Source organism: Schistocerca piceifrons, chromosome X (assembly GCF_021461385.2).
Source record: "Schistocerca piceifrons isolate TAMUIC-IGC-003096 chromosome X, iqSchPice1.1, whole genome shotgun sequence".
NCBI lineage: Eukaryota > Metazoa > Arthropoda > Insecta > Orthoptera > Acrididae > Schistocerca > Schistocerca piceifrons.
Genome location: NC_060149.1, coordinates 50,032,602 through 50,104,690, shown reverse-complemented (window position 1 = coordinate 50,104,690; position 72,089 = coordinate 50,032,602).

Here is a 72,089-nt window from a genome sequence, read left to right as displayed (position 1 = left end):
GGGAACCCGGGCGTGGGAAGCGAGAACGCTACCGCACGACCACGAGATGCGGGCTTTGACACTGGTGACTAAAGATTATTTACGGTACAGAAAAACGCTCTCCTTTATAAAATGCAGGAACCAATTAAAAGTAATGCCTCCGAATTATTATTTATGTGAAAACTGTTAGGGCTTCTAAAAGGAATATTGAGGATTACCAAGGAATACTGGACACTGGTTGTTATGGCAGTGGGCTGTTGTGAATCACTTGGCGATTGCTCGTTTGTAGATACAGACAACCAACGTTAGTAACATTCTTCATATTTATTCTTCGTGTTTTCATATTTGCAGCCCTCAGCCGCAGTAGGCCTCTGAATTTCAGTGTGTAACATGGCGCTGAGTAACGTAACTGTATCAGCGCGTGAGAAACAGCGTGCTGTAATCGAATTTCTAACGGCAGAAAACGCCCGTATATGGTGCGTCCTCTTTTATAGCATGACGATGGTAGACCACACACGAGCAGTGAGACGTCTGCAATAATCCGACGCCTTGCGTTCACTGTCATCGATCATCCTTCAGAGAGTCCCGACTTGAAACCATATGATTTTTATCTGCTTCCTAAAGTTGAAGAACACTTTCTAGGACTTAACATTGATAGTGTTGAAGCGGTGCACCCAGAAGTGAGGTTGTGTCTCCGTAAAAAAAAAAAAAAAAGATTCAGCTTTCTACAATGACGGTATTTATTTGGGAGAAGTATGTTCGTCGCCAGGGTGACTACGTTGGGAATAAAGATGGAGAATATTAATAAAGTTAGTTTTATTTAGAAAGCCTTAGAAGTTTTAATATAAAATATACGGAGGTACGCCCATGTATCAAAACTGAAGGAAAGTTTCATCTTACAAAGATATATGTAATTGTAACGAACTGACGTAGTAGAAATGTACATAAACTATCTACACAATCTGTTCCTGTTTTCAAAATAATTTTGAAATGTATTCGCAAACTAAGAATAAAGTTCTACACCGGCTACACGATTTACTAGTAACATACGAAAATTTGTGCCTGACCGAGACACGAAACCGGATTTCCCGCTTTACGCGAGAGGTCGCTTTCCCGCTTTGGCTGACTGTGCACGGCCCACGGTCAGACCCAAATTTCCATATGTCCAAGTCTCTACATCCCACAGTGCTCGCATACAAATCGAATGATTCCCGCACACGCAGACGCATTCCTTTTTAGTTGTCATATTGCCTTGCTTTGGCACGAAATACGAGTACAATAAGGCAGTGTCACTATTTTACAGTGTTGGTATAATCCGATGCTATATTCCCTCAGAGAGGCATGTATGCATGCTTGTCCGAAGGAAGAGACACTGCTGATAATTGATAGCCGTATTATATTGTGAGACTTAGTCGCAAACAGCGAATACGATCGCACATTGGCTAAACGCTTTACTAGTAATATATGATAATTTATGCCAGACCAATCCCGAACCGCTGTGCGGGATTAGCCGAGCGGTCTCAGGCGCTGCAGTCATGGACTGTGCGGCTGTTCCCGGAGGAGGTTCGAGTCCTCCCTCGGACATGGGTGTGTGTGTTCGTCCTTAGGATAATTTAGGTTAAGTAGTGTGTAAGCTTAGGGACTGATGACCTTAGCAGTTAAATCCAATAAGGTTTCACACACATATCTATCATATCGAAACCCGAACCCGAATTTCCCGGTTTACGCTAGCGGTCACCTGCAGGTGAATCGCCTGAACATGAGTCGCAATACAACGGGTATGGTTTAAGTTGCACATGGCATCGTCCGTACTGTTCAGTGTACATGACTGCAAAATTTGGCCAGTCAACAACTGTGCCACTGTTAGTTCAAATGGTTCAAATGGCTCTGAGCACTATGGGACTTAACTTCGGAGGTCATCAGTCCCGTAGAACTATTACTACTTAAACCTAACTAACCTAAGGACATCACACTCATCCATGCCCGAAGCAGGATTCGAACCTGCGACCGTAGCGGTCGCGCAGTTCCAGACTGTACACAGTTAGTAAGGTAAGCCCAGTCTACCCGGGTAAGGTCGTACCATTCCGAATTGAAAAAAATCGTTTTTTAGTGTCTTGAGGCCAAGAACCGTTGAAACGCCAAATTTCACCAGTTTTTGATTTTCCTCGTACCTAAAACTGCACAAAAAGCAAAATAGCGTCGGTGTTTAACTGTCCTTAGGCCAATAGCCGCATAAGAATATAAATGACATCGAGTTCAAACTGTCTTTAGAGTGGCGCAAGACATGTTTAATATACTGTCCACCGATTTCTGCCAGAAGTTGAAATCAAGAAACAGCATTTTGCGCAACAGATCGGACTGTCTCGTGGGTCAGGTTTAGAATGCGTTGCGCAATGCGTGCCTTCATTTCAGCTACGTTCGTTATTGGAGCACTCAGTACAACTTCTTTCAGCCAAATGTCGCACGGATTAAGATCAGGTGATCTGGACGCGTAGGCTGTAGGAAAATGACGGCGGATAATTATAGAATTTCAGAACTTCTATTGCAGCAGACGCTTCAATTGCTGTGCAATGAACGCATGAGGGTCATCCTGCATAAAAGTGAGCCTATCCACACGTCTGAAGCTGTTGAAGGGTTGGAATTACAGTGGTACGCATAGCGTTATCAGTGACAGTACAGATAACAGCACCCGCAGGACTCATCTCCTTGACAAACATGGCCCTACGATAAACAATACTGTCAACACCCACCGCACAGTTACCTCGGGAGAATGAAGTGGCACGAGTTGACGTACGTGGAGGTTTCCTGTTGCCCTTATTCTGCTATTCTGTGTATTGTTTCAGAAACGTTAAAACAAATAGTAGAACAATTCAAATTTTTCTTACGTACATGTTCAACGAAGCACTACTGACACGCAGAATTCCAAACCTCTGGAAAACTGCTAATGTAGTAATAATCAGGAAATGAAAAGTTAAAGAGCCAACAGACCCCAAACCTGACTGACCAATCTGTCTTTTAAACACTCTCGCCAAGGTACAGCAAAGGCTCCTGTGTGGCAGCATACAGTCGCACAGACCCCTGCTCAGCCTAACGCCCTCTTAATTCGACTTCAGAGAAGGTAGACCAATAGAAGACGCCGTCAACCAAGCAGTGACAGTAACATTAGCGACAAATTCGTGGCCGCCATACTAATAGACATAGCCGGGGCTTTCGACAGTCTGTGGCGGTCGTCCCTCTCCGCCAGATTAAAGGAAATGCGATATCAGCTTCTCGCTACAATAGCTTCCTCGACTACTGTGGAGGCAGAGTGGCGCAGAGGGGGGCTGGTACACGCCATATTGTCGAGAGAATAACAAATGGATGTCCAAACCCTTGCTGAATACTTGGGCACCAAAGGCACGCAACTGCTTCAGAAAATGAACAACTGGTGAAAAGAAAAGAAATTAAAAATAGCGTCCAATAAAACTGTATATTTATTGCTCAGAAGGACACTACAGAGAAACCCAATTCTAAAATCAGACATCTAGCATGCGTAGGAAGCAAGCCAAACGCTATCTATGCCTGCATCTTGACGAAAAACAGATTTTCAACAAGCATATCAAACTGACAATTGACAAAGCCTCCAAAATTAAGCACGAACCGGTAAGACTCTACACAATTCAGTACAAATTACCTATTAAGACAAAAAGGACCTACCAAACTTCGATATTTGAATCCACCGCATGCTTCGTCACAAGTACTTCGGCTCAGAGACTGAACATGCAAAATAACAAGACAATTGCAAGACGAGTTCAACGTAGTGTACTCCCGAGTACGAGCGGAGCCTTCAACACCACATCACTATAGGCACTTTTTGCGTTGTGATGGGGACTTGCCCCATAGACACAACAATACGTTCTAGAGTTGCACTTTACTGGCTTACGAGGTACAGGCTCGATAAAGTCACCGAGATTACATGAAACCAACAATATAAACAAAATACAAATGAAACAAAGGTGGATTCAAACATGGCAGAGAGAGTGGGAGGCATCCGACAAGGGTAACTAAGTACACGCTTTCTTTCGTGACGTACCCGAAAGATTACAACTAAAACATACTGAGCCAAGACGGGGATGATCCATTCTCTGACAGGCCATGGGCCGTACCCAGTACAGATAATCCGCATAGGATTAACTAACAATGAAATATGCATTTTCGGAGAAACTTTGACACGAGAACATGTCGCACTGCTATGCTGCTCACTAGCACATATGAGACCTACACATAACGACAGTGACATCGCCAGAATAATACGTAATCCCCATGAAACTTTGACACGAGAACATGTCGCACTGCTATGCTGCACACTAGCACATGTGAGACCTACAAATAACGACGTAATCCCCATGATTAATAAATGGACACAATGCCCACATAGTACTAGGGACGGAAAGTTAGCTGAAACCAGATGTAAACAGTAATTAAATTCTAAACTCATATTGGAATATATACCCCAGAGACAGGTGGACAGTGAAGGGGGAGGCGTGTTTATAGCGATAAAAAGTGCAATAGTATCGAAGGAAATTGACGAAGATCCGGAATGTGAAATAATTTGGGTGAAGGTCACGGTTAAAGCAGGCTCAAACATGGTAATTGGATGTCTCTATAGGCCCCCTGGCTCAGCAGCTGTTGTGGGTGAACACCTGAAGGAAAATTTGGAAAATATTTCGAGTAGATTTCCCGACCATGTTATAGTTTTGGGTGGAAATTTTAACTTACCAGATATAGACTGGGAGACTCAAACGTTTATAACAGGTGGCAGGGACAAAGAATCCACTGAAATATTTTTTAAGTGCATTATCTGAAAACTACCTTCAGCAGTTGCCGATAATATTAGACCTTCTGGTGACAAGCAGACCCGAACTATTTGAAACAGTTAACGCAGAACAGGGAATCAGCGATCATAAAGCAGTTACAGCATCGGTGATTTCAGCCGTAAATAGAAATATTAAAAAAGGTAGGAAGATTTTTCTGTTTATCAAAAGTGACAAAAAGCAGATTTCAGAGTACTTGACGGCTCAACACAAGAGTCTTATCTCAAGTTCAGATAGTGTTGAGAATCAGTGGACAAAGTTCAAAACCATCGTACAATATGCACTGGATGAGTATGTGCCAATCAAGATCGTAAGTGATGGAAAAGAGCCACAGCGATACAACAACCGAGTTAGAAAACTGCTACGGAAGTAAAGGGAACTTCACAGCAAACATAAACGTAAACCGAGCGAGGTGGCGCAGTGGTTAGACACTGGACTCGCATTCGGGAGGACGACGGTTCAATCTCGCGTCCGGCTATCCTGATTTAGGTTTTCCGTGATTTCTCTAAATCACTCCAGGCCAATGCCGGGATGGTTCCTCTGAAAGGGCACGGCCGACTTCCTTCCCCATCCTTCCCTAATCCGATGAGACGGATGACCACGCTGTCTGGTCTCCTTCCCCAAACCAACCAACCAACCAACCATAAACATAACCAAAGCCTTGCAGACAAACAAGAATTACACGAAGCGAAAGGTAGTGTGAGGAGGGCTATGCGAGAGGCGTTCAACGAATTTCAAAATAAAGTTCTATGTACTGACTTGGCAGAAAATCCTAAGACATTTTGGTCTTATGTCAAAGCGGTAGGTGGATCAAATCAAAATGTCCAGACACTCTGTGATCAAAATGGTACTGAAACAGAGGATGACAGACTAAAGGCCAAAATACTAAATGTATTTTCCAAAGATGTTTCACAGAGGAAGACTGCACTGTAGTTCCTTCTCTAGATTGTCGCACAGATGACAAAATGGTAGATATGGAAATAGATGACAGAGGGATAGGAAAACAATTAAAATCGCTCAAAAGAGGAAAGGCCGCTGGACCTGGTTGGATACCAGTTCGATTTTACACAGAGTACGAGAAGGAACTTGCCCCCCCCCCCCCCCCTTCTTGTAGCGGTGTACCGTAGGTCTCTAGAAGAGCGTAGGGTTCAAAAGATAAAAGATTGGAAAAGGAAACAGGTCATCCGCGTTTTCAAGAAGGGACGACGAACAGATGTGCAGGTCTATAGACCTATATCTCTAACGTTGATCAGTTGTAGAAATTTGGAACACATATTATGTTCGAGTATAATGACTTTTCTGGAGACTAGAAATCTACTCTGTAGGAATCAGCATGGGTTTCGAAAAAGACGATCGTGTGAAACCCAGCTCGCGCTATTCGTCCACGAGACTCAGAGGGCCACAGACACAAGTTCCCAGGTGGATACGATGTTTCTTGATTTCCGCAAGGCGTTTGATACAGTTCCCCACAGTCATTTAATGATCACAATAAGAGCATATGAACTATCAGACCAATTGTGAGATTGGATTGGAGAGTTCCTAGATAACAGAACTCAGCATGTCGTTCTCAATGGACAGAAGTCTTCCGAAGTAAGAGTGATTTCAGGTGTGCCGCAGGGGAGTGTCGTAGGACCGTTGCTATGCACAATATGTATAAATGACCTTGTGGATAACATCGAAAGTTCACTGAGGCTTTTTGCGGATAATGCTGTGGTATATCGAGAGGTTGTAACAATGGAAAATTGTACTGAAATGCAGGAGGATCTGCAGCGAATTGACGCATGGTGCAGGGAATGGCAATTGAATCCCAATGTAGACAAGTGTAATGTGCTGCGAATACACAGAAAGAAAGATCCTTTATCAGTTAGGTCAGCAACTGGAAACAGTTAATTCCATAAATTATCTGGGAGTAGGCATTATGAATGATTTAAAATGGAATGACCATATAAAATTAATCGACGGTAAAGCAGATGCCAGACTGAGATTCTTTGGAAGAATCCTAAGGAAGTCCAATCCGAAAACAAAGGAAGTAGGTAACAGTACACTTGTTCGCCCACTGTTTGAATAATGCTCACCGGTGTGGCTCTGAGCACTATAGGACTTAACTGCTAAGGTCATCAGTCGCCTAGAACTTAGAACTACTTAAACCTAACTAACCTAAGGACATCACACACATCCATGCCCGAGGCAGGATTCGAACTTGCGACCGTAGCGGTCGCGCAGTTCCAGACTGTAGCGCCTAGAACCGCTCGGCCACTCCGGCCGGCCACCGGTGTGGGATCTGTTGCAGAGAGATTAGAGCCCACACAGAGGCATACGGACAATCTTTCTTTCCACAAACAAGACGAGACTGGAATAGAAAGGAGAACAGATAGAGGTCCTCAAGGTACCCTCCGCCACACACCGTCAGGTGGCTTGCGGAGTATGGATGTAGATGTAGATTGGAACACAATCAATAGCGTAGCCGATATCGTATTGACCACACTGCACGACGGCTACAAGCGCCAAAACCCATATGGAAGAAAGTATAGACAAACACAAACACCATAACAACCTACATGGGAGGACACAAGCAAGACCACAGATTCCGAAACCGAGGAAGGAACCATCACACTAAGTGAATATGAATCCGAAGGGATCAACACGTAAGGGACCCAAACAAACAACACATGACACTGCATGCCATAAAACAGTCACAAAAAACACACCAGACAGTAAAATCATAAAACAAACACCGATACAAGCAGTGACACTACATACTAAGGCTCTAGTAATAAAGTAACGTGGCTTGGGAGAACGCTCGAAAAACTTTAATTCCAAGGCTCCTCCTCCCCAACGACGCACTGCATATTGTTTAAAGTGTACTGTACAGAGGCAATAATGTACTGCTCGACTTATTAGGTGCATGCAGAAGTATATTATCTTCTTTATGTAAAGCTGCAATCAATGTATTTTATGTATAAAATGTGTTTTCTGCATAAACTATGTGTAAAATTAAAACCGTAATATATTGAGGTATTTAAGGAATACTGCAGTCAAGAAGCAATGAACTGCATCCTATTTCGACTAAAAAAATTACAACAATAAGCGTATTCTTCATGTAAATCTAAAAAGCATATATTCCATGTATCAAATCCTCAATAAGTATATAATCTGTATAGTGCCCAGTGTGAATGTATCAAAGATATCACACTGAATATACCACAACTACGAACAATCAGACAAACAAACAACTAATGAATATCATGCAGTGTCCTGACATGCAACACTCCCAGAAATATATATATAGACTCAAACTTAACAAACGTATGTAACACTAACTATTTCAGATGAGAATAGCTCCACGTTCTGCTGAGACCTTCTCACCTGAAATAGGTAGAAATAGGATATTGTCAAGCATCAAGCTGCTTAGAGTACATTACAAATCCAAATAAACTATATCACTTCGCGCTACATATTGCAACTTATTTTCACCACACTTACAGCATTACTTTTTTTACATTAACATTACATAAATTATGTTCTATCAACTAGGCAGAAACAAATTATATAGAACCAGCCTAACAATTGGTAAGAATTAAATTCTTTTTACCCTTAGAGAAATTTTTATATTTTATGTTCTTTATATTATTTGAAATACAATTAACAACTGCGTACCAATAAGACTGTTATAGTAAGAAGTCTTTGCTGTTACGTTTAGAAGCATTTGACGCACCTTATGTTTGAAGGCGGTGGGTTACTCTACATTGTCAGTGAAATAAATAAATAAATTGACTTGTCCTTGAAGAAGGACTTCGTCTGTGTAGAGAATTTTCCATTACCATTCATTGTCCACTTCCATGCTAGTATGAAATTCCAGAGCGATCGTTTGCGTTGCTGGCAATATGGTTCAAATGGCTCTGAGCGCTTTGGGACTTAACTTCTCAGGTCATCAGTCCCCTAGAACTTTGAACTAATTAAACCTAACTAACCTAAGGACACCACACACATCCATGCCCGAGGCAGGATTCGAACCTGCGACCATAGTGGTCGCGCAGTTCCAGACTGAAGCGCCTAGAACCGCTCGGCCATACTGGCTGGCGTTGCTGGCAGATCAGCAGGAAGCAACCCCTGAACATGGGTCATTTTGTGTGAACATAAATACAGGATGTTTCCCAGGATTGTATGCTCAATGTTCGTACACCAACAATGTTCGGCAATTCCTAATGCAATGTGTGTTTGTACACCACAGCTCGACCCATCCTGCAGTGTTGTGGCAAAATCACTGACAGACGTCGGATTAACTGCACTACTGGCCATTAAAATTGCTACACCACGAAGATGACGAGCTACAGACGCGCAGTTTAACCGACAGGAAGAAGATGCTGTGATATGCAAATGATTAGCTTTTCAGGGCATTCACACAAGGTTGGCGCCGGTGGCGACACCTACAACGTCCTGACATGAGGAAAGTTTCCAACCGATTTCTCATACACAAACAGCAGCCGACCGACGTTGCCTGGTGAAACATTGTTGTAATGCCTCGTGTAAGGAGGAGAAATGCGTACCATCACGTTTCCGACGTTGATAAAGGTCGGATTGTAGCCTATCACGATTGCGGTTTATCGTATCACGACACTGCTACTGACGTTGGTCGAGATCAAATGACTGTTAGCAGAATATGGAATCGGTGGGTTCAGGAGAGTACTACGGAACGCTGTACTCGATCCCAACGGCCTCATATCACTAGCAGTCAAGATGACAGGCATCTTATCCGCATGGCTGTAACGGATCGTGAAGCCACGTCTCGATCCTTGAGTCAATAGATGGGGACGTCTGCAAGACAACAACCATCTGCACGAACAGTTCGACGACGTTTGCAGCAGCATGGACTATCAGCTCGGAGACCATGGCTGCGGTTACCCTTGACGCTGCATCACAGACAGGAGCTCCTGCGATGGTGTACTCAACGACGAACCTGGGTGCACGAATTGCAAAACGTCATTTTTTCTGATGAATCCAGGTTCTGTTTACAGCATCATGATGATCGCATCAGTGTTTGGCGACATCGCGGTGAACGCACATTGGAAGCGTGTATTCGTCATTACCATACTGGCGTATCATCTGGCGTGATAGTATGGGATGCCATTGGTTACACGTCTCGGTCACCTCTTGTTCGCATTGACGGCACTTTGAACAGTGGACGTTACATTTCAGATGTGTTACGACCCGTGGCTCTACCCTTCATTCGATCCCTGCGAAACCCTACATTTCGGCAGGATAATGAACGACCGCATGTTGCAGGTCCTGTACGGGCCTTTCTGGATACAGAAAATGTTCGACTGCTGCCCTGGCCAGCACATTCCCCAGATCTCTCACCAACTGAAAACGTCTGGTCAATGGTGGCCGAGCAACTGGCTCGTCACTATACGCCAGTCACTACTCTTGATGAACTGTGGTATCGTGTTGAAGCTGCATAGGCAGCTACACCTGTACACGCCATCCAAGCTCTGTTTGACTCAATGCCCAGGCATATCAAGGCCGTTGCTATGGCCGGAGGTGGTTTTTCTGGATACTGATTTCTCAGGATCTATGCACCTAAATTGCGTGAAAATGTAATCACATGTCAGTTCTAGTATAATATATTTGTCCAATGAATACCCATTTATCATCTGCATTTCTTCTGGGTGTAGCAATTTTAGTGGCCAGTAGTGTATTTTAAATCTCCTCTTAAGCCTCTGGATCGATTCCAACCAAAATTGATAGAAGTGACACGTATTGTATGGAAAGCAGTGCTATTGGGATAAGAATCACCTAGCTACCATTAGGGTTGGGTTCACATGGGAGTACAAAGAGAGGGGACCAGAGTACATGAACAGACAGAGAGAGGGTGAAACTCAAATGGACAAAGAGAGGGGAGGATACGGTAGGAAGAAAAAGGGAAAGGAGGAAGAGCTAGGAAGAGAGAGGGGAAGGAAGAAATGGACAGTGAGGGAGGAAGGCGGAAATGGATGGTAGGGAGAGGGGAGTAGGAAACAGACAAAGGGGTGAGGCAAAAGCAAATGGACAGAGATATAGGGGAAGATGGAGGTGGACAGTGAGAGAGGGATAAAGGAGATGTGCAGAATGAGGGGGAGATGGAAATGAACAGTAGGAGGCAGGCGGAGGTGATGGACGAACAGGGAGAAGGCAGTCGGAAATGAACAGAAAGAGAGGGAGGAGGAGAAGTTAGAGAGAGTAGGATGCGGAAATGGACGCAGATAGGGGGAAGAAGAAGATGGACAGAGGTGGGGCAGGAGTTGATGGACAAAGCGAGGGGAGGAGGAAATAGACAGAGAGTTGGGGGAGGAGACGATGGACACGGAGGAGAGAAAGAGAAGTGTGCAATATTTGTGACTGATCCATATGTGAACGTAAGTTATACGTACGTTAACTTATATGACTGAAAATCAATACTGATTTAATACATTACATGTCTGGTTAGTATTTTGTATAGAACCGGTTTTGGCTTAGGAGAGGTACAGGAACAACGGAAACAATTCCAGAATTAGACTTTACAGTTGGTTTTGGAGAGGATATTAGAAAAGAACAGACAAACAAATGAGGGTATCTCAGTTGCACTAATTGGGAAAAGTATTTCAGTAATGTCAACTGGGAGCTACCTCATATCACTGCTGGGGGGATACAAGAATAATTTATGAATTCCAGAAGATGCGAAGAACGAAAAATAATACAGTGGGATAGGAAAGGACGCTAAAATCAGTAAAAATCTAAGACAGATTTGCCCATTGTCTCCTGATATGTTTAACGTCTGCAACCATAGAACATAAAATAAAAGCATCAAATCGAATAATGGAAAGACACTCTGATTCATATTTACTGACGAGTTGCTGTTAGTAAGAGAGTCAGAAAAGGAAATGAACACATGCTATCTAACTAAAAACGTAGAACAAGAATTAGACGTCAAAAAGAGTATAAATAAATTACGGAAAGTAAAAGAGTGCAACATATGGAGATTGTTCGAGCAAAGGAAGTCTTCTATAGCGACAGAAAAATTGGTGAAAGTAATAGTTGTTTAACAAATGTGCAAAAAACACAGCATTAACACAATAATTATTGATCAGTAAGAAAAGTATGGAGCAATTCGAAACGATTAGTACGACTGAAAGCGGCTTTAGTGTATTATACATATCGATACATCGGTAAGAATGAAGGAGATTGTGAAATAAAGTTCAAAGTCTCGATCTGTGTGGAAGCCGAGGCGTGCTTGGCGATACATAAGTGAAAAGTTCCATGCATACTGCAGATCATGTACATAAGCCAATGTGGGTATTAGAGTTTAATAACTTTCGTTCTGTCATCACAAGATTCCACCATAAACACACTCCAGTATTTACAATTGACAACAAATTCGCAAATGGTTTCGGCAGTTTGAAGAAACATGATGTTTGCGCAAATGAAACGGTACCGGACGGCCGCGTGTAGCAGTTCAAATATCTGAAAGAATTCGCTTTCAATTTGAACGTAGTACACGGCAATCTGGGTATGACAGCAGCACGGAGACGCAAATATCGCAAACAATAGTTTGGTGTGTTGTCAAAGCAAAGTAGCAATTCAAAATACGTAAATCAAATCATTCGTATTGGACATGATGACACGGTGTTCGGGTCTTACCCATCTATATGCCCAGAATGGACACTCATGGACTTGTTTTCTTAGGGTTATGTGAAAGGCCTTGTGATGTGACACCACTGATGAAAACAGTTCCAGAACTCAAAATGAGCGTTTGTAATGCGATCGTGTCGTTGACTTCACAATTGCTTCAGAGGGTATGGCGTCAAGCTGATTATCTCTCAATTTTTCCAGGGGAACGCATAATGAACTTTTCTTTGACACTCTCTCTAACTCTTATCTAAGAATCGCTATACAATAAACAGCTATAGCCGTTTATTTACGTTTGTTCTGCATTCTTGCTAGTAAACATGTCTGAGTAGGAACATGGAAATCCTTAGCAAATATATTTGTGAGGAATACATACCTCTACGAATGTGACAGCTGGACTCTTGGGAAACAAGACGCGACTGGATGCAGCAAAATGTGACTTCCGTTAGGAAACATATAAGCTCTGAAAAAAAAATTATATGATCTTTTCTCACGATATATTTTAATAGACGTGTAATTTTATTGTTACTCAGCTTTTTCGCAGCAAAACAGAGACAATGACATGTTGTATAGGATACTAAGTGTCACTTCAAATTCGTTAAATTGTTATTTCTTTTTATGGTTATTGTTGTTCGTATGATTATCATGTATTAGATCGGAGGTGTTGATTTTATGCTTAACTCGAGATTATGGCGCTTGTTATTATGTTTCAGATGCTTACTTTGGTCTTCATTAAACTTATGGACACAATTATGAAAGAAATCGAGGAAGAACTAACCGAAGATCTCAATGCTTTTGTTTTTGCTGATGACATCGCCATTTTGGTAGAGACGGAAATGGATGTTCAGAGGAGAGTAGATTACTGGAACACAAAATTTAAAAAATTCAAGTTAACTGTGAGTAGGAACAAGACAGTGGCAATGAAGATGAGCAAGACACCCACACCTTGTCACATCATACTGGAGGGGGAGAAGGTTGAACGTGTGAAAAGCTTAAATTATCTGGGTAGCATCACGCGATGGAAGTTCCAAACTAGAAGTCTTAAACAGAATAACAAAAGGATCTAGATTCTTCCACCAAGTACGAAATCTAATCTGGGACAAGGAAAAACCAGCCAAACAGACCATGTATAAAACTCTTCTCCTGATAATCATGACGTATAGTCTAGAGGCCCGTGTTATAAATAAGAGAGAAGAGAATCAAATATAAGCGTGTGAAATGAAGTTCCTTAGGTCAGATCTACAAAAAACTAGGACAGACAGTCAAGAATGATTATGTAAGGAGAGACCTGCAGGTGACATTGACTGCAGAGGAGAGGATGAGTGCTTTGAGATTGAAGTGGTTCTGTCATGTGAAGTGAATGCAAAAAAAAAAATGGTTCAAATGGCTCTGAGCACTATGGGACTCAAAATCTGAGGTCATTAGTCCCCTAGAACTATTTTAAACCGAACTAACCTAACGACACTACACACATCCATGCCCGAGGCAGGATTCGAACCTGCGGCCGTAGCGGTCGCGCGGTTCCAGACTGAAGCGCCTAGAACCGCTCGGCCACAGCGGCCGGCGAAGTGAATGCACCCGACTCGCACTCCACGCCAGTATTTGGAGATGGAGGTACCAGGAAGAAGATCAATTGGACGGCTGAGAAAGAGATGAACAGACCAGGTTAAGGAAGATCTGAAGAGGTGAGGAGTAACATGGGATGTAGTGCAGAGGGAAAAGCTACACCAGGACAGAAACCAATGGAGACATGGCGTTCACCAAGTACCTACCCGGCTCGCTGGAAGGAAATCCTGATGATGATTATGATGCTTAATTTTAGTCCATTATCTGAGTTGATGGTATTAACCAACAAATTTCGTCATAAAATACCTGCTACTATGAGCCGTACTCTCCTTCCTCTGGCGCATTGCCTCATGGTAGAGCGCCGCTCACCGTTAATGGTATATTGTCAACTTGATCTGCATGTTCTCATCTTGTGGATTCGTGTCGTGGCTTTCTTGTAATGTTCCCCGAATTTCCCTGTTGTTGTTAACATGCACCGTTGAATGACAATTCGTTTAACGGAAAGCAACAAGAGGAGCCTTTCGACAGAGTGACGTTGAGTGTTCAATGAGCATACAGTTGCAAGTATTGTTATAACCAAATACGACACTGCTCTGTGATTATTAAATACTGTTGGCAAGATTACTACCTTTCGACAGAGTGCCGTTGATATTCCTGTTGTTGTTAAAGTGCACCATTGAATGACAATTTGCTTAACGGCAAGCAACAATAAGAGCCTTTCGACAGAACGCCGTTGAATGTTCAAGGAGCGTACAGTTGAAATTACAATTATAACAAAATACGTCGTTGCTCTGTGATTATTAATAACTTGGCAAGATTACTACCTTTCGACTGAGCGCCGTTGATATTTCCTGTTGCTATTAACGTCCATCGTTGAATCACAATTTGTTTAACGGCAAGCAACAAGAAGAGCGTTTCGACAGAGTGACGTTGAGTGTTCAATGAGCGTACAGTTGAAATTATTGTTATAACGAAATACATCATTGCTCTGACGCTTTTGACAGAGCGCCGTTGATATTTCCTGTTGTTATTAACGTGCACCGTTGAATCACAATCTGTTTAACGTCTAGCCACAAGAAGAGCCTTTCGACAGAGCGCCGTTGAGTGTTCAATCAGCGCGCAGTTGAAAATACTGTTATTACAGCCACTAGCAGTTGTACTTTTTGCTTGTGACTAGGTTGAGTTCATAGTTTTGGTTTTTTAAAATTGATGTATATGTGTTGCGGTTTAAGCCTGTTTTGTGAATGTATATGCTGGGTCGCAGCAGTTCTGGCGACTAAGTATTACTGTTTTCAGTAACAATTGCTACTTGTTGCTTCAACGATTATCTTGTTATCGTCCTTTATCCATGTCTGTTAATACTGAAAAGGTAAAATAATTCTGGGCATTTGATAGTCTTGCCCGCAGCAGGTTTACCTGGTAGCTTACGGTCATCAGCTGTAGTATTCTGGGCAACAGGTCTGAGAATCATTATTGAGAATTGTGGCCCGGTTGTTGGTATGATTGCGTAGTGGTAATTTTGGTACATCCTTCTATATACAGTTAACCCAGGGGACTGTAACCAAGTTGGTAAATAGGTTGCCGGCTACATTACACGAGACAATTGTTATTTCTCCTTACATCCTGGGGAAGTTTGACCAAGTTATATCTTTGATAGAGCAGGTTGTTGACCAGCTCGAGCAGAACTTGAATTTTTTGGAGAGTACTCAAGTGACTCCGAAACAAAGGGCAAGAATTCAGGCCCTACTTTGTCACTGGCAGGCCAGATCAGGTGATCTTAGCTCCGTGCAAACCGATAAACGATCCAAGAAAGATATAGATGAGTTAGCTAGCAGAATTACTCAGTTACAAGCCAAAGCCAGTACTATTGGGATAGAGGAAGAATTTGAAGTAATGCATAACCAAACACTACAGCCAGGCAGTCCCCAAAAGCAAGGTGCTGGCGACCCGGAGGGAGAGGTGACGGTACAGTTTGCCAGATTGCCGAACCCGTGCATGTATTTGCTCTGCGACATGTCACCCAGCTCGCCATTGGCAGTATTGACCAAATTCAACATTTTGTCTGGTTGGTCGTGCGTCTCCTGTTGCATGCAAAGGCGTTGGGTTGGGGGTGTCGGAAGCTACCATTTTGCGTTTGCTGTATCCTCTCAGTGTGGGGCCCCTGTTTGGGATCTTCCTGGAAGTACTGCGAGAGCAACCTACCGTAGTTTACCTTCAATGGACTAGTATTACATCTAAGCTTTCACCTCATGCCCGCAACGAATTAGAGGCCGGTATTATTGTCTCTTTCAGGGACCATCTGAACTGTTAGTACAATAATCGACAGAGTTAGTGCTGCTGAACGCGCCTTAAGTATGGAGGTTGCCAAACACCGTATTGTGGAGGTTATTCTGCAGGGGATGTGACCTGAGGATCGATCAAGGGTGCAGTTCGCTGGGAAGCCTACTACCTACTCCTAGTCATCTGAGTTGGCTACCTCTATAGAGGCCCTTAGGGTTGCTGATGAACAGAGAGGCCTTACTAGCGCCGCGGCCAGGGCATCCGAACTTTCGTCTGAGCTAGCACAATTGCCTCATCGGTCGTTAACTGACTGGAGGTGTTTCAGGTGCGGATCTGACACCCATCTCGTCAGCAGAGGTTGCCCTGAGCAGCGTGGGACCAAAAGAGGACGATGAAGCCAGATGTAGCGGGGGGGGGGGGGGGGGGCTATCGTTCTAGGTTACCGAAAGACTGTGCTCATGTCGGAACAACTAATTCCTCGAAACTTCCCTTTGTCTGTGCTCGTTTGTGGACTCCGGGAGCGCTGTGTCCCTGCTCGATCTTGACTGGTATCTTGAATTTCGTAGGATCTATAAGTTGCCACCCCCATCTCCCAGTTTTCTGAGGTGTCGAACAGTTAACGGACAGAGGCTGCCCCTGGCGGGCGAGGTACAGGTCAAGTTGTCTGTGGCGGGTTTTTCCTGGCCAGTATAGCTACTCTTGGTGAGAAAACTTCCCGTCACCCTGTTGCTTGGCTGCGATTTTATTCAGCACACTGGTCTTATCCTTGACGTCAGTGGCTGCACCTTTTTCTTTAAATTTTGCCGCAACCAGAAAATAGGGTTTTGTTCCTGTGAGATTAGTAAGCGGCGTCTCTTGCTGGTCAACGAGGTTACATCTGACTTTCAGCTCAGTCACCTCCAGAGGCCCCAAGCTCAACAACTGTTCGAGGTGCTCCAACGTTATCCTGACGTTGTTACCGACAGATTGGGAGTAACCGATAGGACAGAGTACAGAATTCGCTTGGTTGATGATATCCCGGTGCTCCCAGCCCCCTATCGGTTATTACCTCCTAAAATGCGGATCCTACGCCAGAAGGTCGACGCTATGTTGCGTGATGGGGTTATCAGACCACCTACCTCCCCTTACGCTTCCCCAATGTTCTTAGTCCCGAAGGCTCAGGGACGAGGTTACCAGCCTGTTCTCGACTACCCTCAACTTAACCAGAAGGTGGTTCTGGAGTCTGTTCCCCTTCGTGACCTTCATAACTGCTTCACCAGGTTTGCCGGTGCTAAGTATTTTACCGTCCTCTACTTGAATCGGGCATACCATCAGATGCCGTTGGGGGGAAGAATCCAAATGCGAATCCAAAAGCGAATAAAAAACAATCAGAAGAAAATAGGAGGGATATCGAGGAAGCAAATAAAAATTGAGTAGTGAAATAGTAAAGGAAGTAGGGGAGAAACTGGCGATCATTGACCAACGCGTCTCCGCTTTAGAAGAGGGGCAGCTAGTCATTAGTAAGCGGGTGATGGAGCAAGAAGAAAGGTTCGCTGGAAATCTACGTATGCTAGCAGAACAATACCCGAGTGAACACACGGCTCTTGAGTCCCGAGTAGGAGAAAGTTCCGTCGGGGATCTCCGCGCGTTAGCAGAACAATGCCAGAGTGACCACGCGGCTCTTGTGTCTCGAATAGAGGACACTGCGGCTAAGTGCCCGGTCCACCTTAGCGCGAAGGTAGATACTCTCAGCCAGGCGATACTAGCCCTCGAGCGAGAGCAAGGGCGTAAGCAAACACAACAAGACACGGCCCACCGAGAGATGCGAGAAGAAATACCAAGGATCTCAGATGCAGTAGCGCATAAGTCTGACAATAATAGGAAAATGATTACCTCGTCATCAGCTGATGCGGACGAAATACGGTCTATAACGAAATGTTCGCGCGTACGGTGTGAAATAAATATACAACAAAGAGGACTATGTGTGTGCATGAATTTCACCTAGAAAGGTTAACGGTCCATTAAGTTGAAAGAAATTACGAAAGGGGTATTATTCCGACAATGATTCCGGGAACGATGGCGAATTTGATTATCATCACGATCACGGATCTCGTACTTGGTGGGAACTGCGCGGATCCCCCCAGGAACGTTCGCCAAAGAAAACTCACAAATTTGGCTTTAAACATTTTCTGACGGTGAGGAAGTTTGAAGTCTTCCGTAACTCGGCTACGGGGATTCACCCGCGGGCCTGGTTACAGCAGTTCGAATTCTCCCTTCCTCCTACGTGGCCCAGTGCGCACAAAACAGAGTATATGTGCGGCTATCTCGAAGGTGAGCCAGCGGCGCGGATGAGATCAATTTTACGCAATTGCTGCACAGTCTGGGAGTTTCGACAACACTTCCTGTCGATCTATTGGTCAGTGGCTGCGCAGAGTCGGACTCATTATGCTACCAGAGTTAAACCGATCGAAATTCTCCAGCCCTGTGTAGATGTTCGAGCACATGCTGCAGGCGAATGAATATCTTGACGATCCTTATTGACCTGCGAAAATTATTCGTATTTGCCTGGGAAAGTTTCCAATGCATTTGAGGCACGTTATCCTTGCAAGACGATGTAAGGTTGATGTAGAGGGTTTTCGAAATGTCCTTTTAGTGCTGTAGTGCGATTCGAATGGCACCACGCAGAATTACGGTCAAAGCGCCTACGAACAGCGGCCGCGCAAGCGAAGCCGCAGCCGTGGAGACGAGTGGCAATCCAGACGTAACGGGTCGCCTGAGAGTTAAAAACAGAGTGCGCGAGCGTTGGCAGCGTCGCGACTCCTCACGGAACGCGGGCAGAACAAACGATGCCAGTGGTCATCATTCGCCGAGAGGAAATCAAAGACACCCCGGGGAGTTTGGAAGATATGGTAATGAGCAGAGATTTAGGCGCAATTATAGCGGACCTAGGAACGGTAGTCGTGACAGAATAATTATCGAACAAGCAACAACAGGGGTGCTGTAAACAGTACAGGTGGTCCGCCAGTGGGTGTTGAAATTCGTCCCGCAAATCCGCGGCACAATCTGCAAAATGCCCCTAATCAAAGGGATCAATGACTGTTGGCTGACTCGGTTGGCGTCAACTTAATGAGGACCGGTGCAATTTATGATATTCATGTGCATTTGATAGAGGAAGACGATATTAGAGAGATTTGTTGAGGGAGGGCCACAGTATTGGTGTGCCCGCGGTAAACCCAGTCGTGTCTGTTTAAATTCGGGGAGTCAGTCGTAGATGTGTATTCGATACAGGCAGCCCCTTTTCACTTATTAATGAGGCGGCGTTTCGGAAGTCTGAGGAAACGGGGAGTTGACCGACTTTCCAGGTGAGAGCAACCAGTCAGTGGCGCGATATATGGAAAAAGTGTTAAAATTAAAGTACAGACGTAAGTAAACTTCGTCTGCCAAGGTCATGAGTTTGAATTCAATTTTTTTGTGATGCCGCTAATGAGGGTGGTGATGATATTGGGGACTTACTTTATGAATGCCCACCGCGCCGTAATCGACGTGGCTGGCGGTGTTATGACTATCGTTTCCGGGAGCAACCCTGTCAGCCTAATTTTCGAGGAATGTGTTTTGCGCAAGGAGTCTGAGGTGAGCTGTCTGAAATTTCGCGTTAGGACTGAGTCGCGACCTGGGCAGGAGGTTTTGGTAAATCTGATCAGTGATTTAGATTCACAACCTAATGAGCATGACAGGAACGATGTTTTCACGAGCGCTGTGGAAAGGTTTATTGATGGTGCTGGAGCCACGGAAGTGAATCGTGTGGCACTGTGTCGCGTTCTGAGAAGCCATGCCCGAATATTTTCGCATTCTCCGGGGGCAATTGATGGATTTCTGTAGCGCTTTACGGTGCGCGAGCATCTTCTGTTCTTTGTTAAACCCTACCCCATTTCACTGGTGCACAAGAGGAGTGTGGAAGCCAAAATAAGTAGGATGCTGGAACGAGCTAGGAGTTCCTGTAACTCGCCATTACTCGTTATGCCAAAGCGTGACAAGTCCGTGCGTTAGGTGTTGGTCTCACGGTAAATAAATACGGCCATCATGTCCACGGCAGATAGGTCAGAAGGACTGGAGGAACTGCTGCAAAGGTTGCATGGCTTGAAAGGTTTGTCATCCGTGGACCTGTGAAACAGCTATTGGCAAATTATGCTCGATTCCCCTTGCAGGTAATACACTGCGCTCCTCTGCCATGGGAGTTGCTACCAGTTTAAAAGCCTCCCTTTCGGGTTGAATGTTTCTTCAGCCGCCTTCATAACAGGCCTGAATAGCATACTACCTGACGACCTAAAAGCGTGCCTAACTGTGTATGTGGACGACATTCTCATTGCAGAGAAGTCATGGGAGGAACACAACCGGGTTCTAAATCTATTGCTCGAAGTATTCGAGAAAACGGGGGTGACCGTGAATCTGGACAAATTCCAGTTCGGGCGCGAAAGCATAAAGTTTCTGGGTCGACGGATAGGATTCTTCCGGATCCCGAAAAAATTTCAGCTATTGCGGAGTGCGTGACGCCCACGTCAAAGCGTCAGCTCAGGGGTTATTTGGGGCTTTGCAATTTCTACAAGACATTTATAAATCTCAATGTTTTGTCCACCCCTCGTTTGTGTGCACTGACGGGTAAGAACACCGTTTGGATGCGGATCGAGTAAGCACAGAGCGAATTTAACGAATTAAAGAATGCATTGGTTAACGCTCAATTGCTCCCGCATCCGTATTTCAATGAGGAGTTTTGCCTGATGACAGATAGTTCACTGACGGGGCTGGGAGCGGTGTTCTTCCAGACGGATGGTGGAAAGGATCCGTCCACCTGGAAAACTCTCTCGTTCGCCAGCCGTTTACTCTCGCGGAGTGAACGGAACTACTCTGTCACGGAGCTTGAAGTCCTGGCGATTATCTGGACGTTCAAGAAATTCCGCTACTGTTTGACCGGGCGCACGACTAGGGTGTACAGCGACCACCGAGCACTACAATTCCTAATGAGCGCCAAGATCAATCACGGTAGGCTCGGACGGTGGACGGTGTTCCTACAGGAATAGCACTTCATGATAGAGTACATTTCGGGGCACAAGAGCACCATTGCTGATGCTCTATGTCGGATGCCCATCGGGCTTGCCCATGCTGAGGATAACGCTACTGATCGAAACAATTTTAGTGTGTTATACCTTTAAAATGTGGCATTCGAGAATTATGTCACTGCGTCACTAGGCAATATAGGGGCGGAGCAAGACAAGGACGAAGTCTTGCGTGACATCAAAGACAAATGGCATGATAAATGCCACCCGGCCATCAGGCAGTACTATATTATCCGGAATGGCACCCTGTTTAAGAGGCGAGCTCTGGATGACTCCAAGTGGCTGTTAGCGATTCCGGAGGAACTGGTGAATAAGCTCGTGTGGTACGTGCATCTGAGCTACGGTCAAATTGGTGCAAGGAAATGCTTGGAGAAGCTGCAGGAAGCTTGTTACTTTAATAATATGCTTCGGCGTATACGTAAAGTAATGAGGGTATGCAGGCTCTGTCAGCAAGCCAAGCCGCCCACTGTGTCATTTGCCGCACCAATACACCAGACCGTTCCCAGTAAACTCAGGGATCTCGCAGCGGTAGATCTATTCGGTTCGCTTGTGAGTTCTAGGAACGGATCTGCGTACATTTCTGTGGCAGTAGAGCTGACGTCAAAATTCGTTTGCCTCACCCCACTGCATAGGGCCACCGTGGAGGCCGTGTAGCTGCCGTGTTCGCAAATCACTTCTTAAGGGAGGTCGGCACTGTGAAGCTTGTGATTTCGGACAACGGGCCACAATTCAGGTCACGTCACTGAGAGTACATGCTTCGGAGAAAGCGAATGAAACCGATCTTTATCTCCCTTTTCTGCCCTTCAGCAAATCCCTTTAAAAGGTGGATGAAGGAGATTGGAAAATTGTGTCGGTTGTACTGCCACCGTGACCACCGAACGTGGGACACGAAACTATCCGATTTCCAGAACATATTAAATGAGATGCCAAATGCCTCGACGATGTTGCCACCGATTCTGGTCCTGAAAAGCAAGAAGCCTCCGAATAAAATAAAAGAGGTGGTTCTCTGTCCAGCAGAACCCAGGTTACGGAGATCTGCAATTGTGGAGCTTGCCCTGAAAAATATAAAGAGTGCCGCCGAGGCTCGGATAAGAGCCTGCAAAAAGAAGGTGCGGAACATAGCTTTTCACGTAGGCCAGAAAGTACTTGTACGCTCGTACAAGCTCTCTAATAAACGTGCTGGGTTGTCAAAGAAGTTCTTTTTTTTTTTTTTTTTTTTTTTTTTTTTTTTTTTTTTTTTCAACGGGCCGTACAGAATCAAGCGGATTCCACATCCTAATACGCTTGAAGTAGAAACCATCCCCTCTCGCAAGTCGAAGGGCCTGCACCACATCTCCAATGTAAAACCTTATATTGAATAAGAAGCAGAAGATCTTGCCCCTCGGAGATCGGAATGACGTATTGCCCATATGTTTTTCCTGCATTCATTCTTTTGTGAGTAAAATTACAGTGTATATTTTCCAGTGTTTTGATTCACTCTAGTGTGATTAAAATTAAAGTGTATATTTTCTATGAATTGTAAAGGGTCCCCTAATATATGTGTAGTTATTTCTTGTTCTCAGCAGAAAAGAGTAGTGTTGTGCAGCTTTATAACGTCTGAATGTGAATAATTATGAGGTTCAGATGAAGTGTTTCCTGTTACTGTAAGATGGCTTTTACTTTTTTTGACTAAAAAGGTATCGGGTGTGTTGGCGTGGAGAGTCAATAGTCGTAAGGTAATTCTTGATGACAAATTACAGTTGTAGTGTGCTTGTTCCCCCTAGATGAGCATGATTCAGTGAGATTTTGCAACTGTACTGTGATGTTGGTGAAGCGCCTTGGTAACTTGTAGATGAAGGATTTGTGTATGAAGGGAGATTAATAGTGTTTAATTTTCAGATTTGCCACCTTATAAGATGTCTGGAAAGTGTAACTTGTCGCCACATACTACTAGGTACGGTTGAGGCTATCAGGATGTGAAACCTCTAAAGACGTATATGGAAACAGCTTGTAAACTCAAGCAACTTGATACAGAATCAATGCGACTACCTCCAAGCTGAAATAACGTGATGGTAGGTGAGGATCCCTGGGGACACGGGGTGAGTAATCGTGCAGTCATTATGAGTATCTTATGACAGCAGTGAGGTGACTACTCATGGCCCTGGACAATGGATTTCTTTTGGCAGTCTTTTGTATGTACTTATAGGACGAAGTGTTTAGGTGTTCGCTAATAGGATAGTATGATATTGATTTCCATGTCTATGCCCACTGACCCTCTGCATTAGTGTGATGAAGAGATGTTGAAACATTTACCATTCCAGGTGTGACCTGAGTGAACCTTCTGTGTCTCATTAATCATAACTTATATTGTGCAATGTCCATAGAAAAGAAGTCTCGGAAATTTTTCACAGGTCAGTAAACGTGTGCTGCAAACCTTGGAGCAGCAGTCAGTGAACAACGATATGGGTATTGGTGTTGAAAGGAATGTTTTGTTTATATGTGGGAATTGTAGTCGGGCTATATGGTGATGGTAACTAGTACGAGCCCTGTAGATTGTGTGTGAGTTCGTAGTTAGGAGTAGGTAGTGTTTCGTGTCCGTAGTTAGCAGCGGCGCCAAATCATATCCAAATCCTGACCAAATCTTGTTCAAGATCTACCCTAAATGATTAACAGCAGATGTAATGCTAGAGCTATATTTAATAAAAAGGATTTTTTGTTTGAATATTGGTTATGTAATTTTCCTCATTTTTTAATTGGTATTGTTAAGAAGGCCGTGCTTGTCAAGTTACGTTTGGGCAATATTCCATGTACTGATCAGGAGTAAGAGACTCCGCTGATTTTGTGGTAATCTGTACACATGATATTTTGTAACGATCTCTGTGAGCGCAGTTCTTAAGTGGGTGCAAGGCCGTCTAAGGAGCCTTCGCGTCAGGAAGCACGGGGCTTGGTCCACCGGCAGGCGTTGCAGAACCCTGCTGCCAACGGCGAGGCAGTGGTGCGGCGAGTGGTCACAGCTGTTTCCCCATCAGGGGTGAGGGGATGCTGGTCTTCCCCCAACCCCAGGCTTACACCGGGGCCCGCCGCTGGCGTGTCACCACGGCTGATGGCCGGCGTCCCCATCCACGCGCTAGCCATTTGACAAGCGAAAGGGAAAGTATGACACACGCCAGGCGAGGCCGCCGATTCCTGAGCGCCGCTAGTCCAGACGACCGCTGCGGTGAGGTAACGTCCACCGACACGTGTCCCACCACTGACGCATCAGCTGAGACGATTCAAAGAGGTGATAAGCGGGTCTCGTGCCCGATACCCGCACGAGTTTACGTCGACCTCGATGCGTCTCAGAAGAGCGCGTCTTTCCATTGACACGACAGGAGAAGGGGGCGTATGTCGTAAAACACATTCCTCCGCAATACGCGGACGACGACCGCCAAGCCGCCCTTCGGCTGGGCCGACAAGTGGAGATGTCCTGCAAATCTGCACGTCGAACCATCTCACAGTATGGACGCAGAGGGTGGAAACGGGCACGAGGCAACGTCGCGGGGTGCTGTCTAGGATGAACAACCTGGGTTACAACGGACGTTACAATCAACGTCGCCGCCAACTCCCCAGTTCAGTGTTTTGGTCCCCTAGTGGCATATCCTCCAAGTCGCCTTTAGAAGAGACGCCCATCCCAGCACCTAAAGAGAATACCCAGTGAAACTACCGTGTGACAAAACTGCAAAATGGCAGGGTATCACCGAGCTGGTTTCTGTATGTGTTTTTTTTGCTCATGTCTTATTTTCCATAGGTGATTATTTACCAGCTATCTTTCCATTGGGTTCATTAATGATTTTGTATCACTGTATTTGTTGTGTACATTGAGTTTTGCACTTTCACTTAGATGTCAGCACCAGGTGACACTCCTTTGGTTCGTGGTAATGATTTTGCATCATTGTATATATATATAAACAGGGATACCCATTGATAGTGACCGGGCCAAATATCTCACAAAATAAGCGTGAAACGAATTAACTACAAAGAACGAAACTCCTCTAGCTTGGAGGGGGAAACCAGATGGCGCTATTGCTGGCCCGCTAGATGTCACTGCCATAGGTCAAACGGATATGAACAGCGTTTTTTTAAATAGGAACACCCATTTTTATCACATATTCGTCTAGTACGTAAAGAAATATGAATGTTTTAGTTGCACCACTTTTTTTGCTTTGTGACAGATGGCGCTGTAATAGTCACAAACGTATAAGTACGTGGTATCACGTTCCGCGGACGGTATTTGCTTCGTGATACATTACCCGTGTTAAAATGGACAGTTTACCAATTGCGGAAAAATCGATACCGTTTTGATGTATGGCTATTATGATCAAAAAGCCCAACGGGCGTGTGCTATGTATGCTGCTCGGTATCCTGGACGACATCATCCAAGTGTCCGGACCGTTCGCCGTATAGTTACGTTATTAAGGAAACAGGAAGTGTTCAGCAACATGTGAAACGCCAACCACGACGTGCAACAAATGTTGATGCCCAAGTAGGTGTTTTAGCTGCTGTCGCGGCTAATCCGCACATCAGTAGCAGACAAATTGCACGAGGATCGGGAATCTCAAAAACGTCGGTGTTGAGAATGCTAGAACAACGTCGATTGCACCCGTACCATATTTTTATGCACCAGGGATTGCATGGCGACGACTTTGAACGTTGTGTACAGTTCTCCCACTGGGAACAAGGGAAATTACGGGATGATGACAGATTTTTGCACGCGTTCTATTTAGCGACGAAGCGTCATTCACCAACAGCGGTAACGTAAACCGTCATAATATGCACTATTGGGCAACGGAAAATCCACGATAGATGTGACAAGTGGAACATCAGCGACCTTGGCGGGTTAATGTATGGTGCGGCAATATAGGAGGAAGGATAATTGTCCACCATTTTATCGATGGAAATCTAAATGGTGCAATGTATGCTGATTTCCTACGTAATGTTCTACCGATCTTACTACAAGATGTTTCACTGCATGACAGAATGGCGATGTAATTCCAACATGATAGATGTCCGGCACATAGCTCGCGTGCAGTTGAAACGGAACTGAATAGCATATTTCATGACAGGTGGATTGATCGTCGAAGCACCATACCATGTCCCGCACGTTCACCGGATCTGACGTCCCCAGATTTCTTTCTGAGGGGAAAGTTGAAGGATATTTGCTATCGTGATCCACCGACAACGCCTGACAACATGCGTCAGCGCATTGTCAATGCATGTGCGAACATTACGGAAGGCGAACTACTCGCTGTTGAGAGGAATTTCGTTACACGTATTTCCAAATGCATTGAGGTTGACAGACATCATTTTGAGCCTTTATTGCATTAATGTGGTATTTACAGGTAATCACACTGTAACAGCATGCGTTCTCAGAAATGGTAAGTTCACAAAGGTACATGTTTCACATTGGAACAACCCATGTAAAATGTTCAAAAGTAGCTACGTTCTGTATTTTAATTTAAAAAATCTACCTGTTACCAACTGTTCGTCTAAAATTGTGAGCCATATGTTTGTGGCTATTACAGCGCCATCTATCACAAAGTGGTCCAACTGAAATATTCATATTTTTTACGTACTACACTAATATGTAACTAAAAAAGGGGGTTCCTATTTTAAAAAACGCAGTTCATATCCGTTTGACCTATGGCAGCGCCATCTAGCGGGCCAACCATAGCGCCATCTGGTTTCCCCCTTCAAGCTAGACAAGTTTCGTTCTTTGTAGTTTTTTCGTTTGACGTTCAAAAATGGTTCAAATGGCTCTGAGCACTATGGGACTTAACAGCTGTGGTCATCAGTCCCCTAGAACTTAGAACTACTTAAACCTAACTAACCTAAGGACATCACACACATCCATGCCCGAGGCAGGATTCGATCCTGCGACCGTAGCAGTCGCACGGTTCCGGACTGCGCGCCTAGAACCGCGAGACCACCGCGGCCGGCGTTTGACGTTCATTTTGTGAGATATTTGGCCCGGTCACGATCAATGGACCACCCTGTATATTGTGTACCTGTTAATTTAAGTCTCTATGTTAACTTTTGATAATTGGTTAAAGCAATTTTAAGATAATATCTCATGTTTGTTGTCGTAGTAGGTCAGATGACATGATGTTAGCTTACAATGTCACGCTCAATTTAATTTGTTCTGTTTGCTTTGTGGACCGCATGAGGTCACAATTATTGACTAAGGGCAGATAAAACTCATTTGGATTTAAAAGATTAATCAATTCTTTTGTGCTGCTGTTGGCCTGTTGCAATTGTTGCTCGTTAGGGTGTGTTTGTTTCGAATACTGTTGGCGAATCTCCTAGCATGGCGAGAAAATTCGCGGCACAGTCTTCTTCGGCACGTTTGGGGTGATGAAAGGGTCCTGTAGCCACCTTTCATTATTCCGGTAGCCCACTTTCACTAGCATTTCGCTTTCTTTTCCTTGTTTCTCTTTTGTCATAACTGATTGAATGAATGTGGTTGTGTGTCACGTTGCTAGATGGTGGCGTAGTCTGCTGTAGAAAGTCTGCGATAGTCATACACATTCAGCAGCACTTGTACAGAATAGCCAACTCTTGTAGTGGTCAAGTAGGCAAAGAGGTTTCCGCTACTTGTGAGAAATCTGCCTGCATTAGGTTGGTGGCGGAAATGGCATCTTTGGGTTTTCCGGGCCACGCGGAGCGTGGATGAGGCTGGAGGAGAAAAAGCGAGGCAGTCTTCCGCCGGTAAGGGAAGCGTCCACAGCTGTGCTGTAGTCGAAGAAGGGTGAGGTAGACTGACCTATTGTCGCGTTGTTACTTGGCGAGAGGAGAGATGTTAGCTTTTGGTCTCGCTTTTCAACTCTGAAACATTGCTTTGCCTTGTCGCAGCAAGGAATGCAAAACTTTGGCAGATTTTTCCTTTTGTATATTTCTATAGCAGACTTGTATCCGCGGGAAGAGCGCCGCACAAAGGTGTCGCAACTATAAGAAGTGAGCCCTCCCTTCTGTATGAATGCCTGTTTGCCTTCAGCTGTGCCTGTATACGTTTTATTTTTCTAAATATTAATAGCTTTGCCTTCTCGTAAATTTTCCTTGCTTTATGTATCTTTCGTACGTGGGGAGCCAACCACGTGATTGAACATTACAGTTTGTTGGGCTATCGTCATCACTAACTGTCCGATCTCATGTGTGTTTTAAAAGATGTTAACTGTTCATGATTGCGAGATGTGATATTGTTGCATCTTAGCCACGATACCTAGAAATTGCGTCTCCACAAACCACGTGGGCACGCGGATGTACTGCGAAACGCGTACCGTTTGACGAACTATTGCAATCAATTATCAGGCAACCGCAGTTGTATGAATGATTCACACCCATGATTTTAAGTGTAGATTATAACGGTGAATGTATCGATGCTTTTCTTTAATGTTTTAGGAATTAATGTTATCAGGAATTGTGTACATGCCTCACATCCATGTCTTAGGAATAAATGATTTTATCCACAATTTTCTCTTGTATTCCGAGGTTACGTTTTTGCACCTAAGCCACTCACCTCGTAGTTTTCCCATTAGCACATCCAACGCGTTTCCTTATGCACAGGTCCAGTGATTAGTTTCCCCTTTTCTTTTAAAACAAATGATTTAGGTGAAGTATTATTTTCAGGAGTGTTGCTGGGAACTGATCTTATGCACAGTGTTCATGCACTTTCTATTTTATTTTAAATATTTGATTCTCGTGAACAGTGGACGGGAAATCCTATTAATTACATCGCATCCCCTATGAACGGTATGACAATGTATGCACTGCCATGAATGTTTGGTCTGTGATCAAATTAATTTACTTTCCGACTCGGCCATATCTTTGATTAGTTGTATGGTTAGAGTCGGTGGCGACCCTAATCTTCTCACGTTAATTTCACAATGAATAAGCATTTTCATTACCAATAATAACGTAATAACCCGTAGAAACAGGTTGGTTACAGCATCACACACACATCCATGCCAGAGGCATTATTCGAACAAGCGACCGTAGCAGCCGCGTGGTTCTGGACCGAAGCGCCTAGAACCGCTCGGTCACAATGGCCGGCGGCTTGTTTTAAAAGTAGAGTTCTAACGCAACTCGTGTGAGTGTTAAGTGTTGCATGGAAGTTAGCTGAATTAGTGAACCATCTCACCTTCTTGTAAGTAACACTGAGTGACTTCAAACGTATGACAGTAGGTAACGCGTTACGTTTGTATTATACTCATTGTATGGTTCAAATGGCTCTGAGCACTATGGGACTTAACATCTGAGGTCATCAGTCCCCTAGTACTTAGAACTACTTAAACCTAACTAACCTAAGGACGTCACACACATCCATGCCCGAGGCAGGATTCGAACCTGTGACCGTAGCGGTCACGCGGTTCCAGACTGAAGCGCCTAGAACCACTCGGCTACTCATTGTAGACATACATAGTAATTTGCTCTGGAAATATAAATAATTGGCTGACAAAACATCACATAATAATTGTTAAGAAATAGAACAGCACTATGCGTGAAGCATTGTACGATGAAATGAAACAATTGTGTACTGGTAACATCTGTTATTTGCAGCTGCGGGATTTTGTGTCTCAAGCTATCAAACGGTATTAGTAACATTGAGTGAGATGGCAATTATCTTAGTCTGCATTTTTTGGTGTTCAGATTATGATACAAGAAGTAGTTTCTGATTGACTCTCGAGTGGAGCATAACTTGTGTTCTTCAATTGCGTGTAACATTTGCATTCACTTGCGACAACATTTGTTTCTAAGGAATGAATTATTATTAGCCATTTGAGAGGCTCTTTTGATCATTTAGCCTCCATTTTACTTATAGTGACATTATGCAAACTGACTCGATTTCCCGTACGCCTCATGGAGGCCTTTTGTCTTCCTGAGCCTGCATTAATTAACGTTAAGCAATGCGTTACCGTGGTTTCGTTACAACTTATTCTCTTTATCTTTTCTGTTCATTACCAAATGTAAATGATAGGCTATGTGTAACTTACGTAACTTGTGACTGCTGTCTTACAAACTTACTCATACTTTCACGTTTTCCTGTAAAGGACAGAATTTTGTCAAGTCTGAAAAAGGGTTAAGTAATTAGCTCCCTTATTAATAAGTTCTCATGACTTAAATCTCATCATTTTCCTCTGCTCTAGCTGCTGATGCTTAATACTACTACGTATATTATAACATGACACAATGACACAACTAGAAACATAAAAGAGCACAAGCAAACCTTGCAATGTTTTTTTTTGTTTTATTTTAGTGGAACAACATCCATCTCTGTTGCACTCAGTTATTTCCTGTTAATACATTTTATAGACAGAAACAAATAAGTAAATGATTGTTATCTTTCTTATCCTCCTATGACATTCTTACCAGTACATCCTTCTCATTTAGTCTCTGAACCTCAGGGCGTAGGGATCTTTGTTTCTTCAAACATAGCGAGGCCGTGATGGTATCACCCTATCTTTCTTCTTTTCCTGCTTTGTTGTGGTGATACCTTTACCCATCAGAGTGACTTTAGGGATAGGAGCAGGCGGACCTGCTTGATCTGGCACAGCTGATGTGTGACATGGCTTTAGCGGACCAAAGTGTACTGTAGCAGTACATTCAGGTAACTGAATTTTGGCATTCACTGGACACGTGATGCGCAATAGACGGATGGGGCCCTTGTACCGAGGCGTGAACTTATTAGTTCGAGCCTTTTTTACCATGGGATTTCGGAGGAATACCAAATTACCAGGTTTATATTGTGGGAGTGTAGTGCCTTTGCTGTTGCATTTTAGCTGTTCTTGTGTGGCTTTGAAATTACTGCGTTTAACTTGGTTCCATATGGCCTTGAGACAGCGGGTTAGCCTTTCACTTCGCCTATGCTGACGTCATGGGGCAATATGTCAATCTGAAATGGCGATTTCTTGGGTCTCCCGTAGACTGTTTCATATCCCCGTTGCTTCCTGTTGCCTCGTGGACACGACTATTGTACACTGAGGCTACAAATCCTACATATGTGTGGCAATCTAACGGGGTCTTCCCTACGTAATAAAATAGCATTTGCAGAATAGTTTTGTGCACTAGCTCTAGGCGCCTGTTGGCTTTAGAGCGAAAGGGCATATTTCGCCATTTTTTTTATTCGCAACATTTTGCAGGCTTGTGCAAAAAGCGGCGACATAAAATTTGAGCCTTTGTCGGTGAGTATTATGTTGGGACTTCCGAAAGCAGAACCAAGTGATTGACAAAGCACAAGTAATAGTTTGAGTGGTCATATCCGCAAGTTCTATCAAAATTAAGTACCTTGAAAAGTGATTGATAATAGACAATATATATTTATTATTCTTGGTGCTTTGTGGGAACAGACCGCAGATATCGAGATCCACAATCTGACATGGTTTTGATACTTCCGGTAATGTTTGTAAAGGAACTTTACTCCTTGGTGGAGGCGCTCTTTGCGCACAAATCAGACAATTTTGAACGAGGGTTGCCCAGAAAGTAATGAACGCCGTCTTTTTTCTCATCCAAAAAGAATGCTACAAATGCAAAACGTTATGTACGTATTATTTGAAGTCTCTTGAGTGAGTGCTCCTAGTTTCCGTCACTATCGACAGATAGCGGAGCTGCAGGACTGTTTCAAAATGGCGTCTGGAGGTGGTGTACATTAAAGCAACGAGCCGTCATTAAAGTTCTCATTATAAATGATAATTAATTTAAACCGCAAGCTGCCGACAGGTGTTGTTGATATACCTCGATGGGGACAGCTGAAAATGTGTGCCCCGACCGGGACTCGAACCCGGGATCTCCTGCTTACATGGCAGATGCTCTATCCATTTTTTTTCCTGGCATTGTACGTGGCGTATGGTCTGGGCGGACGTCACAAGACGTACGTTCAAGTTGATCATTGATTTCTTTGCTCAGTTTTTTTTTTTTTTTAACAGAGGCGAGTGGCCCTCTGACCGAACACGCTGAGCTACCGTGCCGGTACTATCTGAGCCACCGAGAACACAGATGAATAGTGCGACTGCAGAGACTTACCCCTTGCACGCTTCCCGTGAGACCCACATTACCAACTACCCACAATCTACATACGTAATGTGCCTAAGAGATATTTGCCCATCCACTCATTACTCGCGCACACGAAGGTGACGATTCCCGTAACAGTTCGGGCAACCTGTGGGCATTCGCACGGACGGTCAGTGGCTGGGTAGCCTTTAACTATATATATATGAAGATAGTAACTGTTGTCGGAAGAACAGATACCATCGATGGCCGTGCAGCTTCTCTGTAAAGAAAGAAACTGTGCGGAATATTCACAAACGCTTGTGCAAAGTCTATGGAGCATCTGCTATCGACGTAAATACAGTTAGCGTCTGGGCACAGAGGGCGAGGTCATCAGAAGGCGGTTCTGCGGATATTCACGAATTGCAGCGGTTGGGGAGACCATTCACGGCCATCACACCTGACATGCTGCAGCGAGCTGATGATGTCATTCGCAAGGACAGACGCATTACGACTCGAAGGATGGCGCTGCATCTGTCAATCAACAAAGGAAGTGTGGATCCAACTATCCACACTCTTGGATATTCAAAGGTGTGTGCAAGGTGGGTCGCGCAGTGCCTAACGATGTGTCACAAAACGTACAAAAAAAAAAAAAACATTTGTCTTCATTTGTTGCAAGGTTTTGAAGCTGAGGAGGAGGCCTTCTAGTCCGGATTGTGAAAGGTGATGAAACCTGGGTTCACCATTTTGAGCCAGAAACAAAACTACAGTCGATGGAAAGTCGCCATTCCAACTCCCCACAGAATAATAAATTCAAAGCAACTGTTTCCGCCGGTAAGGTCATGATCATCGTATTCTGGGACTACGAAGGTTGTAAGACTTGTATATTTCTATTGTCTATAGTCAAATCACAATTCATGAAAGATGTTTACATTTTATTAATAGGATTATGTAGGAATAATTAATATTTGTCATTTTGAAAACAATTGTGGTAGCAGGGAATGTCTGCGCCAAAGTATTGTTGGCGAGAGAGACCACACACTGATATAATTGTAAAAAGAGAGGGAGAGACCGCATATGGATACATTTTAAGAAAAGAGCGGGAAAGACCGCACATTGTTACATTTTGCAATGGTAGCAGGGATTGTCTGCACCAGAAAGCATTGTTGGCGGGAGAGACCGCACTTTAGCATTCGTAGGAAGTCAGTAATAAGCGAGATGTGAAGCGAGTCGGTAGCAGGTCTGAAGCGAGAGGTTGAGAGGAGCGGTGTGCCTGCCACCCACCAGCTGTGATTTACAAGAGATTGTAAACGGATACACAGAGACATCAGCTAACTACACTACTGGCCATTAAAATTGCCACACCACGAAGATGACGTGCTACAGACGCGAAATTTAACCGACAGGAAGAAGATGCTGCGATATGCAAATCATTAGCTTTTCTGAGCATTCACATTAGGTTGGCGCCTGTGGTGACACCTACGGCGTGCTGACATCTATTTCCCATACACAAACAGCAGTTGACCAGCGTTGCCTGGTGAAACGTTGTTGTGATGCCTCGTGTAAGGAGGAAAAATGCGTACCATCACGTTTCCGACTATGATAAAGGTTGGATTGTAGCCTATCGCGATTGTGGTTTATCGTATCGCGACACTGCTGCTCGCGTTGGTCTGTTAGCAGAATATGGAATCGGTGGGTTCAGGAGCGTTATACGGAACGCCGTGCTGGATCCCAACGGCCTCGTATCACTAGCAGTTGAGATGACAGGCATCTTATCCGCATGGCTGTAACGGATCGTGCAGCCACGTCTCGATCCCTGAGTCAACAGATGGGGACGTTGGCAAGACAACAACCATCTGTACGAACAGTTCACCGACGTTTGCAGCAGCATGGACTACCAGCTCGGAGACCATGGCTGCAGTTACCCTTGACGCTGCATCACAGACAGGAGCGCCTGCGATGATGTACTCAACGACGAACCTTGGTGCACGAATGGCAAAACGTAATTTTTTCGGATGAATCCAGGTTCTGTTTACAGCGTCATGATGGTCGCATTCGTGTTTGGCGACATCGTGGTGAACGCACATTTCAAGCGTGTATTCGTCTTCGCCATCCTGGCGTATCACCCAGCGTGAAAGAATGGCGTTCCATTGGTTACACGTCTCGGTCACCTCTTGTTCGCATTGACAGCACTTTGAACAGTGGACGTTACATTTCAGATGTGTTACGACCCGTGGCTCTACCCTTCATTCGAGCCCTGCGAAACCCTACATTTCAGCAGGATAATGCAAGAACGCATTTTTCAGGTCCTGTACTTGCCTTTCTGTATACAATAAATGTTCGACTGCTGCCCTGGCCAGCACATTCTCCAGATCTCTCACCAATTGAAAACGTCTGGTCAGTGGTGGCCGAGCAACTGGCTCATCACAATACGCCAGTCACTACTCTTGATGAACTGTGGTATCGTGTTGAAGCTGCATGGGCAGCTGTACATGTACACGCCATCCAAACTTTGTTCGACTCAATGCCTAGGCGTATCAGTGCCGTTATTACGGCCAGAGGTGGTTCTTCTGGGTACTGATTTCTCAGGATCTATGCACCCAAATATCGTGAAAATGTAATCACATGTCAGTTCTAGTATAATATATTTGTCCAATGAATACCCGTTTATCGTCTGCATTACTTCTTGTTGTAGCAATTTTAATGGTCAGTATTGTATTATCATAAAAGCAACTAATGTTGCTGAATTATTTTTTTTTGAGTAACTCAAGACTACTGGCGCAATGGTAGTTGTAAGATTATTGTAAAAAGTAAGTCCCATTTGAACGTTTGTAAAATCATTTCATTACCAGCAGTAAATATTACAAGAAAATTTTTCAGAATATAATTAATTTTTGCCTGCAACGTTGTGTTACTGATTATAATCCATCCCAAAAACCATCAACGTATAACTTTGCAAAATTTTATTGTTGTCAAGAAAAAGTTTAACTATGAATTACGTAACTTCAGTCAAATTAATTAAAGGATAGCTTCAGCTTTGCTATTAAAGAATAACGTCAGCTTTGGTAATAAATACAGCCACTTATTAGGACAGCCCACCAGAGCTAATAGAGTATAGTAAAACAGAGTAAGTATATTCACGTCGCAGTTCAATGTAGCAGTCAGATGGCGATCCAGTAACATTAAAAAAGGTAGCCGAGCGGTTCTAGGTACTACAGTCTGGAACCGGTCGCAGGTTCGAATCCTGCCTCGGGCATGGATGTCCTTAGGTTAGTTAGATTTAAGTAGTTCTAAGTTCTAGTGGACTGATGACCTTAGAAGTTTAGAAGTTAAGTCCCATAGTGCTCAGAGCGATTTGAAACGTTTTTTTCTATGTTTCGTCGAAATAATCAGCATATCACTTTTCATAAGCAGCATTTAAATTTGCATGCGATGATTGCACTTGTTATTATTGAGAAAGAGAATTAATTTCAAAGGGAAGATTTCATTTGTTATTATTATGCAAGAGTTAGAGATCCTAAGGGAAGGTTTCATAGGCTATTGTAGAAGGGAAGGTTGCGTAACATAAGAGATATAGTTGAGACGGGAATGTTTCAAGGTATAATTCTAATTGATGTGATGCCAAGAGACAGTACCATTAATTCAGATTCATATGTCAACACATTAAGAAAAGTCAAGAAGCGCTTCCAGTGACTTCGGTGCCACAGCAGCTCAGGAGAGGTTTCGCTGCAACACGATAATGCTCGGCTTCACGCAAGTCCGAGGACTACTGAACATATCGCAAAACGGGATTGGACGTGTTACCCCATCCACGCTACAGCCCAGACCTAGCCCCCTCGGACTTCCACTTGTTTGGGCTATTGAAGAACGCCGTTCGTAGAAGACATTTTAAGGACGAGGAGGAGATGATTCACACAATGAAGCACTTACTCCGCCGCCAGAACAAGTGTTGCTACCGACAGGGCATACACGGCCTTGTTTGGCGCTAGAGGAAGGCCATACAATGGGATGGACATTAAGTGGAAAAATAAGGTGTGTAGATAAAATACCATTCCTTCATGTGTGTAATTCTCATTATGTTCAATAAAGAATTGTTGAAGAAAAAAATGCCATGCATTACTTTCCTGGCAACCCCCGTATATGCTCTGTAACGTCGGTTTGTCGACATCCCCACCAGTAATTTGAGGATTCATGGCTCATCGTCTAGTATGACGAGCCTGTAGACTATTATGAGACAGCGCTATTATTCGTGGTTGCCATTCTTTACGGATTACTACTAAGTTACCCATCGGGGTCTTGCGATGTAGTATACCACCTGCTGTAACAAAATCAGATAGTGGTGCACACAGATGGCATTCTACATCTCTCTCTTGTGATCCTTTCATTTCTTCTACGGAAATATCATCTATTTGCGCAACTCTAACCTTCCAGTTTGGGCCGTCGGCATAGTTGTGCAGGGGGCAAAAAAAAAATTCATGTGATTAGGGCCTCCCGTCGGGTAGACTGTTCGCTGGGTGCAAGCCTTTCGAATTGACGCCACTTCAGCGACTTACGCGTCGATGGGGATGAAATGGTGATAAGTAGGACAACACAACACCCAGTCGCTGAGCGGAGAAAATCTCCGACCCAGCTGGGAGTCGAACCCGGGCCCTTAAGATTGACATTCTCTCGCGCTGACCACTCGGCTACCGCGGACGGACTGTAGTCAAGTGACTACTGGGATCTTTTACAGTTTACATACACGCTAAAGCAGCGTGGTCCGTGACCACACTAAACTAATGTCCATACAAGTAACACCTAATGTAATTTACTCCAGACATGAGAGCTGGCAACTCCTTCTCGGTAGTACTGTAATTTATTTCTGCTGAGTTCATTCGTCTGGAGGCATAACCAACTGATCTTTCCTGACCATTACATTCCTGACATAAATCAGCTCCGACAGCATAATCTGATGTGTCCGTGAAAAGAATAAAAGGTTTTTCAAAATCTGGATGTAGTAGTAAAGTTAGACTAGTCATTTTTTTTAAAATTATCCTCATTGCTCCTTCGCACTCATCTGTCCATTCAAGTACTACATCTTTCTTTAGTAATTTGGTTAATGGCTATGCCATTGTAGCATAATCCTGCACAAAACGCCTATAGTAGCTGGCCAAGCCAAGGAAAGTTTGTAATTCTTTATCATTATTTGGGACTGGAAAATTACCCACTGCTTCAATTAGCCCAGGAACTGGCTTAACTGCATCTGAACTAAAGATGTATTCCAGGTACTGAAACTGTGACTGTGCTAAAGGACATTTTTCTACTTTTAATCTCAAGTGTGCATATTGAAATCTAGAAATTACATTTCTTAATCTTTCAGAATGATCTTCCATTGTTTTTGCAAAAATTATGATGTCGTCAAGATGCACAAGACACACAGTAGTCTTTAAGCCTCTCAACAACTAGTCGGCAAATCTTTGAAAAGTGGCAGGCGCATTCCTTAGACCAAAAGGCATGCGTAAGAATACAAACAATCCAGATGAGACCAAAAAAGCAGTTTTAGGCCTATCCTATGGTGCAATCGGAATCTGATGATATCCAGAACGCATGTCAAGGGTCGAAAAGTAATTTCAACTTCCTAACCTGTCTAAGGTCTCGTCGATTTGTGGCAGCAGTAACCTTGTTTACCTATCTCATATCGACACGTAGACTATAGGCTTTTTCCCCATTGATTGAGTTTTTTGGCACGATTACAATTAGGCTGGCCCAAGGGCTTACAAAGGATTGAATTATCCCTGCAACCAGTTGCTGTTGAATCGTACCTTAAACAACGGATTATAATTGATGGGGTAGAAGATACGGCTTCTGCGCTATTGGTCTAGCGTCTCCGGTGGGAATTTCATGTTGTATGAGGTCAGTTGCTTGCAAGTATTGCTTTTTCTTGAATAACCACGCATAGTCCTCTAAAACTGAATATAATAGATTTTGCTCAGATTTCGGCAAATGTGCCACCTCTCTTTCAACTGATTTTTTAACGATGGTGCTAAAGCGCAAACCGTCCTCACAGGTAACTGCTCACGTCTTTCCTCTTCACACTGTTTCTGGTTCGAAACTTCCATTTGCGTAACTTCTTCAACATTGGTTATTATTGTGCCACGTGGGATTTCTACATCCCGTTGACCAAAATTTCCAACACGCACAAGGATTTGAAACTTGTTCCCTTTTGGCTCGGGTCTACTTAGACCTCCCTTAACATCGAATTGCAGCCTGTCGAGAAACTCGTTCTGGGCGAGCGGGTCGGCCAGAAATTCTGATCTCGGCGGTCTCCGGTCTTTGACTTCAATCCAGAGAGCTTTTCCTTTTCCAGCGCTTCCTGTTACAGGTGTGACTGTTTTCAACGCCAATTTACGTGGTTCTAGGCGGCCCTTCAGAGGTTCCTCGCGAATGAGACACACGCTCACTGTCAGGACAGTGGTGTGTGTGACTGAACCGAACTGTTTGCGACCTGTAATCTGTCGCAGTGTGTAGCGTGGTAGGACATCGTCCCCCAGGATGATATCAAAATCTCGTCTGCGCTTCTACACTACCTCCATATCAAAGACATATTTTTTCCCTTCATTGTGTAGGTCTGTTGTACAAGTACCTGCAGGAAAAATCATTTCATCTACAAGTCCACTTATATTGTAGTGTGGTGGTTTTAGCACATGATAGTCATTAATAGAAACAAAAAGAGCACTAATCTGAGCTCCTGTATCTACAAGAATTTTGACAGTCTTCCCTCTGAGTTTCCCCTCTGAAACTAAATTTGCCAACGCAGTGGGTTCTCCCCTTTTTATAGGGTTCATGTATTTCATTGGGGGTAAAGGGTGGATGGCAGAACCGGCCCCACGCTCATTTCCCCGCGGAGTAGTACTCCTGTTTCACTGATTATCTTTTTTGTTTGCTGCTGGCACGTTCTTCTTGGGGGAATTCGGTCCCTTATTTTGCGGACAACGATCCTGATCGTGTCCGACGGTATGGCATTTCTTACAACAGGAAGCCTACCAGCGCTCGCCCAAATAGTTGGGCTTCCCGCATCTCTGGTAATCCGTGTTACGTCTGCCACAGACGGCCCCTGCCAGGGAGACTACAGTCAAGACACTCCTGTGTACCATATAACATACACAAGCACTTGCAGGCGCAACCAAGAGGAAAACCATTCTTCAAAACAAACAGAACTTGCTAGAGACTAATGTGAAGCTTTTTCTGCAGAGGTCGCCTCACAGACACAGGGAAAGTTGGAGTACTCCGCCGGCCTCCGCCGGCTTTATAAGGCCAGCGCAGCAGCAGTACAGCCAGTTCCTCAACGAGCTAGGACCAGCTCCGACGGAGCTCACCGACGCTCTTCATGAATGGTCGTCTACCAGTTATTTGTTTTTGTGTGTTTATAGTGGTTGTTCGAGAAGTGTAGTTCAGTTTCAATCAACGACATTATACTGAGTGTTCTGCAATAACGAGTATTTTTCTATTAACGAACACACATCGCGCTTCGCTGGCGTGCGCGGTGGTGGATAAAAATCTTCCCCATTCCTCGCGTAATAGAGCAGCTCTGACTGCTTCATATAAGGAGGTAGGGGAGGCTACCCTTACCTCACTTCCTATATGTGGATTTATTCCGCGTATGAGTACGTCAATTGCTCTCGCTTAAGCATCTTCAATTAACAACTCATTACGTATTATCCCTTCCTTGGATGTATGTGCGACAGGCTGCTGCCCGAATTCTGTCCGAAAATGCTTCAAAGTCCTTCCCGCTTTCCTGACTAAGGGTGGACAACCGATCACGGTAATAGCCAACACCACGCCTTTCGGATTAGCGATTTGCTAATCCCTTTGACAATAACTGAAAAGAGGGTGCTTCCCGTTACGCATCTACTGATTCAACACAAGTTGGCACATCGCCCAAAAACTTAAGCTTCGTGACATTTAAAAAAAAATTGTCTGGCCATGCGCATATACGTCTCGTGTCCTTGAAGTTTTGCAAAGATGCTGTTACATTTTCGCCTGGCTTTCCAACAAAAGGCGGTACAAAAGTTACTGGTGGAAGCGTACTGACTACATCGGATACTAATTTTTTCTGTTTAAACTTCACGGCCTCTTGAATTGCCCACAGTAGCCACATTCTCAGCAGCTCTGGCTTCATGTTCGCGAGTTATCGCGTAGATCCGCTCCTTTAGCTCTATTTTTTCAAGTGGTAGGGTACTTATCTGCTGCTGCAGTAAAGTAATGCGATCAGCCTCGCTCAGGGCCGCAGTTGCAGCATCGGGAGTGGATTTGGCACTCTCCGCTGGTTGGCTAGGACGTAAATCAGGCATTAGAATTATATTAATACCTTCAGCTGCTGGCGGGCGTTGATATATATCAACGGGGACAGGTGAAAATGTGTACCCCGACCGGGACTCGAACCCGGGATCTCTTGCTTACATGGCAGACGCTCTATTCATCTGAGCCATCGAGCACACAAAGGATAGCATGGCTGCAGGGACTGTCTCACCCAAGCCTTCCGTGAGACCCACATTCTCACCTTGTGTGTCCACAAGGAATACAAACGTCTCAAAAATGATATCGACAGAAAGTGCAAAATGGCTAAGCAGGGATGGCTGGAGGACAAATGTAAGGATGTAGAGGCTTATCTCACGAGAGATAAGATAGATACTGCCTACAGAAAAATTAAAGAAACCTTTGGAGAAAGGAGAACCACTTGCATGAATATCAAGAGCTTTGATGGAAACCCAGTTCTAAGCAAATAAGGGAAAGCAGAAAGGTGGAAGGAGTATATAGAGGTTCTATACAAGGGCGATGTACTTGAGGACAATATTATGGAAATGGAAGAGGATGTAGATGAAGATGAAATGGGAGATACGATACTGCGTGAAGAGTTTGACAGAGCACTGAAAGACCTGAGTCGAAACAAGGCCCCCCCGAAGTAGACAACATTCCATTAGAACTACTGGCAGCCTTGGGAGAGCCAGTCCTGACAAAACTCTACCATCTGGTGAGCAAGATGTATGAGACAGGCGAAATACCCTCAGACTTCAAGAAGAATATAATAATTCCAATCCCAAAGAAAGCAGGTGTTGACAGATGTGAAAATTACCGAACAATCAGTTTAATAAGTCACAGCTGTAAAATACTAAAGCGAATTCTTTACAGACGAATGGAAAAACTGGTAGAAGCTGACGTTGGGGAAGATCAGTTTGGATTCCGTAAAAATGTTGGAACAAGTGAGGCAATACTGACCCTACGACTTATCTTAGAAAATAGATTAAGAAAAGGCAAACCTACGTTTCTAGCATTTGTAGACTTAGAGAAATCTTTTGACAATGTTGACTGGAATACTCTCTTTCAAATTCTGAAGGTGGCAGGGGTAAAATACAGGGAGCGAAAGGCTATTTACAATTTATACAGAAAGCAGATGGCAGTAATAAGAGTTGAGGGGTATGAAAGGGAAGCAGTGGTTGGGAAGGGAGTGAGACAGGGTTGTAGCCTATCCCTGATGGTATTCAATCTGTATATTGAGCAAGCAATAAAGGAAACAAAAGAAAAGTTCGGAGTAGGTATTAAAATCCATGGAGAAGTAATAAAAACTTTGAGGTTCGCCGATGATATTGTAATTCTGTCAGAGGCAGCACAGGACCTGGAAGAGCAGTTGAACGGAATTGAGTGTCTTGAAAGGAGGGTATAAGATGAACATAAACAAAAGCAAAACGAGGATAACGGAATGTAGTCGAATTAAGTCGGGTGATGCTGAGGGAATTGGATTAGGAAATGAGACACTTAAAGTAGTAAAGGAGTTTTGATATTTGGGGAGCAAAATAACTGATGATGGTCGAAGTAGAGAGGATATAAAATGTAGACTGGAAATGGCAAGGAAAGCGTTTCTGAAAAAGAGAAATTTGTTAACATTGGGTATAGATTTAAGTGTAAGGAAGTCGTTTCTGAAAGTTGTATGGAGTGTATCCATGTATGGAAGTGAAACGTGGACGATAAATAGTTTAGACAAGAAGAGAATAGAAACTTTCGAAATGTGGTGCTACAGGAGAATGCTGAAGATTAGATGGGTAGATCACATAACTAATGAGGAGGTAATGAATAGAATTGGGGAGAAGAAGAGCTTGTGGCACAACTTGACTAGAAGAAGGGATTGGTTGGTAGGACATGTTCTGAGACATCGAGGGATCACCAATTTAGTATTTGAGGGCAGCGTGGAGGGTAAAAGTCGTAGAGGGAGACCAAGAGATGAATACACTAAGCAGATTCAGAAGGATGTAGGCTGCTGTAGGTACTGGGAGATGAAGAAGCTTGGACAGGATAGAGTAGCATGGAGAGCTGCATCAAACCAGTCTCAGGACTGAAAACCACAACAACAACAACACGTCCACACACTACATTCGTAGAGTTCCACCCCAACACACTCAGTGCTCGTGGAAGACATTCTTACCACGTCCCGTAAGAGTTCAGGTAATATGTGTGCATCGCACAGAAGATGAAGGTCACGGCCGGCATTGCCAGAACTGTATACTTATATGGATATGGTGTCTGTTCTTTCGGACATGTCAAAAGAACGGACACCATATCCATATAAGTATATAAATGAGGCACGGTTACGAAACTGGGACTGAGACCGAACAGATGTACACAAAAACGCCTCGTTCTATTCTAAGCGATGGAAAGATTCTTCGGCGGAAGTTAACGAGCAGAACGCATTGCAGCGACACTTACATCACACGACGGCCGAAGCGGCGGCGGACGTGGGGGTGCAAGGAGGTGGCAGCGGCATCTGCGTCGGGGGTGGCGAAGGCGGCGGCGGCGGCGGCGGCGAGAGACGGCTGCCACAAAGCGGCAGCGCACGGTGCGACGCGGCCCGCGGCGACTCTTCTACTGCCGGCGGCGTGGGACGCGATATAGCGGCGCGTGGCCATATAGTGCGCTCGCATGCACTCTGAAAGGTCTAATATGTTGTCGTGTGCGCATGAAGGCGCGTCTAGCGCAAACAGCTAAGCGGCCCGCGGCGGCAAACCGTTAGGCGATGCTATGGTTGTCAACACATAGGGTCGGTAGGAAACTATTGATTCGGATCGAACGATGGTAAAGATCCCACTGCTGGACACCATTTTGTACATGTCAGGATAGTAACAGGGGCATCAGGGGTGTTTTTCCTACAATAGTAAAGGCCAGGATTCAGGGAAAAAATTGGTTTTATTCCGAGGAACTACAACTAAGGGTACAATGTTATGAAAAATGGCTACGGCCACGAATTGAACCGCACATGGTACGGAAAGAGCATGTCGCCCTCAATAGGAGGGACTAGTGGACACGTCCAGAGGGTAAGGAAGCTGGCAGGCAAGAGAGTGACCTGCTGTAGCGGCCGCTACCTCGCCGACACTCTTGCGTACCTCACGTGACGGCACCCGGTCCTCCCATTGGCAGGTTTGTGGCAGAAAGTTGGCGTCTCTCACTCAGCATTAGCGTGGTGGCGTCCCTATTCAGCGTAATGGCGTGGGAGCCAGCGACAAGTACTGCGGAGTAGTTTAAGTATGCGCTCACGCCACTACCTTTCCGGCCAGAGTGGCCGTGCGGTTCTGGGCACTACAGTCTGCAGCCGAGCGACCGCTACGGTCGCAGGTTCGAATCCTGCCTCGGGCATAGATGTGTGTGATGTCCTTAGGTTAGTTAGGTTTAATTAGTTCTAACTTCTAAGCGACTGATGACCTCTGAAGTTAAGTCGCATAGTGCTCAGAGCCATTTGAGCCACTACCTGAGACTTAAGTTAAAATGATGGATGTAGGATACAATAATTTTTTTACCATTTTTGACCGTTACCATGCACAGATCTGCAAATACTTCGTCAACATATCTCCTAAGGCAGCGACGCCCAAGGACTCAACACGCGTGCTACTCTCGTGTATGCGTGCCAGTCCCTCCCGCCTGAATGCGCACGCATCCCTCCGCCACGCCATGCTGTCTGAGTGGGAAGAGGGGGAAGTGGCGAAACCGTAGTAGTTCTGCATGCATCATGCGGCTTTGTTTAATATTTCATCTTTCTCATCATCATAAAGCACATGAAAGAAAATTTTTAATATTATTTAATCATTTTTGGTGGACTGAAGACATAATAAAATTTATATCTGCCACAAACCATCAGTATATGGAAGGAAGGCGGGAGCTTCACAGATTGCCGTCACTCAGGTAGCCACGTTATACTCGCTAATTTTTTGTTTCATAATCGAAAAAAGCATTTGGTGCATATGTGTTGATCTAAACATTGCCACAGCATTCGCAATGTCGTTATGGAGACGTGGAAATTATTCCGCAGGAAAATCACTTAGAACTCCTGGATAGCTTTAAAGCAACGCAGTTTGTCTTTCAAGCCGGAATTACACTGAAAATCAACCACTCCCGTCTGCAGATACACAGGGGCGCTGAAATGGCAAACGATCTCGAAACTAGCTCAAAAACAGTTGTAAGATTTACAGCGTCTTCAAAAGTTTACAAAGCTATCCCTGTAAATGTTTCAACGCCACAATGGTTTGTTCAATATTCGCCTTTTCTTCAACGCCAGTGAATTTAGGGAAATGGGCGGTGCTCCTTCCACAATGCGAGTTTCTTTCTAAGTGCATTCACATTCACCATGAAACCAGAAGTAAGTTGCTTCTCACCTTGGAGTGTCTCCCTGAGAGCTGTCAGCAGTCTACTGTATTATTTTGTTCTTGCTTTCCTTTACCCTTCATTAATTTAAAAATGGCAGGGCCTGAGTCGATAAATTCTTCAGGCATGTTTTTTGCTTAACAAACGTACTTTTCAGTAAAATAAAACGCCTCCAGTCTCTGCGTTAAATTCCATGAAAAACAATGAACTGACGATGTAATAATATGGTGATTTCAGAAAATTTACGAACACACCAGTTTCTTCACGTTTTTCATGCCTGCATATTTAACGCAATGTGTATCTTAATGTACAGAACACTGTAGTCTATACAAACCGTTTGTCAATCGTTATAATTTTTACCTCTTTCAGAGTCGCCTACATCTTTAAATTGTTTCTGCATAATGCTGTAATGTCGTTTCATAGCAAGTTAGTTATTCCAAGCGATTATGTGACTACATTATAGATATAAAGAATTCTCATCCTTCTCCTCTGTAACTGCCGTTTCTTTGTAAATAATTGTGACGATAAGTCGTTAGACTGCCTCCTTTTGCATAAACAGCCACTGGACCTGTGAATTCCCTTTATTCCACGAACAAAGAACCTGGGCTTTTCCAGAAAGGTCCGGTCTATTTTTTTCCATTTGATCTAATCCATTGACATCACGTACGGGGTTTCGAAGCATCTGTTCTAGATTGGTTCAAATGGCTCTGAGCACTATGGGACTTAACTTCTCAGGTCATCAGTCCCCTAGAACTTAGAACTACTTAAACCTAACTAACCTAAGGACATCACACACATCCATGCCCGAGGCAGGATTCGAACCTGCGACCGTAGCGGTCGCGCGGTTCCAGACTGTATCGCCTAGAACCACTCGGCCACACCGGCCGGCATCTGTTCTAGATAGTTTCCTCATAAACATTATGGTAAAGTTTCAGACGATGGCTTATCTCCGCCACCATTAACAAAACTGTAAATATCCTAATTTATTGTTAAATGCTTAAAGTCTTCTCCGATGAATGGAGAATGATTGGGGAACTTATATATTAGGGAACCGAAGTATTTTCTAAAGTTTTCGGTCACATTAGAAGGTGAGCCTAGTGGTCGATAAATGGATTCAGTTCTAACTTTATGCCCATCGATGGTACTGAGTCTTCCACAAACAATTTCGCATCATATTCGGTTTCTATCACAGTAGATTTGCGTTTCTTGTCTACTGCGACTAATACACCATCGCCTTTTCCCATTAACACATCCTTTCTATATACGCTTAAATTTTACCCATATAGCTCACTGCTGTTAATATCGGGCTTTAACCGTCATTCTGTATCTAGTTTTATGCGAATTTCATTGTCTATTTACAGGGTGTTTCAAAAATGACCGGTATATTTGAAACGGCAATAAAAACTAAACGAGCAGCGATAGAAATACACCGTTTGTTGCAATATGCTTGGGACAACAGTACATTTTCAGGCGGACAAACTTTCGAAATGACAGTAGTTACAATTTTCAACAACAGATGGCGCTGCGGTCTGGGAAACTCTATAGTACGATATTTTCCACATATCCACCATGCGTAGCAATAATATGGCGTAGTCTCTGAATGAAATTACCCGAAACCTTTGACAACGTGTCTGGCGGAATGGCTTCACATGCAGATGAGATGTACTGCTTCAGCTGTGTCGTCTAAGGCAGTTTGCACCGCCACAAATTCACGAAGAATGTCCAGATAGCGTGATGCAGTAATCGTTTCGGATCTGAAAAATGGGCCAATGATTCCTTTGGAAGAAATGGCGGCCCAGACCAGTACTTTTTGAGGATGCAGGGACGATGGGACTGCAACATGGGGCTTTTCGGTTCCCCATATGCGCCAGTTCTGTTTATTGACGAAGCCGTCCAGGTAAAAATAAGCTTCGTCAGTAAACCAAATGCTGCCCACATGCATATCGCCGTCATCAAACCTGTGCACTATATCGTTAGCGAATGTCTCTCGTGCAGCAATGGTAGCGGCGCTGAGGGGTTGCCGCGTTTGAATTTTGTATGAATAGAGGTGTAAACTCTGGCGCATGAGACGATACGTGGACGTTGGCGTCATTTGGACCGCAGCTGCAACACGGCGAACGGAAACCCGAGGCCGCTGTTGGATCACCTGCTGCACTAGCTGCGCGTTGCCCTCTGTGGTTGCCGTACGCGGTCGCCCTACCTTTCAAGCACGTTCATCTGTCATGTTCCCAGTCCGTTGAAATTTTCCAAACAGATCCTTTAGTGTATCGCTTTTCGGTCCTTTGGTTACATTAAACCTCCGTTGAAAACGTCGTCTTGTTGCAACAACACTGTGTTCTAGGCGGTGGAATTCCAACACCAGAAAAATCCTCTGTTCTAAGGAATAAACCATGTTGTCTACTGCACACTTGCACGTTGTGAACAGCACACGCTTACAGCAGAAAGACGACGTACAGAATGGCGCACCCACAGACTGCGTTGTCTTCTATATCTTTCACATCACATGCAGCGCCTTCTGTTGTTGAAAATTGTAACTACTGTAATTTCGAAAGTTTGTCCGCCTGAAAATGTGCTGTTGTCCCAAGCATATTGCAACAAACGGTGTGTTTCTATCGCTGCTCGTTTAGTTTTTATTGCCGTTTCAAATATACCGGTCATTTTTGAAACACCCTGTAGGAGCGCTTGAAACTCTAGAACTAAGTTGCGAATGCTTCGGCAGTTGATCACTAGGATTTTACTACACTCACCTGCGAGGGACATTTGTCTGGATCTTACACAGTTACATTAAAATTAGTAATAAACCACTTCTAAATGACAAACATCACAGAAATTCTCCTGCATGCCTCGCAGAATTAGCACTTCTGGAAGAAAGGGCGCTGTTGAGAAATAACTTAGCCATAAACTGCCTGATTGATACTTTAATGCATTTTCGCTCTGCAGCGGAGTTTGTGCTGAAATGAAATATCTTGGAAGATTGAAATTATGTGCCTGATGTGGACTCGTACCAGTAATCATAGCATTTCACGTAAGTACAGCTGTGAATGCAGTTCATGAGTTGTATTTGGATATCCCAGTTGATAGAGTATATTTCCAAGCAAGTCAAAAGCCACAAAATAGATTTCCACTCAGATACATATTTTTATTTGGACAGGACGTTTCAGCCATATGTTGGAAAGAGATGAGGGAGGGGTATAAAGAACACAGCTGATCAGTATATAAGTAATGTCAGTCCACACTATTTTTACACCAGAAATAAGGAATATCTTTGACTTTCAAGTTTTTAATGAATGTCTTTGGCTTTTAGCGTAATAATGAATACCTTTGAGTTCCAATTTGAATTTACTTAATTTTTACTACATATCTGGCACCCTATATACACAGTATATAAATAGTACACTGTGATATGTTGGCAAAAGGAGGGGGTATGGGAGCGAAGCACACATTTCATCAGTTTCCACCACGCCTCGGCGAGCAGCGTATAACACTACTGCTCCGCTTGTTATACCAGCATGAAGTTTAACCAAGTGACGACGAGGTTTATTTCTGTCACAAGGCAGCCACGTATAACTCTACTGCGGTAGTAAATTTGCCAAATATGGCCTAAGCTTGCAGTAAATGTTACCGTCTGAGAGGAGTTTAGAAAACCGATCGGGTTCACCTAACGGAAAAAATTGGTATCGAACATTAATTTCGTAATAATAGGTGTAGGTAGACAGCAGAAAGAAATAATTTTTCAAGAAGTAACAGCAACTGATTACTGTCAAATGAAATACTTATACGGTCGCCAGCCGAATCAGGCATAACAACGTAAAAGCATTATTTATAAAGAACTTAATTTTACTAATTCAAAACGAACAATCATTAAATACTGTTCTGTGAAGTGCAATGAACACACTCAAATGGACAAATTACATAGTGGTTAGTAGCAGTTGTCACTTTAGCAGTTAAGCATTCACAAGGTTTCCAAATGAGCCCTTTTCCTTGTTTACTTTAATCATTACTTTTGCCTTTTACTAATATAGCCTAAACTTGCTCTTCACAACCCACAAGAGACCGGATAGCACATGATAATAGTCAAGTACAATTAATACACAAGTTTACTATACAAAAGCAGTAAGGAGACACAGTATACAAACCTTTTACCTTTGCTTCTCAGTAATCACTTCCAGAATGATTAGCTAGAAACCTACTAATCTGATTTATCCTTTTTGTTATGATGGAGTAGAAATATGGTCCCACAAACTGTACCTTTCATTGTAACGACAAAACTATACACACTTTCAAAATTACGTAACATTAAGGTAGAACTGGATCACTCTTTCATCTGAGACCATTAATTTTGTACTAATTTACCACTCTTTGACCCTGAAAATAACCTCTACAAATCAGGGATAATCTCAAGTAAAATTTTGCTTCAAACATCCTCAAACAAAGTGTCATGATACCTCTTGTGAAGCGAGTAGCATTGAAAACAACTTTAATGCAACAGACAGTAGAACACTTTTGTTTTCCAAGTAATACTCTTTCCTAAACTGATATTCGAGTTCATTTTCTAGTTAAGTTACAAAATATTCAAACAGAAATAGTCTCTTTTATATGTATCAAAAACAAGTAAATTTTACCCTGCTCATTAAGAGTACCGACATAACTTTGCCACACATCAATAAAATGCACTGTAAAACTATTAATGCTTTATATGCAAAGGACGCTCTCGGATTTCATCACTTACACGAGAAGATCCTGCTCGGATAAGTGCATAGGATGGACACATTGTTCAAAGATATTTTGAATATTAGGATTGTATTTTCACAGAACCAAACACAACATTACTGGTTGATACTGTAATACAGTTCTGAACTTACGTATGTGTGACAAAGTGGTTGCACAATCGTGGTGGTGAGCATGTGGCTGGTAGGCGGTCCTTCCATTGGCAAAAATAAGCTCTATTTACCTCTTCTTGGCATTGTTAATCTAATTTTTAGAGCTTTTCCCAAATCGAGAGCACCATTTTAGAGCCGAATATTAAATCCGAGGCCATTCCATTCCAACTGCAATACTGTAAGCCTCACTCGGCACCTGCGCTGTTTACTCGTCAGTTACTTGCTACCGAGTGACTACTGTGCTCTCTCACTTGCCGGCCAGACTGAGGGCCACATCCACCTGTTTCAAGCGCGCCAACTCACTACCGTTGCAGAGGGGAAGTACTTTGGGTTTCTCTTTATACGATACAAAAGTCCTTTTGTATGTACCAGTTATTACGTAGTTTCCAGCAAGCATATTATCAAAAAATCTCATAATTTAAACATATTAAGTAGTCAACACAAAGATACATAATTAAATACCATTTACCTCCAAATAATACAAAGAACTTAACTTGCAAAGAGTAATCATCTCACACGACCTTTCCACTTCTTTACACTAGATCAAAGACATCACATAGTAAAGAATATACACTTGACATTATGCAGAATTAATCAGTACAAATTATTAACACTATTGATTGTAGTGTTACAAGCGGTGGAGTGGTATCAACAATCCTTACGTAAAAATCCACGCAAGCATGGCAAGTCCGGTGTGGCATTTTGCACTGTGATCTGGATTTCCTTTGTCAGGAATATGAGAAGACTGCGGATATAGACGAGTGGTTATCCGAAAAATTCGTCTAAGAGATAATGAAGCAAATGACTTCAATACAACTACTTGTGAAACGTTGTGTTCTTTACAATACATTCAATGATCTACAGAGTGACAATTGTTGAACTATATGAAATAAAATAAGCATAACTTCTGAACGGTTTGCGTTAGGACGTTCAAACTGCATGGTTGGACACGCGGGGCGTGTTCGGAAGTAGTATTCATGGATACGTTTAGCGACGAAGCCCACTTACATTTGAATGAATTCGTCAATAAGCAAAACTGGTGCATGTAAGGGACTGAGAATCAGCGTTTCACGATCGACTAGTCTCTGCACCCTCAACGGGTGACTGTATGGTGTGCAATGTCCAGTCACGGAACACTCGATGCGATATTCCTTGAAGGCACAGTGGCTACCAAATGGTACGTGAAGGTTTTGGAAGATGATTTCATCCCCATTAGCCCAAGTGATCCTGATTCGACAAGATGTGGTTCATGCGAGACCGAACTAGACCTCATCGAAGCAGGAAAATGGTTGATGTCCTGGAGGAGCACTTTGGGGACGCATTCTGGCTCTGAGGTAACCAGAAGTCACTGGCATGGGCCTCGATTGACCACCATATTCTCCGGATCTAAACACATGCGACTCCTTTTTGTGGGGCTATATTAAAGGCAAGGTGTACAGCAATAATCCCAAAAGCACCGATGATCTGAAAACAGCCACTCTGGAGGTAATCGACAGCATCTATGTTCCGGCACTTCAGCAGGTCATGCGGAATTTCGATATTCGTCTGCGCCACATCATCGTCAATGATGTCATCTCAAATTGAACGTGTCGTAACCTAATTCCGAACATCTGTAGAGACTTTTATGTGTTTAAGAAAGTGAGTGCACGCAGTAGTTTGTAATTAATTAACTTTTTTCATGTAGGTCAATAATTGTCACCCAGTGTATAAACGAGTAGTTACTGAGTTAATTGGTATAGGTGACTTTAAAATGGATTCTGGAGAGCTAAGTGAAGTCACGGTAACACAATCGCGGTTATGTGGCGCATTGTCAAATTCACAGTCTTCCCTGTGAAATATTCAACGAAGTTGGCATCGTATGGTGCTGTTTTAAAGGTGCCACTGTTGTTTTCTGCCCACTCGTCTAATGTAGGGTTTGTAGGAAACATGCTTTCTCCGATGGCAAGACAACAGTTCAGTCAAGTCGTATTAATAGATTTTTATTACAGTAAGATAAATGACAATACTTAACTTTGAAAAATTTTAAATGGGATGTTGTAAGAAAAGGGCGACATGAAACATAAGCCATCTCTTCAGTATACACAATTCGTAACACAAGTAAGAAAAATAGTTCCTAAGTCGATTGCTGTCGAATTCATAGACTGCCTGGACTTCAATTGCACCGCAGCAGGCTGCGCGGCGTTTATGTCCTCTTGGTGTAGATGGCGCTACTGTCCCGTTGTCGTCCTAGAGAGGGGTCGGTCAACGCACTATTGGCTGACGTCGTCTCACAGCCTTCTCTGCTCTGTGCTCTGATGTTGTTTACCGACGTGCCGGCGCTTGACGTTACGGCGGCACATTCATAATCCTCCCCCCCCCCTCCCCCAAAGCGACGGACCTCGTCGTATAGGGAACTTGACGACGGCGGGGAGGCAGAAGTGTGGATGCTGTGCTGGACCGGAAGCTGTGGCTGCAAGGGACACCGAGATTTTCACAGATGGGTACGTGTCCACATCTTGAGCCCCATACCGAGATGTGGAAGGTGCCAGCCCCTGCAGGTCCAGCTCCATCGGTAGGACGAGAGGAGGCGGAGAGAACGAAGGGTCCGTCTCCATGGGGCCGTCCCGCGGTGTCGTGACGACACCCTCTGGCGGCTGCTGTGGCCGCGGTGTCCTCGGGATCCGTGAATATGGGGGAAGAGATACAGAAGGATCACTGTGCGCATGACAGTGGCGATTTTAATTGGCTCAAATGGCTCTGAGCACTATGGGACTTAACATCTGAGGTCATCAGTCCCCTAGAACTGATTAAACCTAACTAACCTAAGGACATCACTCATATCCATGCCCAAGGCAGGATTCGAACCTGCGACCGTAGTAGTCTCGCTGTTCCGAACTGAAGCGCCTAGAACAGCACGCCACCGCGGCCGGCGATTTTAATTGTGATGTCGGCACTGCAGTCCGTCTGGGCTTGAAATGACATACACGTGTGAGCCTAGTCGACGAAGGATCTCACCTCACGCCCACCAACTGCTGTCGCTAAAACTCCGGAAAACCACAATATCGTGTGGCGCGAAGCGATACTTGTGGCTTATCTTCGGCGCCGGATGCTGAGGAAGGTGGAGCAAGTGGACCAGTGTCCGACGGCGACGGCCGTGAAGCAATTCCGCAGGCGATGGTTCATCTCGTGGATGCGAGGTGAGGAACAGTTGCAATGCTTGGCCCTGGACTGTGCAACTCTTCTTTACGCAAAACTTTGGGGATCAACACACGCGACTGTTCACTGTCATTTTGCACAAGCATCACACCTTTATGTATAGCCAAGCTATGCCGACGTGGAAAGTATCGGCGCACCACATCTACATCTACATCCATACTCCGCAAGCCACCTGACGGTGTGTGGCGGAGGGTACCTTGAGTACCTCTATCGGTTCTCCCTTCTATTCCAGTCTCGTATTGCTCGTGGAAAGAAAGATTGTCGGTATGCCTCTGTGTGGGCTCTAATCTCTTTGATTTTATCCTCATGGTCTCTTCGCTAGATATACGTAGGAGGGAGCGATATACTGCTTGACTCCTCGGTGAAGGCATGTTCTCGAAACTTCAACAAAAGCCCGTACCGAGCTACTGAGCGTCTCTCCTGCAGAGTCTTCCACTGGAGTTTATCTATCATCTCCGTAACGCTTTCGCGATTACTAAATGATCCTGTAACGAAGCGCGCTGCTCTCCGTTGGATCTTCTCTATCTCTCCTATCAACCCTATCTGCCGGCCGGAGTGGCCGAGCGGTTCTAGGCGCTGCAGTCTGGAACCACGCGACCGCATTTTCTTTCAGAGTAATGTGCAACAAAATTGTTGGCCTTGTCTAAACCTTCAGAAAAGAGTTCAGGGTATTCTTTCTGCGTTGTCTTTTGTATTGAATACAGACACTGACAACACATTGTCCTGAATTTGGAAGCCAAAATATTCAAACGAATCAAAACCAAATATGTTCTCACAATCGCGTGATCTTAGCACAGTGAAAGTTAGAGTTCACCTATGCGTGCGATGCATGGCAGGCAAAGTACGTTTTCTGATAACGGGAATGTCTTGTCCCTTATAAGCCGTCACGTGCGTGCTAGTTTTAGGCAGGCGTGGGGAGCGTGACTGTTCATATGTCTTACAATTCAGCAATGTAACAGAGGCACCCGTGTCCAGTTTTGTATTCTACCCACTCGTCTAATATAGAGTGTCTAGTAAACCTGCTTTCTCGGGTCACTGCACAAAAATTCAAGCAAATCTTATTAATATAGGTATTTTTGTTATAGTTATATAAATGACAATACTTAACGTTGAGTAATTGAGATTGGGATGTCGTAAGCAAAGGGGGACATGGAACATAAGCAGTCTCTTCAGTAGATAGAATTCGTAACACAAGAGTAGAAATACATTTCCTAAGTCGTTGCTATCGAACTCGTAGACTGCTGGACTTCAACTGGGCCGCGGCGAGGCAGCGCTGCGCGTATGTCCTCTTCGTGTAGATGGCGCAACTGTCTAGTTTTGTCCTAGAGGGGGGATTTGGGGGGGGGGGGGGTCGGTCAGCATACTATTGGCTGACGTCATCTCACAGTCCTCTCTGCTCTGATGTTCTTGACCGACGTGCCGGCGCTTAACGCTACGCCGGAACAGCCACAAGTGTAATAGCAACACAATAAACATTTGAATGTCAACAGCATTGTCCGAACAGTGCACATGGAGCTTCTCAAACATTCATCATTACAACTAAATGTACAGGAATACAAAGCTCTAATAACACACGAAGGATAGTTTCGCACCTGTGTGAATTGCGGAGCCGTAGGGCACCTCCGTACACAGTGCACGCAACAACCAAGAGAACAACGAACTGAAACTAATTATACTTGATGGCACCGTTTTAATGCAAACAGAGTCCTTATCCTACACATACAATGTCGAGAACCCAGGAACGTCACTAGATGCAGTTTCACATAAAACACTCCCAAACAACATTGATATTCGATCTAACGATAACCCGCTGCAATTACATAACGTCAAGAAAACTCATAATCACTAGCATATACATGCAACTTCGTTACGCAAGAATCTTCTCAAGCTGAAACTCCAAACCAAACACTGGAAAAGTGTGACCCATCTACCTAACAACGCACCATGCTACTCCGCTCACGGAACAACTAAAAGACATATGTAAATGACAATACTAATAATCGCGAAACACATGCCGAAATCCCAGTAAACAAACTGAATCAAAAGTCGAACATAATATTAACTCAGAATATATATACACTCCTGGAAATGGAAAAAAGAACACATTGACACCGGTGTGTCAGACCCACCATACTTGCTCCGGACACTGCGAGAGGGCTGTACAAGCAATGATCACACGCACGGCACAGCGGACACACCAGGAACCGCGGTGTTGGCCGTCGAATGGCGCTAGCTGCGCAGCATTTGTGCACCGCCGCCGTCAGTGTCAGCCAGTTTGCCGTGGCATACGGAGCTCCATCGCAGTCTTTAACACTGGTAGCATGCCGCGACAGCGTGGACGTGAACCGTATGTGCAGTTGACGGACTTTGAGCGAGGGCGTATAGTGGGCATGCGGGAGGCCGGGTGGACGTACCGCCGAATTGCTCAACACGTGGGGCGTGAGGTCTCCACAGTACATCGATGTTGTCGCCAGTGGTCGGCGGTAGGTGCACGTGCCCGTCGACCTGGGACCGGACCGCAGCGACGCACGGATGCACGCCAAGACCGTAGGATCCTACGCAGTGCCGTAGGGAACCGCACCGCCACTTCCCAGCAAATTAGGGACACTGTTGCTCCTGGGTTATCGGCGAGGACCATTCGCAACCGTCTCCATGAAGCTGGGCTACGGTCCCGCACACCGTTAGGCCGTCTTCCGCTCACGCCCCAACATCGTGCAGCCCGCCTCCAGTGGTGTCGCGACAGGCGTGAATGGAGGGACGAATGGAGACGTGTCGTCTTCAGCGATGAGAGTCGCTTCTGCCTTGGTGCCAATGATGGTCGTATGCGTGTTTGGCGCCGTGCAGGTGAGCGCCACAATCAGGACTGCATACGACCGAGGCACACAGGGCCAACACCCGGCATCATGGTGTGGGGAGCGATCTCCTACACTGGCCGTACACCACTGGTGATCGTCGAGGGGACACTGAATAGTGCACGGTACATCCAAACCGTCATCGAACCCATCGTTCTACCATTCCTAGACCGGCAAGGGAACTTGCTGTTCCAACAGGACAATGCACGTGCGCATGTATCCCGTGCCACCCAACGTGCTCTAAAAGGTGTAAGTCAACTACCCTGGCCAGCAAGCTCTCCGGATGTGTCCCCCATTGAGCATGTTTGGGACTGGATGAAGCGTCGTCTCACGCGGTCTGCACGTCCAGCACGAACGCTGGTCCAACTGAGGCGCCAGGTGGAAATGGCATGGCAAGCCGTTCCACAGGACTACATCCAGCATCTCTACGATCGTCTCCATGGGAGAAAAGCAGCCTGCATTGCTGCGAAAGGTGGATATACACTGTACTAGTGCCGACATTGTGCATGCTCTGTTGCCTGTGTCTATGTGCCTGTGGTTCTGTCAGTGTGATCATGTGATGTATCTGACCCCAGGAATGTGTCAATAAAGTTTCCCCTTCCTGGGACAATGAATTCACTGTGTTCTTATTTCAATTTCCAGGAGTGTATATAAAAAAACAGTTGAGAAGCTAACCCAGCCAGAGAGAACAAGTAAAACAATACACAGAAGTGGGTCAACATGGATGAAGACCAGACAAGTCGCAGTAGATGACACGCCTGTGGGTACGGCTGTATGGCAGTACCGCATCAGGAGGGATAGAGGTGTTAGATCACCTTGTTGTTATAAACGCGCCTAGGAATTACTATCAAATTTTGTAATACAAAGATTGTAAACGTGTTTCCATCACCAGGGACCAACGCACAGTTAGCAAAATGAGAATTTTATGCTGGGGCAATGTCGAGTAACTTAACGATCTACATACCCCAACTGTTTTAGCCAGAAATTTTCATTATGTTCTACACCTAAATGGTCAAGAACAGAATATGAATCTTAGTAAGGATATACCCACGGGGTTTATTATCAGAGCACATCCAAGCAGCAGACTTTTGGCCAGTGTCTGTTTCAGAATACGCTGCTTTCCACATGAAGCAGGAACTTACCCGTCAAAGTGTATTTAAAGGCAGGAGATCATGGAATTTGAACTATCGTATATAACAAAAACAATGTTTGAAGCGTGAAATCGTATATTTGTGGCACTGCTGACAGTACGATACCGGATCATGGCTCTGAGCACTATGGGACTTATAATCTGAAGTCACCAGTCCCCTAGAACTTAGAACTACTTAAACCTATCTAACCTAAGGACATAACACACATCCATGCCCAAGGCAGGATTCGAACCTGCTACCGTAGCAGTCGCGCGGTTCCGGACTGAAGCGCCTAGAACCGCTCGGCCACCGCGGCCGGCATTACCGGCTCAGATAATGGCTATATATAGGAAAGCCCACTACAGTCAGATGCATGAAGCCCATTGCGAAGGAAAATAGCACTTCGCGACCTTAAGATAATTGTTCTCTGCAATTGCACAGTTAACAGGTGATATCACTGCCGCTAACTGAACCATAGCCAAAATTGTTAATCTTAATAGGTCACGAGTAGAAGGTCACAAAATCTGATCCCAGGGCTGCACAGACGAATGGCAGCAGCCCAGTAGTGTTTACCAGTAGGAATTACTCACCGCTCGCCATCACCCGCAAGCGGTACGAATTAAGTATTCTTGCGCCCTGCGGTTCTCAGCCGTATTTTATAATGATAAGAATCTATCAACTAACAGCTGAATTAAAAAAGGCTAACTAACCTTAAAAGCTTCTTAAAATGTAGTTTTCCTGTTCAATAGTAAATAAAAATACTCACAGTGATAACAATCGGATTTTCATATAAAATTATGAAGAAGAGTTTGGAAAATAGACATCAGTAAAAATCTAGGTTCTGCCAGAACGGTGCGCGTGAACGCTGGAAAGACAACTGTTATCAAACCTGCACAAGGCATTTAAAGTTATTATTCCCTGTACTGGATTATTGTACTATCGTAAAAATGGCTGATCGTTGTCAGCAGCTGTACAATAATTTCATTCGATGAAGGAGTCAGGTACAGCCAACAGTTGCGAGTGGTAAGTATTTATTCTTTACCGATGTTGAATACGTAATTCCATTTGTAACATGTGTTAATGTTTAATAGCTACTGAAAAGAATAACTTACGAACCAGTAAAGATCACATACTTCGCATTTGCAACCGTTGTCCGTACCCAATTCCTTCGTCGAATAGGTACGCATGCTACAGCATGTGCTACTTAATACGTTCCAAAACGCTGCACATAAAAACAGAATGTTTCCTAAACTTTTACTTTGGGTTTTGAAGAGCCCTTGGGCTAGGGACCATTTGTATTCCCAACAGTGGATCGTCTTATCGTAACAATCCTACAGTACAGGGCTGTAGTTTGAATATTACACCCTTCCGCCAGCTTAGGCAAGTGGTGTAAATCGGTTAGTTGTTTTTGCATTAGATGTGGTCTACAGTGCCCCTTAAGCTGCTTATGGAAACAGCATTTAGTTCATGGGAGGTTCCTGGGAAAACCCGAAGAACCTGGTTTTTCGGCACTAAGTCCGAACAGCCGAATCCAAAACGGTCATGCAAAACAAATGACTGACATATTCACGATATAATCCTAAGATCCCGATTCGAAAAGCTTTGAAAATTTTCTTGCTATTTTTATACTTTTCTGAGATATAGAGATTCAAAGTCACCCTACTCGGACACGTAAAATACGCATGTAAAATTCGGCACCAGGTCAAATCCAAATAACAACCGCAACAATCTAGAAGTGGAAACTTCCTATTCTCAAGAATCATTATCCGTCATCGGGAAAAACGTCAAAAACTCCAGTCGCGGATTCGAAAACGGTAATGCACAACGGATGTGCTTTTCGTTCTGTTCCACAAAGACTGTCTCCTATCCCTGTTACTGTCTGCCTCTTGCTCTCTCTTACTGCTACTACCCCCAGCTGACATGTCGCTCATATGAAAAGAACTTACGATTCCGTAAAATTTTTGTACTTTACTTGAAATCGAAGTAACGCAGAAGTAGACAACTTTAGATCTCAGACTAGATTCTATGTGTACAAAAATTTGGCATGGAATTCAATACTAGAAGAACAAGGGATTCCCAGAATCGTTCTGATAAAAACTGATGCAGTTCACAGCATATTTGTTGGTGATACGTCACTTTATAAATTACGTTTTCGCCAAACACAGGTTGTATTTTACGTGTATCAGTAGGGTAACTTTGATGTTCTGTATCTCGGAAACGAATAAAGGTATCAAGTAGATTTCCAATATTGTACGGCGAGGGGGCGTAATAGAAGGAATGGTTTCCCGTTGTCTTCCGAGTTTACAAATTATGGGTTTGCATGCGCAGTATCGATCTGCTGCTATGTTATGAATTTCAGTCGGAAGTAACAGGGATTCGTGAATGCACGTTATATACACGACCGTCTTGCAACAAGGTACATAACTGAAGTAAGGAATAAGAAATTAAATTAAGTCTGTTGTATTACAACGCAATGAGTAGAAGAAACTGACATTCAAATAATTAGTAAACATTTTTAATTTTGTCTCATATTGCATAAAGCATTTAAATATAAGTACAATTGCTGTCATTAACCAATTAATCATGTGATCAAACAGAGAGCACAACACTACGTTAGTCTGTTACAGGGCAATAACTTTGCAGTCTCTGAGGGAGGCAGAAATGTGAAATAGAGTGCAGTTGCTACGAAGTGTTCCGAAAGGTACAGACTTTTAATGATCAGTACTTTGAGGCCAGCGGCCAACTTTTCAAGGCCTTAGTATATCTAGTCTTCTGGGGGCTCATAACATACCACTTTATTTAACTTACTAATTAATAATATGCTGCCTGAAGAGTAGCCCCACATTGTCAGCACTGGCTTTTGAGCAGAATAGCCTGAAGACCACTGTTATAGACTCTTTACAGAACAGCAATGGCGTCGTACACATAATAAAGACTCATAACGAAGCTTCCAAGGTCTACTTTACTGATCTATACACCAGTAGATACGAAGCAACCACAACCTACGGATTGTGGGACACAGCATCAGCCGCGTCAAACATCATCACGAAACAACAAAATGGAAACATATTAGTACCATTTACTACCTATTAATTAGACAATACTATTAAATACTCGCTGTGAAACAAGTCGCCGCGGCGGGATGGCTCACTAGTAAAGTTTTATAACACATATTGGCATATTATGGGAGACGAACTCACTAGTATATATGATAATATGTTACTAAGCAGTCAGAACAAACACAGTTGACAGAGGCGAGAAGATTCTTAGCACCAAAGAGGAACAGAATCAAATCAGTATGAACTTTAAGACAACTAACATTACTCAACACCGATTTCACGGTTTTCAAAGTAATCTTATCAAAAATCGTCTGTCCGAGATCAGAGGATGATAGATTTATTGTCTTGCTACCGAGACTTGATTTATCTCACTCGGAAAAACCCATCCTCCCCATCAATAGCCCTTCTCTACTTCGAGAAGGCATGGGATAGGATTTAACGCGGTTACCTTCTTATACACTCCTGGAAATTGAAATAAGAACACCGTGAATTCATTGTCCCAGGAAGGGGAAACTTTATTGACACATTCCTGGGGTCAGATACATCACATGATCACACTGACAGAACCACAGGCACATAGACACAGGCAACAGAGCATGCACAATGTCGGCACTAGTGCAGCGTATGTCCACCTTTCGCAGCAATGCAGGCTGCTATTCTCCCATGGAGACGATCGTAGAGGTGCTGGATGTAGTCCTGTGGAACGGCTTGCCATGCCATTTCCACCTGGCGCCTCAGTTGGACCAGCGTTCGTGCTGGACGTGCAGACCGCGTGAGACGACGCTTCATCCAGTCCCAAACATGCTCAATGGGGGACAGATCCGGAGATCTTGCTGGCCAGGGTAGTTGACTTACACCCTCTAGAGCACGTTGGGTGGCACGGGATACATGCGGACGTGCATTGTCCTGTTGGAACAGCAAGTTCCCTTGCCGGTCTGGGAATGGTAGAACGATGGGTTCGATGACAGTTTGGATGTACCGTGCACTATTCAGTGTCCCCTCGACGATCACCAGTGGTGTACGGCCAGTGTAGGAGATCGCTCCCCACACCATGATGCCGGGTGTTGGCCCTGTGTGCCTCGGTCGTATGCAGTCCTGATTGTGGCGCTCACCTGCACGGCGCCAAACACGCATACGACCATCATTGGCACCAAGGCAGAAGCGACTCTCATCGCTGAAGACGACACGTCTCCATTCGTCCCTCCATTTACGCCTGTCGCGACACCACTGGAGGCGGGCTGCACGATGTTGGGGCGTGAGCGGAAGACGGCCTAACGGTGTGCGGGACCGTAGCCCAGCTTCATGGAGACGGTTGCGAATGATCCTCGCCGATACCCCAGGAGCAACAGTGTCCCTAATTTGCTGGGAAGTGGCGGTGCGGTCCCCTACGGCACTGCGTAGGATCCTACGGTCTTGGCGTGCATCCGTGCGTCGCTGCGGTCCGGTCCCAGGTCGACGGGCACGTGCACCTTCCGCCGACCACTGTGGAGACCTCACGCCCCACGTGTTGAGCAATTCGGCGGTACGTCCACCCGGCCTCCCGCATGCCCACTATACGCCCTCGCTCAAAGTCCGTCAACTTCACATACGGTTCACGTCCACGCTGTCGCGGCATGCTACCAGTGTTAAAGACTGCGATGGAGCTCCGTATGCCACGGCAAACTGGCTGACACTGACGGAGGCGGTGCACAAATGCTGCGCAGCTAGCGCCATTCGACGGCCAACACCGCGGTTCCTGGTGTGTCCGCTGTGCCGTGCGTGTGATCATTGCTTGTACAGCCCTCTCGCAGTGTCCGGAGCAAGTATGGTGGGTCTGACACACCGGCGTCAAAGTGTTCTTTTTTCCATTTCCAGGAGTGTAGTTTTGAATCATATAGCTTTTTGGGGGCGTAATATATATCGTCTGGAACTCTTTCCACGGAACAGCGACAAAAATTCAGGGCGACAACGCCTTTACTGACAGCATCAGAACGCAGTTCCCGCTCAAACAGGGTTACCTCTCCTCTTCCTCGCTTTACGCCACTGCGACGGAGCCAACACAAAGGTGTCAACATTTTCAGAATTAAAAATGTTATTCGCGCATATGCAGAATCATCGAGTTGGACTGCTGCGTCAAAGATGCACGAAGAGCGTAGGAAATAGTCACACGTTACCAGCAAGCCACTGGGGCCGTCCACAATCGAACAAAATCAAATATACCCACACTGATACTTCCGGGACAGCAGTTACAACATGACTGGCTATCACGATTGACTGACAGATTCCAACTGGGAATCGACACTATTGTATGAAACTTAGGGTCGAAAGTAACTTCCGCATGACTTTTCACTACCAAGCAACAGAACTCGTTGAAGCTTGGACCATATAGAAAATGAACAGTAAGAAAATTGATGAAAGAAATACGTAGTGATAAGAACAGAAATCACGCTTTTATTCAAACTCAACAAATAACAGTAACGTTTCCGTGATTCAGTGTGGTTTCCTAGATATTACAAAAGTCAATACATGGTTGTTAATAGGGAATGCGATCACCATGGACTGCAGTCCATGCTTAGCAAAGTGCTCCAATGCGGCCTACGAAGTTAGTAAGGAGTTTTGTGGTAGGTAGTCCCATTACTCCACCAGGGCGGTTGAAAACTGCTGGGTGGTCGTTGGTGCATGTGAACATGCTGCAATATGTCTCCCGAACGCATTTCACGAGTGCTCGATACGATTTAAGTCGAGAGGAGTGGACAGGCCAGTCCATTCGCCGAAAATCCTCTCATTCCAAGAGTTTTCCAACTGTTCTCTTCCATGCGGTTGCACATTGTATCGATGAAAATGGAGTGAGGACCGAATGCACTGCTGAAAGATGCACATGGTGAAGGAGTACAGTCTCACAGTATCGTTGACCAGTGAGTGTACCGTGTTCAAATACATGGAGGTCCCACACCATAACATCCAGACCACCAAAAATGTTCGACAGTGTTTCTGGGTGCATTACCACCTCTCGCATTACGAGGGCACATTGAAAATCATTACTCGATTTGTACCTGCTCTCATCCGAGTACAGCGCGCAATCCCACTTCCTGTTGGACTTGTCGTCATGCTCTTGGCGCCATCGCAAAAGGTGCCTCCGACGTGCAAGAGCCTAAGGAACACAGCGCCAGCTCGTCGTACAAAAAGACCATCCCCATTCAGTCGCCACGCTATTGGGGAGCGAGAGATTTTGTACCTTGCCGTCATATTAAATGTAGCTGCACATCCTCGCGCCTTTTGACATTTGTCCCTTCTTGCCTGTTTCACAATGTAGCAGTCATCTGCTTGTGCCGACTACCTGCTCTTCATCGGGCAGCAATGCTTGTGTTTCGAAACACTCCACACGCACATGAAACAATGCTACGGGCAATACCAGATTCCTGGACGACAGTCGTCACACTTCGTCCCTCTCTCAAAATTCCCTATGACGCTTTCCCGTGTGATGAAGAACACCACCGCAGTGTACCGTTACTGATCGCTGAATGACACACACTGTCTTTTCTCGTTTCATCAGCTGCCTCGTGTTCCGGGAGCTGCCACACCTGACCTATAGCCACATAAACCTTAGGCCGTGTGACGTCCTACTTTCTGTGCGTGACTGGGTGATTTCTGGAAACATGCTTCCGTACTTTCATTCATTTCCACTGAGCAGTTACTACGCTGTGTTAATTTAACTAGGTCGTTACAGTTAACTAGGTAGTTACAGTACAAGGCACGTACATTACGACCTGACCACAAAAAATAGTGCATCGGTATTCACAGTACAAAACATGCACCATTAAAGACAGAGAGTAACACATACGAATCCCAGACTGGCCGCAAGAGGCCTTTAGTATTAATGCTTTTATGCTGGCGAAAGTAAATCATATATCGGCGGTACTGGCAATGCCTAGGCATTTCACGAGACAGATTTTGTCACCAATGTCATGGTCTGTTCGGAGCCTAAACCGTGGAGGCAAGTCTATAGGAACATTCACACTCGATGTTGGCCACAAACATCAGAACCATTTAGTACAACGTAGTTTCAGAAACTCTACCAACACCTGAATGGATGTTTAATACAAAACTTATAACCAGTGAGTTTGTAATTCCTACATACTGGTAGCGACATTGCACACTACTTTCTTTGTGACGAACCTATTCGCATATTCGCATCTGGAGTTGGGCAAGAGAGAAGTGGGCAATATAACAAGGAGAAGTCTTCAAAAGATAGATATCACAATCCTACTACGACCAGAATGAATATTATTTCCTACAGAAAATACCTTAATTCTGGTTGGCCAGAAAGTTCGTCTACTAAACGCTGAAGACAATACACCCTTGAATACAGGTCTACCAATGCTAATACCTTCAGAAACTCTGGATACTGAAATTCCAAGTTCGTAAGAAATGTAATGTTATCATCCAAAACCAGGCAAAATTAAGCGAGTTGAAACGTTTAAATATCACGGAGAATGGATAACAACCATCTTATCAGAGAAAGAAACCTTCATATCACGCATGAACAAAATTGAAATGGCATTCCATTTACCCAAAAACACCTACAACAAAAGATCAGTATCGTTAAATGCAAAGTTAAGGCATTACTGTAGTGTCATCCATCCGGAGGCCTTGTACGCTTCTGAATGCATAGCAATGAACAAAAAAGGCCTAATCGAAAAATTGGAGGCCAAGGAAAGGAAGATTTTGAGACAGATCTTAGGCCCAATCAAAGAGAATGGGGAATATAGAAGACGTCATAATCATGACAGTATTCCCACATAGAGAAGATAACCAATACCATCCTGAAAATAAGGATTATGTTTTATGGACGTATGACCCGAATGAGCCCTGGAAGACTCACCAATCGTATGATCACCTACTTTCAGGAGAAGAAAACAAAATAGACCTGGTTCACAGAGGTGGAGAAAGGTCTTAAAGAAGTGGGGATCACCCATGACGACATCTTGGAGCGTGTCCCACCCTAGGAGAAATTTATGGCGTGGCAGGGTTTCCGAGAAAAGCCAAAACCAAAAACTGGAAAGGCTTGGACCCAGGAGACAAAGGAGCAACACCGAGAACGAATGCGGAAGCACTGTGCAAACATCAGAACACGTAAAGCAAGACAGTTCAAATAACGTGGTCCAAAGATAGCTTATACGAAATGAATGAATGAATGAATCCTAAACTATTGCGAATAGCACAGGCAGATGATAAATTAGGACTAGGTATTAAATATATCACTTTAATTTCTGGCCGCGCGGTTTTAGGCGCTACAGTCTGGGGCCGGGCGATCGCTACGGTCGCACGATCGAATCCTGCCTCGGGCATGGATGTGTGTGATGTCCTTAGGTTAGTTCGGTTTAATTAGTTCTAAGTTCTAGGCGACTGATGACCTCAGAAGTTAAGTCGCATAGTGCTCAGAGCCATTTTGAACTTTAATTTCCTAATGTCATGTAACGGTAGAAGACTTGTAAATAAGGATGGCATATTGTTCACGTTACTTATTCTTACTGCATTTAAATCTTTTGTGCGAATCTTACTCTACTTTACTTTGGTATTCATTATCTCTCCCTACACCCATCCACCCAAGGAAGAAGAAAAGAACAACCAGATGAACACGGCAGTGCGTTTATTCCTTGAATGAAAAAAGAATGAAGTCTCAAACCTCGCCGACAAAGACGTAATTTGCGAGCCTAAGATGCCGATGTGAGTGGAGGCAAAAAGGATAGCTCATCCGGTAGAGCACTGCCTCCAGAAGAAAAAGATTCCAGTTCCGAGTCCCGGACTGGCACGCGGTTTTCATCTACCAGGAAGACTGAAATCAGTTAACACTCGGTTGCCGAGTAAAAGCTCTTTCTGAAGACGTTTAATACTTTTTGTCGTTTTTAACAGAATCCAGTCACACTTAATATTAATTTTTGAGAACATGTCTCTCTGCAGTACAGAGGTTTTGTTTATTACTTAAAAATGAATATGAAAAGTCACAACTTGTAACCTCCCCCTCACTTATCGACCTTTATGACAGTGAAAAATTAAACCGTGTGCACCTAATGGAAATTTGGGAAAAGCAATCGTCACCGAAGTTAATTTGTCGGTGAAGAGGGAGGAAAGGGTTACACCTTAATGAAAGGAAAAATGCAAATGAAATTGGTGAAAATTAATTTTGAGAAAAGGGTAAAATTAACAAAGAAAGTAAATGTGCAGTCGTTACGTTAACAATTAATTGGCGTTAATTAGATATTTGAGATTTGGGGAAAATTACGGTCGCCAGTCCTATGGACAACTACTATAACAACAGAAAATGAAAGATTAATGCACATATAATTAGCACTAAAAGCGTGGCAACTGAAGGTTGACAGGTGCTGTGTGAAAACCGAATGTTTGTCAGAAATAATAAATTTCGCTACACTCTCACTTAATTTAGCAAAAGAATTAGTAAAACCGGAAAATTCAAAGTTAATTTAGTGACTGAAATTAATAGTGAACTTTGTTTCTGAAGCACTACGAAATTCAATAAAATAAGGTTAGTCTTGGGGTATCTCAACAATCATTTCAAAAGCTACTTGAATCTACGCAATTTAGAAATAAAAGATTTAACTTTTAACTTGAATTAAATGATTCTGAACAATTAACAATAGTAACATTTAGTACGTACCAAGCTGAGCTGCAGTCACAGGTAAGCTAAAATATGGTAACAAAACTCGCACTCTTAATTTCTGCTTGTGTAATCTAAATATTGTAGCCAGCTATAAATACTTTAGCTGAACTTTGAAATTAAAGCAGTGAAATGGAATGATATTACTTTAATGCTGGTGTATGAATTTCAACGACACTCGGGTTCATTCCAAAAAAGGAAGCGACCCTGCTTGGTAATGCAATTAGGTCAATGAGCAACAAAGGTTCATGCTAAGTTGCTGTATTTTTGTGATGCAACAGTTTGAAAAGCTGAGGTCTGCCATACAGTTCTAAAATTTCACGTGCTTTTAGTCTTCCGGGTTGGTTGATTGAAGCTTTTGCAGTCGTCGATTTGGGAGGTGTCGACAGTCACTCACTGCCGTCACTGTTGCAGAAGCTGGATGTTGGCGCGCCTTCTTCTCGACACTATCACCGGGCGAAACGGGCTCAATGATGTGCTCCAGCTAATGCTTCCCGTCCTCGACACCGTGTCAGAAACTATCATAGCAAGTCGAGCGCAATTACATGCTGGCAAACCCCGAAAGCGCGGCAACTCCCGGGAGCGTCACACAACACACCTGCTCCACCGCCCTACTCCAGCCAGACTCCGCTCTGCCCGCGCTCCATGCAGCAGAGTTAACTCTACCAAAGATCCTAAACACTTTGGTTCTCCACACGACCTATCAATGTAATCGTTCGATAGCATAGTTTTCCCTAGGCCAGACCCAGCGTAAAAATACAAATAATATTTAAAAAACAAACCAATTATACATTGAAATAAATGCATATATCTATATATATATATATATATATATATATATATATATATATATATATATATATATATATATATATACACTCCTGGAAATTGAAATAAGAACACCGTGAATTCATTGTCCCAGGAAGGGGAAACTTTATTGACACATTCCTGGGGTCAGATACATCACATGATCACACTGACAGAACCACAGGCACATAGACACAGGCAACAGAGCATGCACAATGTCGGCAATAGTACAGTGTATATCCACCTTTCGCAGCAATGCAGGCTGCTGTTCTCCCATGCAGACGATCGTAGATATGCTGGATGTAGTCCTGTGGAACGGCTTGCCATGCCATTTCCACCTGGCGCCTCAGTTGGACCAGCGTTCGTGCTGGACGTGCAGACCGCGTGAGACGACGCTTCATCCAGTCCCAAACATGCTCAATGGGGGACACATCCGGAGATCTTGCTGGCCAGGGTAGTTGACTTACACCTTCTAGAGCACGTTGGGTGGCACGGGATACATGCGGACGTGCATTGTCCTGTTGGAACAGCAAGTTCCCTTGCCGGTCTAGGAATGGTAGAACGATGGGTTCGATGACGGTTTGGATGTACCGTGCACTATTCAGTGTCCCCTCGACGATCACCAGTGGTGTACGGCCAGTGTAGGAGATCGCTCCCCACACCATGATGCCGGGTGTTGGCCCTGTGTGCCTCGGTCGTATGCAGTCCTGATTGTGGCGCTCACCTGCACGGCGCCAAACACGCATACGACCATCATTGGCACCAAGGCAGAAGCGACTCTCATCGCTGAAGACGACACGTCTCCATTCGTCCCTCCATTCACGCCTGTCGCGACACCACTGGAGGCGGGCTGCACGATGTTGGGGCGTGAGCGGAAGACGGCCTAACGGTGTGCGGGACCGTAGCCCAGCTTCATGGAGACGGTTGCGAATGGTCCTCGCCGATGACCCAGGAGCAACAGTGTCCCTAATTTGCTGGGAAGTGGCGGTGCGGTCCCCTACGGCACTGCCTAGGATCCTACGGTCTTGGCGTGCATCCGTGCGTCGCTGCGGTCCGGTCTCAGGTCGACGGGCACGTGCACCTACCGCCGACCACTGGCGACAACATCGATGTACTGTGGAGACCTCACGCCCCACGTGTTGAGCAATTCGGCGGTACGTCCACCCGGCCTCCCGCATGCCCACTATACGCCCTCGCTCAAAGTCCGTCAACTGCACATACGGTTCACGTCCACGCTGTCGCGGCATGCTACCAGTGTTAAAGACTGCGATGGAGCTCCGTATGCCACGGCAAACTGGTTGACACTGACGGCGGCGGTGCACAAATGCTGCGCAGCTAGCGCCATTCGACGGCCAATACCGCGGTTCCTGGTGTGTCCGCTGTGCCGTGCGTGTGATCATTGCTTGTACAGCCCTCTCGCAGTGTCCGGAGCAAGTATGGTGGGTCTGACACACCGGTGTCAATGTGTTCTTTTTTCCATTTCCAGGAGTGTGTATATATATATATATATATATATATATATATATATATATATATATATATATATATATATACACAAATAGTAAAGCAATTACAATATATACAGACACAGAAATGTCATATCTTCAGGTAACAAAAATAAGGAAAAATTTTATAGTACAATATATGGAAATAGGAGGATTTGCATTTCCGGTGTTACACGTGCCCCACATTGTCTGAGGATGTTCGTGTAACCTAAACAGACTCAGAAAATGTCCCAAAAGGAAAAAAAACAGCAGAAATGCATATGTTCAAAATATAAAAAAATTTAGCATTAGCCTAATTAACCATAAACCAATTTTTAGACCATAATAATCGAGTGGACACACACCTAACGTTATTCCAGTCTGTCACCTTACACAAAAGAAAACAGGTTGACAACATATATAAATTCATAGAAAACATAGAAAATGGTTCAGCTATTCTAAATCAGCAAAATTCCTAATAGTATCAAGAAAAGGAATACTATTTACAAAATTAGCCAGAGTACATGGTCATAAAAACACGTAGATCAAAATACGCAAATTAATAATTAATTACATAGAATACACATTTTCATAATTAATATTCTCGTCATGAAAGTCCACTTAACGCTAAACAAGAAAATAATATACAGCATACCGAAAAAAAATATTGACAGCAGAATTCTTTCACATCAGCTGTCCGGGAAGAAAAATGACTCCGCCTTCCGTACCCGCAAGTACAAAGAATGCCGACAGCGGCACAAGACCCGACAGCGGCTCCGCCTCGCCAGTATTGTTGCGACCGCCTGTGCGGCACGCTTGATCTCACTCGCCTGAGTAACGACATTTCTAGAACGTCCGTTTCACTGAATTCTTTCGGAAAAACTCACTCCTGAGTAATCTCAAGGAGTCCATTAATACTATCACAATGGATAACTCAACACTGTCCATCATCACACGCATGTACTAGCCTGAAACTTAAGACAGCGTCTAAGTACATAGGCAATGACTAGTAAAACCCATTCATGAAATCTTACAGCTAGTTACAAAATCATATTTACATTCTTTAATCTACTGTGACTTAGCTGAAAACTTAAACTAGCAGCTTGGATTTTTCAATTGATTAATAATCAGTTACTCTTAAATCATTTAGTCAAAATTAATTACTTATTAATGACAACTTCTTTAATGTCCTCTTGGTCAGGCAAAAACATGGCAATCTAGCAAATCGTTAAATCTTACACTCTATATTTACATACTGTACAAATTACCCATTCTGTGGTATTAATCAATCCTAGGTTGGTACAATTTCAAGTCTACAATGTTCCGTATACCTAATAGTTTTCCAGAGCTTGGATACACTAAGCAATAAGCATTTGTGTGAGGTATACCAATGACTTTATATGGTCCATTATAAACAAACTTAAATTTAGAGATTTCATTGTCTATTTCACTCGATTTCTCATGAGCTTTTACAAGTACTAAGTCTCCGATTGTAAACTTAGCAAAACTCGCTTTAGCGTCATGACGACGTATGCGAGCATCGGCTTTTAGCTACATTATTACTCGCAAACGATCTTTTTTCACACCAATACTAATGTCAATCCGTGGAGGGAATTTGATTATCTCTTCCACAAAACTTTTACTTCTGTCATCTAACAGGATTTCCTCTGGAGAAAATCCCGTAGACTCATGTCTCAAGGTGTTCATAATTCTCTCAAATTTTGCTACATATTCACCCCATGCCCTGTGGTTGTGGAGGCAATAGGTACAGCAAAGTCGGCCTAGCTCGCGCATATACCTCTCAGCGGGATTTCCAGCCGGACAGTAAGCTGATATATGGATCACTTCGACTCCGTTACTTGCCATGCCTTCATTCCACAACTTACAAGTAAATTGTGCCCCATTGTCTGATAGAATCGCCTTGGGCTTACCAATATGAACAAAATAATCGTTCACAAGCTTGCTGTAGACCGCTTTGGCTGTAGCTTTCCTAATCGGGTATAGTTTGATGAACTTGTAAAAAGCTTCTAGCACTACTAAAATGTAGGCAAAGTTTCCTGATGACTTGGGCAAAGGTCCGTACAAGTCCACGCACAGTAATTCAAAGGTGTCGTTAGGCGCTATACTTTGCATAGGACCACGACTCGTACAGTTGGTAACCTTCACCTTCGGAAATAAATCGCAAGTTTTCACTCTGTCAGTAACGCGTTTTAACATGTTGTTAAAATACGGTACTTCACTCAGCTTTTCCGTACATTTCTTTGGTCCACAGTGACCATACGCCAAATGGTAGTAGTCTATTATTTCCGTGACGTATTTGGTGGGCCAGCATACCCGCCAAATATTATTATCTTCACCCTTACGTATGTACAAGATATGATCGTATATCTTGTAATACTTCCTTAATTTCTCTCCTTCTGGACTCCTTTCGTCATATCGGGTTTTCACCATTTTTAAACAACCGTCCTCTTTCTGATGACGACGTAGATTCTTACCGATGTTCACTATTAATTTACGTCCCTCAACTTCTTTAAAATAGTATAATTTGACCACTACATCTGACTCATCTTTCAATACATCTTGATTAGACTCGGGCAACCGCGACAGCGCATCCGATACTCAATTGTCGGTCCCTTTTACGTAACAGATGTCATAGTTAAATTGCTATAAATACAGCGACCACCTAGTCAGTCTTTCGTGAAGTAGTTTACAATCCTTCAGATAAGTGAGCGCCTTATGGTCCGTATGAATAATCACCTTACGGTCCCATAGGTAACCCTTGAACTTCTTGAATCCCCACACGATAGCGAAACACACCTTCTCAGAAATCGTGTAGTTTCGCTCACATTTTGATAATGTCGGACTCGCGAACGCTATCGTCCGGTGTTCCTTATCCTCTCCTTCACCAAGTTCTTGGAACAGTTCTACCCCCACCCCGTAATTCGACGAATCCGTCCCCA